The 60,948-nt window shown below is 39.8% G+C and overlaps 1 protein-coding gene across 1 annotated transcript; it reads right to left on the bottom strand.

Moving 5' to 3' along the window:
• Window positions 1-454: 454 nt before the first annotated feature.
• Window positions 455-24,301, bottom strand: LOC129437751 (calcium-activated chloride channel regulator 4A). The gene is made up of 14 exons (XM_055196043.2): window positions 24,052-24,301; window positions 23,742-23,879; window positions 23,513-23,663; window positions 23,321-23,423; window positions 23,196-23,229; window positions 22,191-22,421; window positions 9,451-9,675; window positions 9,171-9,351; window positions 8,885-8,991; window positions 7,588-7,803; window positions 5,709-5,973; window positions 5,489-5,632; window positions 4,548-4,775; window positions 455-1,736 (listed from the first exon to the last, which is right to left on the bottom strand). Exons 1-14 carry the CDS (start codon window positions 24,196-24,198, stop codon window positions 1,405-1,407), a joined length of 2,502 nt encoding a protein of 833 aa, XP_055052018.2. The 5' UTR covers window positions 24,199-24,301; the 3' UTR covers window positions 455-1,404.
• Between the last annotated feature and the right edge of the window lie 36,647 nt (window positions 24,302-60,948).

Raw genomic sequence — 60,948 nt, 5'->3', positions numbered from 1 at the left:
CCCAAAACCCCCCCCCCAGGCCTGTTTAAAACTATCCCTGAAAATGTAACACTGTGATTTTGCTGTTTAGCATTGTAGCCGCTGACTTAATTGTAGGAGGCCAAGCAGAAAATTTAGGGGCTCAACTTAAATTAGCCTGCAATGAAAGTTATTCTTCAAATTAACTGTATTTCTGACAAAAAATTTGATAATATAGACTTAGCTTTTTATGCATTTGTTGAACATGTCATTATGTACAATTAATCACATTTTAAGAATACTAATTTGAACCCAAACTAATATAAATCCCTTGACTAATTCTAGGCATAAGGAAGCAAATGACATTTTGCAGTACAAAAATAATATAATACGCTACCAGTCCAATAAGAATGCTGTCTTTAAAAAATATTTATTGAAGATTTAAATAGATTGTTAAAGGTATACATAGGTTCAAAGGTTTAAGACAAAAAATACTTTGCAATAAGGGTTGTTAGCTACATTTGTTGGCATGAATTAAGCTATAATTAACATTTCTACAACATTTATTATTTTTAATACATGTAAGCATTGACTTTACTACTAGATATTTAAAATTGATAAATTGTATCTGTTAACATTATTTAATGTAGGATGACCAAACATGAATAATCAACAAATATATTTCAATTTACTACGATTAACAATGATGTTACTGTTAGTTCATTGCCCTAACTAATGTTAATGAACAAGACTTGATGCATTGTAAAGTTTCAGCAAGATTTTTAAAATCTGTATGTAAGCAATAAGGTACGAGAGGCTGTGCTGTATCGTGAATAAGTAACGGCTGAAGGGCGGTGTTTTATCGTGAATAAAGCACACCTATTGACCAATCAGAATCAAGGATTGGAACTAACCGTTTTATAAAATGTTGTTAAATATGTGAATACAGGGGGGAAAATAAGTATTTGACACATCAGCACCTTTATCTGCAAGGGGGTTTCCAAGTGGGCCACCGACACAAAATGTCCACCAGATGTAGCCATCAAGACAAACATTGAATAAAAGAGGCCCAAGGAACCATCAAGATTTAAAGATCATTTGTGTGGAAGAATGGGCCAGAATCACTCCTGAGCAATGCAGACAACTGGTCTCTCAATACAAGAGGCATATAGAAGCTGTAATCACCACAAATGCTTTTCTACAAAGTATTAACTAAAGTGTGTTCAATATTTATTCCCTGTGTCATTTCACTTTATTTATTATGACTCAACTTTTATACTTAAATGTTATGATTTCTTTGAATAAATTCTATATTTGGCTTGATGGCAACATCTGGTGGAAACCCTGTGTCAACAGGCCACCTAGAAATCCCCCCACCGACAAAAATGCTGATGTGTCAAATTCCCACTTTCTAATACTTATTAGTAATTGTGGATTTTTAGGGAATTAACATCTTCGTTTTACAACAACACAAAAACATACAGATATAGTTGACACACAAACAGAAATGATAATAATTATAAAATTCAGGCCTGAAGCAGGCAGGACCTTTGTTGCATGAACAATGTTGGATATTTTAGATTTCACAGCATCTTTGTCTTCAGACCGAATAGCAAAGAAGATGGTGGCACCATTTTGGATTATCATGTTAAATGAATGTTGTTCAACTGATCCAGCCTCTTGAGGTGAGACTGCAGACGTGTTGACTAAAGAAGCATCGCTGAAGTTCAGAAGAAGCATTTCATGGTCATTGCTCCATCTGATCTCGTAGGATTTAGCTTGAAAGAAAGAAAATATGTCATGAATGACGGGCCACTGAATGAATACGTAATGTTCCCTACTTTATGAGCAGGTTGTTATCGCAAAAGAAGCCCCTTCAGTCTGATACAAGATCCAGATCACACTGACGGGGCTTACATTATTTCTGCAATAACAACCTGCTGCCATGGCCGTAGCCAGCTATGAGGTCACAGAGGTCCGGACCTTGGTAATTTTTTCATATAAAAAATAAAATTTGAAGATCTCTCCGAATGACTAATTCGTTTTTCAAAACGATTCCGCATATATAATTAAGTTTGGACAGTTTACTGTGTAGTTTAGTGTAAAATGACGAAGATTGGCTTAAGCTGCGACGGCGGGTACATAATTTGCAGTGTTGCCAGATCCCATTGTTAAAAATCCTCTTCAGGCGTAGTGTTTAAGCAATTAATGTGACACTTTGACATTATCTATAAAGTGATGGTTAGGTGTAGGTTAGTATTAGCGATTTCGCTGATTTATTTCTGAAATACAAGGTTTTACAAACTTTTTTTTTAAGGCCAATTATTTGTCCTTGTTTTTAGTACTAATATCTGGCAACATGGAAACTGAAAGTTATCAAATAAGACGCAACATTCAGCGCGAGCAGGGGCCCGTACCATGAAAATGGTTAAACAAACTCAGGGTTACAGGATTAGTTTCAGGTTGACAAAACCAAGCCAATGTGCAGGCCTTGTTGGTAAAAGCTATTTTCATGGTACCCAAAACCCAGGATTTGCACAAACTAATCCTAAACAAAGCTGGCTAACCAACTAAACCAGGTTCATGGTATAGGCCCCAGGTTATTGCTGACAGGATAAAAGCAGTAAGATAAGAGTATAGTAGTCATCATAATTGTGTCTGTAAGATATTAACAGTATCAACAACACTAAATAACACAAAACAGAAAATAACTCTGGTACAAAGATGTAGAAGAACTGGGTTTAAATAAAATATGCCAAATATGTTAAAACACGTAGTGTAAAACGGTAAAGCTAATCTCAACATCTCAACATTATGAATTCTGTTATTTAATTTAATGTAGAAGTTAACCTTTAACAAAGTCTTGCTGAAAACAATAAGAGCACTAAACAAGTTCTTGTATAAAATCTTGTAACGTTTTTGTTATATAATATTGCTTATTAAAATGATTACAAAAATAAACATTGTTGCATGAAAAAGTAATAAATAATCCAGCAGTCCCTGTCCATCCCCCAAAACAGAGAGTGTGTACCCAAAGTGTATAAAGGTTAAGACAGAATATTTAAGATCCCAGTTAAAAATAAAGTATGCTTCAATGTACTTAAACCACTTAAATACTAGCAAATACATTTGTAAGTTATGTAAAGTTATACTACAAATATACTTATTAAAAGTAAAGTTCTACTTGAGCAGTACTTCAGCTTACCTGAAAAAGTAAGAATATCAGTACCAACTAGATTTTTATTGAAATAAATGATGTCTCAAAATAACACATAGATGTTCTTAACTTAATTTTTAGAAGTACCAAAAACAAATGTGATATATAATGAGTGCACAAAAATAGTACATTTACTAAGTGTACTTAAAAAGTGTATTTTATTTATGTGCACTCTTTTCACCTGGAATAGCATTTGCTAAAGTCAGGATAGGCAGGAATTATCAAAAAAACGCCCCCAAAACACATGAACGCGTGACGCTGACCGGCTCTGCGGGAGAAGCATTTACCTGAGACGAGCGGAGAGGAAGGAGCGCGGTGCATAGTAACATCATGTCACAATCACATGTAATAATACACCTAACTTTATCACTATGAATATAAACAAATAGGATGGCTTTTATTACTCACTATTAAGCGAGCATATCGATACTGGTAAAGTTTAAAATATATTTTGTTTAATTCGGTAACAAACAAGCTAGTTATATTTATAAGACAAAGTTAAAAACAGATTGCATTGATACAAGTTTTTTATTACCATCAGTTACACTGTGATGAAGGTGGAAGATTCATAACATCTACAGTGTCGTTTTGCATGTAAGAGTTTTCGTGATGAAAGCATTGTTGACTCTGATGAGGACTACACTGCGGAGACAATACCGCTACTGCATCGTCATCGACTGCATATGCAGGTACTGTGAGTTCTGAATGTTCTTTCTCTGCTGTACTTTTGCTCTTCCTAAATTTCGTGCCTCGTGCATGTTCAAATCAATCGGGTGTGCGCATGTGTGGGCAGATTCTGGAGCAACAGGGGTGGTGCCATAGTCGCGCAAGCCAATCATTTGTTTCGTCCCCAATGGAAATAACTAGCTGTGTTTAAAACAGTCGTGAGAGGTCTAAAGACACTCGAGTTTTATACTCTCTTTTTCAGAGTACTTACATTTTACTTATGCATTGGTATATAAAGACAGTTTAAACAAATTTGTAAAAAAGTGTTTTAGATAATTCCTGCCTATCCCGCCTTTGACTCTTAACACCCCACCCTGGACCTCTGTAATTTTCATACCCTGGCTACGGCCATGCCTGCTGCCTGTACATTATCCCTTACATACCACGGTTAAAACATTGCTTGATGGTTATTTTAAGATATTTGACAGATTAGATGTGCATTTATCAAAAAATAATGCACACTTGTGGAACCTTTCTCAACCAATCAGAATAAAGCATTTAACATCCCACTGTTATAAATATAAAAATAATTCATATTCAGATTGCAGACTACAAAGTTTCTGTATTTTTATTTCAACACTAAAGACTAAGTGAAATCATTTCAAATTTTCTTTCTCAAAGATTATTGTATCAAAATCTACTCTACCTGTTCCCAGGTCAAGATCCTCCCCTGGAGCCGTCCAGGTGAGAAATACAGTGTCTTCCTTGATTTCAGCTTTAAGATCTGTGATTTTGTTAGGAGGGTAATTTGGTGGTTTTGCTCCTGAAACGAAAGACACCTCAAAACTTTCTCCAGTGGCTGTTCTGGTAAAGTTTCCTACCACAAGTGGTTGTTCTTTAACTGGAGGCTTTGGCAGGTTCAGCTTCACTTTATCTGAAAAAAAAGGAAACATTTGATTTCTATGCAAGTAACTTTTCTCTCAAAGCCTGTGTAGCTAATTCTTACAGATATATACAGATATATAAAGGGAGTTTATAGACATTAAAAATCAAATTGGTTCACATTATGCTCTGCAGTATAATTTTATTTTTTTGCAGAATTGGGTATGTCTGATATGGATACCCACGAAATTTGAAGTAAATTAATAAAAAGTTTCTCATTTTACAGAAAACTTTGTGCTCCACGTCTTATATTTTTAAAAAATTGATGATGCAGTTTTGGGGACAAGATGATAGCCAATGTAAATTGCAGAAGTCATAAGCTGTATGGTACATTTGAGATATAAGAACTGAGAAGTTAAGGAAATATTTGTTAAAGCCCTCCAAAATTGTAACATTTTAAGATTTGATCTCTTTCAGGATTTCTTTAAACATGCATTTAGTATACATATACAATACATGCTGAGATGTTCAGATGACCAATGCAAGACTTTTATTTGATGATTTTGTTTGTTGAAGAAAAAGAATGATGACTGACTGTAAACTGAGTCTGTCTACTGTATGTTTACTGTATTCTGGCATCAGTTATTGTGTCATTATAAGCACCACATGACTGCCATATTGCCCTGCGCAACATGAACAACAATTACTGATCGCCCCTTTAAGATCTGAAGTTTTTCAGTTTTAAGTTAAATAACACTGGTTTACCATTCACCACGTCACTCTTCCTGTGGAGAGTAAACCTGGCTTGTCCATCTTTATTCCTCACTCGCACTTTCAAGCTGCTTCTACCCTTCACTAACTTTGTGAAATATCTGGAATAGATCCCGTCATCTTTGAAAGCGTCAGCTCCTGTAAAACATGTTAATTTGTTTATTTACATTTTAAAAAGAGTGTGTGCATAGGAAAAGAATGATGGGTAATTTACCTGCACCATTATCCAGGAGCTGTATTATCTCTGGGGCACCAGTTTCAGGTTCCAGTGTGGCCCACACTTCAGCATTAACTATAGATCTGTAGTTCTGACTAACTTCAGCAAACACAATCATGGGTTTACTGCCGTTACTAACCTGCTGGTTAACATGAGCTTTGACAATGATAGGAGGAACATCAGCATCTGCTGCTTGACTAGTTGAGGTTATAGTCAAAGACTGAGATCTTCCACTCAGAATACTGTACTTCCAGTCACCAGCCTACCCAATACAGAAAGAAAAAGGACATCTTTAAGACTTTTGCAAAACACAAATTGTCTTATGAAATTACCAATGATATGCTTAAATGATTAAAAGTTTTTATTGTATTATAGTAGCACAAATGTTTTTTAGCTGATGGTTCGAACTATATACTTAAGCCATATACAAATGGTCCAAAATTGGTCCTGATAGCTGTCTCTGAGGCACTACACTTTAAATGGATCCTAATATGTGCCATTTGCCGAAAAATACATTTGGTACCAATATGGTGCATTTTAGAGGTACTGTACTAATATGTACATCTGAGGTACTAATATGAACTCTTTAGGTACTCAGTTAAAGCCCAAGTGACAGCCCACACTGTACATTTTTTTCATGAAAACTGTTAAATAACTGGCAGCAGCGGGTTCCAAACAAAAAAGCGGGTTAAATGATTTTTACCCATCCACTGCAAGTCATGAACACACACAGACACAAATACTAGATTGACTTGATTGTAATCCAAAGACTTGATTGTAACCCAGAGGTTGTTGGTTCAATTCCCACAGTTGGAATGAAGTGACCGAAGCGTTTTTAGTGTTGACGTGATAATTGGCCAGTATTTATGTCTGTCGATGACTTGCAGTCACTGTAAAAAGTAATACCTAGCTAACTTATAAAAATTGAGGCAAATGGCTGCATATGATGTTTTAATTTGAATCAACTTGTAGCCTTTTTAAAGTATAATTCACACTGTAATATTACTTAATACAAATGCAACAAAATTAAGTTGAGTCAACTAATAGTTCTAGTATTACTCACGTTAATTTACTTTTCTTGGTACAGATAACTTATGGTTTGTTGTTGTTGTTTCCATAAACATTGATTTAGACTCTATCTTTCTGTGAGATGAGGGCACGGATTGTTTATTCAATCAACGTGCGCATCCAGTTTAGTTTTGGGCAGCTGTAAAGTGCGACATACTTCAGTATGCAGTGTATGCACAAGCACCTGTCTTCTAAACAATGGTAACTACAAAACTCAAATATGAAACAAAAACTCTTCTAAATCTCGAAGATAAATGAACATCAAACACTAATTAAAAACACATAAAATAGCGTTTAAATTTAAATTTCATTGTCCAAATGCAGTCCCATGCAAAGCATGCTGGGAACTACGAGTCTACTGCCTAGTTGATGATAAAATGAAGCTGAATTTACTCAATAAAGTGTTCATTTAGAATTACTCAAATTATTAATCTTTTTATGTTATTTTAACTCAAATTTTGATTAAAAATCCAAGAATACATTTTTTTAATACAGTTTACTCGTTTTATCTTTGTTAAATCTACTAAGGCAAAGAAACACTTTTTACAGTGTGGATGGGTAAAATGCGGAGACAATCATAACTCTTTTTCTTTTATTGATCACTTGATGTTTGATCATAATAATATGGGGAAAATCTGTAAAATAGCCATATTTGGCTGCAAAATTTTTAAAGAAAAAATCTGTAAAATTATTGTTTTTGGACATTATTGGAATTAAGACATTTTACTTTAATTTTACTTTTTTGTTTGGAACCCACTGCTGAAAGTCATTTGACATTTTTTCTGTCAATGTACTGTAAAAGTCATACCTCTGCAGTTCCTGGAATTTTTAGCGTGATTGTCTTCGCTGTTGTATCTGAAATCATATCACTCAAACTGTAGATGTACCCACTTGGTGCCTGTATGTAACCAGTAGGTAAACTGCTTTCAAATATGATTAAAAAGCTGGTTTTGTTACCAACAGTCGGATCCACTGATACAGTTCCATTAAACCAGCCAGCTGTTCTTATTCCAGCACTCTCAAGCTGCAACCAACAAAGAAAATAAGCACATTAATACACATAATATTAGACTGAATTCACACTGCAGACCTTGGGCATTCCGATTTTATGCCCCATGAAAGAAAAAAATTGGAATTGAGTCACTTGAAACATGTAGTGTAAATGTGGCCTTAGACTTTGCTTACACAAAAACAATGTAGTGAAAAATGCAAATAAAGCATTTATATAAAAAACTGATGTATACACGACAGTGCTGTCTAAAAGATTTTGGTTTACACAGATCCGTAAAGACTATTAAATCCCCTGTTTATGTATGCCAGGCAATGTTATCTTGTGAAGTAACACTACAAGCCTGCATGCATATGCATTCATCTACATAGTGATAAATACATTAAGCAGATGGACGATGAGGTAGGTTTACTGCAAGTGACCTTGGACTACACTATAAAGTCTGCATATTTTGTAAACTTAAACTTTGTTTTGTTTATGCCTATACACCAATACACATGCGCATGATGTCACCATTATCCCAGATTCACGTTTACATAGTTTACACAGAGACGACAAGCAGGCCCGGCTGCAGGACTGAGGGGGCACATTACATTTTTAGGGGGCTTAACCTTAAACCAATATAACCACACATATTTCATGATTTTTCTTTTCAGATTTTTGAGCACAGTGTTCCCTAAATATTTAATATCCTTTATTTTCCATTGAATTTCTTCATTAAAACACAGTGTATCTCAAACTAAATGAACTAATATTGCAGATATCATAACTGATAATGGTAAATAAAGATTTTTGAGACCAGTAATTGCTCTCGAGGAACTCGTACGATTTACTGAGTGGTCTCCGCTGTGCCGCATGAAGTCGGTCACTTATGTGCAGTTTTCACCAATCCCGTAAGTGCATAATTATTTTTCCTTATTCTATCTTTATTTTTATGTCATGAGCATACACAGATAGATTGAACAATCAATGGAAAATTATGTAAAAAATCTAACCACAGTAGTGCCCTCTAGGCTGCAGGCGCCACTATTGTAAACGACCCCTTAGTGACCCACTCGAGATAATAAAATGGGTAATGAAGAATGTTTTACCAAACCTGAACTGGTTCTTTTGTGTAGTCTCCAGTTGGTATTGTAAGTGAAGCAAATGCATCCACTAACATATTGGAGGTTAAATCATCAGTGGCTATGATAAATTTCCCTCCTATTTTTAACATGGAATATATAGGAGAAATTAGCATTGGATTAGCACTGGATAACTCACACTTATATAAACGGACACTTACAGGATATATGCTATACTTATTAATGTGATGAACAACACCTATGACTATGTGCTTGGGTCTCTGTGTGAACTTCAAATGTTTGTGCTGTGTCACTTACCAGTCTTGTCTGCCATGTGCCTCAGAGCCTGGGCAGCGGATGTACCCAAAGCTAACAGGTGTATAATGGCACCACTTTGTACTGCATCTGGAACGCAAGTCCCAATGTTGTCTGTCGCCTCACCATCAGTGAGAAATATAATTTCATCTCCTAATACATCCAAATTGTCCGCTTTAAGTACCTGATGGTTTTAAAATAGATACAGATAACGACATTGAGCATTTATACTTTACACATCACCAACAATATAAAATGTATATGAATACAACTAACAGGGCACCTCTAAGCCTTTACTGAGGCCTTTACAGATGTATGTCCACCCGTCTGCTATGGTTGGCAATGAATTTATCAGCTCCTTTCTTGTGGTCTCATTGTCAATACGAGTCAATTTTTTAAGAATGGAAGCTTCAGTGCTAAAGGTTACGATTCCCACATAGGCTTGATCTTCAATGATGTACTGCAGGAAATGTGTGGCGGCTTGCTGCTGTCGAAGAATCCTAGGGCCATTGTAAATAAATATAAATTAAATGTATACTAAATATTTATCATTGCAAAAAATAATGAAATTACATTTTTGTTTTAAATTTAGTTTCACCAAATATTTTAAAATCAACCCAAACTTGAATTGTTCAGAATAAAAACATTTTCAACAGTAAGAACACTATGAAAATGAAATTAAATCCAATTCGAATAATATACATTTTCAACATAATGCAACAACATTAGCAGCGGGACAAAAGAAACAAGTGTTACTTTCGTCCCAACAGGAACTCCTGACATTTAAACCCGATTTAATTTTATTTTGAAAAACTCTGAGAAGACAAACTTCAGGATGTGTTAGAGCACTAAATAACCTTGATCAGTACTGTAACACATGAAACGAAAATATAAATAAATAAATAAATAACACGCTTTAAGAAAAAAATATCGCTTTACGGAGCTATTAAACATTGTATCATTAAAGTTGTCATTATGCCTTATATTGCTATCATATACTGTTGTGTACCATATTTTATCGGAGATACGAGCTTTATGACTTGGGAGCAGGGAGATAGGAGATTATGCTCTCATTGATAAGAATGGTACGGACACAGACGTTGCTGCTGCCAGCAGTGTTTAACAAATACTGCTGTCACATTGAGCCTTTTGACAAGAGACGAGGCTTCAATAGTTAACCAAAGCCGACTGTAGTTGCATACATCTATTTTAAAGGTTTACGATCCATAAGTGATACAATACAAAACATGATGAGCGGACTTTGCTGTCTAATAAGTGGAAATTAATCTTATCTGCTCGCAAACTTACCTTCGTGGCTCACGGGCTTATGGAAGCCCGTTTCCGCCATGTTGTAAAAAAAATTAAATAAAATTTTGACTTTATATCTCAGAATTCTGAGATATAAAGTCACAATTCTGAGATGTTAAATCAGAATTCTGAGATGTAAAGTCAGAATTCTGAGATACAAAGTCAGAATTCTGAGATGTTAAGTCAGAATTCTGAGATATAAAGTCAGAATTCTGAGATACAAAGTCAGAATTCTGTGATATAAAGTCAGAATTCTGAGATATAAAGTCAGAATTCTGAGATATAAAGTCAGAATTCTGATATATAAAGTCAGAATTCTGAGATATAAAGTCAGAATTCTGAGATACAAAGTCACAATTCAAGCACGTCTATTATATTTAAATAAACTTGAGCGCGTCTTTTGAGTGCGCTTGCCGGCCGCGCGTCTATATTTTAAATAAACTTGAGCGCGTCTTTTGAGTGCCCTTGCCGGCCGCGCGTCTATTATATTTTAAATAAACTTGAGCGCGTCTTAATACAAACGGGCTGGCCTCTAAACGTATTTTTTTATCCAAGGCATAGATGAATTCTCTATGAATAGTCATTATTCATCGTTTATTGCAAGAGTAACAAAAATCTATTTGATGCAAAACTCATTAGTTTCAAAAGTATATCCATGATGTTTTCTTTTTTTTAACACAATGTAGGCCTACGTTATTTAGCAATAGACATGATCTAAGTACTAAAAAAAAGATACAGACTATTTCCATTTGTTTCCAATGCATACTTGATAAATCTTGCTTGTGTATTGTATATCAGGGGTTTCCAAACGTTATCAACCCAACAGTTAATCTCAAGACTCACCATTTTTTAGAAATAGAAATATAGAGGAAAGTACAAACACATTTGTTTCCTTTAGTTTTTGAATAAGTTTACTTTAGTAATATATGGTCTTATGGTAGGGCTGCATAATTATGGCAAAAATTATAATTGTTTACTGCATTTGCACGGAATATGAAATTATATATTTGAAAAATACAGTGAATTGCAAGGCTGCAGAGAACAGTGCACTACTGCAGACTTATACTACTGAGGGTTTAAAGATATTCTTTTAATAGTCAGTCGTGAACTAAAGTGGGCCGGTCTAAGGCATGAAACTCCAGGGCTGAAAATGAGTCCCACTCCGGCCCTGGGTCCACCCATAACACTGTAGTAACTGCCTATCATTCACTCAAAGAAACCCTATTGAATGCATAGCAGTTCTCTGTGAACCACACTGAACAGCCTATCAATATTATAAACCACCTCAAATACCCTAGAAAAGGACTACCAATCACCCAGAATGCTATTGCAACACCATTGCAATCACCAAGAAAACCATAATAATATTCTTGCAACCAATTAAAATACCCAAGCCTAGCAACAACCAAGCAACCACATAGAATACAACATCCTAGCAACCACCCACAATATCCTAGCAACTTCATAGCAATCCACCATAATATTTTAGCAATAGCCTAGCAACCAACCAAAATGCCACAACAACAGCCAGCAACCACCCATAATATCACAGCAATTGCCAGTGTAGCAATTAGCCAGGAAATCAGAGAAATAACATAGCAAGCACACATAATGCCACAACAACAGCCAAGCAACCACCCATAATATCACAGCAATTGCCTTGCAACCCCACGGAACACCAGAGCAACAGCCTAGCAACCACCCATAATACCCTAGCAATAGTGTAGCAATTAGCCAGGAAATCAGAGAAATAGCATAGCAATCACAAAGAATGCCATAGCAACTGCCTAGCAACCCCAAAGAACACTAGAGCAACAGCCTAGCAACCACATTGAATGCCAGAGCAACAGCCTCACAATCACCCATAATATCCTAGCAATTGTCTAGCAATCACATAGAAAACCATAGCTAAACCCTAGCAACCACTTAATAACCATAGCAAAAGCCTAGCAACCACCCATAATACCCAAGCAATGACTTAAAACACACACAGAATGCAACAGAAACAGCCTAGCAACCACACATAATACCTTAGCAACGACTTAAAACACATCATATAGATGAGATATAAAGTCAGAATTTTGAGATGCAAAGTCAGAATTCTGAGATGCAAAGTCAGAATTCTGACATTGTATCTCAGAATTCTGACTTTGTATCTCAGAATTCTGACTTTATATCTCAGAATTCTGACTTTGTATTTCAGAATTCTGACTTTGTATCTCAGAATTATGACTTTGTTTCTCAGAATTCTGACTTTATATCTCAGAATTCTGACTTTGTATCTCAGAATTCTGACTTTATATCTCAGAATTCTGACTTTATATCTCAGAATTCTGACTTTATATCTCAGAATTCTGACTTTATATCTCAGAATTCTGACTTTGTATCTCAGAATTCTGACTTTATATCTCAGAATTCTGACTTTGTATCTCAGAATTCTGACTTTGTATCTCAGAATTTTGAGATACAAAGTCAGAATTTTATTTTATTATTTTTTACAACATGGCGGAAACGGGCTTCCATATCCTTCTGCACAGAAGCATTACAGCTATCGAGTTTTAATAAATGTACTCAAACCTAACTATTTTCACTTGTTAGTGTCTAACAAACAGAATTATTGTATTAATTAACCCTCAAGAGTTCCTTTAAAAAACTTCCTTAAAGGCCACAAAATGACACCTTCACAAAAACTGCTCTAAAAATATCATACGTCAATATTTTTTTTTTTCATTTTAAACTATGCAGTTTTTTATAACTACTTCTTTCTGAAACATACATATGAAATATGAATTAAATTTGTGGAAATTTTAACCCTTTATATGCCTGTTTGTTTACATTAGCCCATGTTTTTTTTAACAGAAAAAAAACCCGAAATATTTTCCAAAAAACACATTTGAACCACCATGTGATTATTATTATTATTATACCCCGAGATGGGTCAAAGATTGGTAGCAACATTGATTTTCATGCATTGTTATTTTTTGAACAAGGTCAGATTTTATAAAAAACTTCCTTAAGTGTTCCTAAGGCCACAAAATGACACCTTCCCAAAAACTGCTCTAAAAATATCATACGTCAATATTTTTTTTTCATTTTAAACGATGCAGTCTTTTAGAACTACTTCTTCCTGAAACATACATATTAAATAATAATGTAATTTGTGGAAATTTTAACCCTTTATATGCATGTTGGTTTACATTAGCCCATGTTTTTTTAACAGAAAAAACAAAAAAACTAAATACCCCCCCCCCCCCCCCCAAAAAAAAAAACATTTGAACTACCATTTGATTATAATTATTATAAGACCCTAGGATGGGTCAAAGATTGGTAGCAACATTGATTTTGATGCATTGTTATTTTTTGAACAGGGTCAGATTTTATACAAAACTCACACTTGTGATCCTAAGGCCAAAATGATCCTAAGGCCAAAATGACATCTTCCCAAAAACTGCTCTTAAAATATCATACATCAATCATTTTTTCCGCTTTAAACTATTAAATCTTTTAACACTACTTCTTCCTGAAACATACATGTCAAATATTAATTATATTTGTGGAAATTTTAACCCTTTAAATGCCAATATGTTAACATAAATCAAACCACAGTGTTCGCCTGATGTCGTGAAACCTTTTGTTGGACACCGTAGCCCAGATAGTCCCCTGTCCTGATTTCTCACTCCAGAGACTAAGGACTGATTCATTTTTAGCTGTAAACACCGGTCAAAATGAGCAGCCCCACATTAGCCTGCAGTTTCTCTGTCTCAAGATCTCTCCAGTCTGTGACTGTCTCCCATGTAGGTTTGTCATGGCCTCAATATGCTGCAGGATTTCATGCATCAGCATCAATGAAAAGCTTGAAGTCAGGGCTGATTCGGGCAGTGGCATAGTTTGTGAGCCCTGGGATCAAATCTCTGGCTGCTGGGAAGTAGCGGAGCGTTTCCATGTTTGTGGGAGACCAGAAGATTTTTCAATATTTGACATCCATCCTGCCGCCACTTCAACCATCTCCTCTCCGCTCTCACCTTGTGACAAGTCTTCTGAAGATCCCTCTAATGAATTAGACTCCAGCTGGTCTACTTCTACCTCTGAGGCCTCCGTGTCGACCTCAGAATCCTCGGAGGAAGATGAGGAGCCATCCTCGCTCTGGAAGTGCATGATTTTAGGAGCCTTATGTGTGCTGTAATGCCTTGCCATTTTCACTACTTCTGCCATACTGTTCATACTTATAGCAGTGTACTTGCATAAACAACATGAGTTAGAAACAAAATGAACATTGATTTTGTTTCGGTTCTGGCCTGTCATCGTTTTTATTACTGAATTAGTTTATAATGCAGAATGTGCCCTTCAAAGAGAGAAGAATTTGGATATGTTGAATACGCACCCTGCCCCACTCAACACCGACCCACCCCCTTACCACTCAGACACACTTTTTTTACACACACACCAATTTTCAACATTAAAGGTTTATCTTTTCAGCAGCTATGCGGTCCGCAGAAAACAGCAACAATTTAGACATTTTGATGAATGCATGAAATGGTAAAAAGTAGCGCCACCTGGTGGACAAGTATAAAAATTAAAACTTCAAGGCCAGTAGTTCAAAATGATATATTGACATTAAGGTATGTATTAGTTTATGTTAAGATAAATGGGGGGGTCAAAAATGGTAGTTATAATGGTTTTCAATGGGGCATTTTTGTCCTTAGGAACACATTAGTCGGTTTTTGCGTAGCTTAGCCATTTTAAGCTAATTTAAAAAACTGAAACCAAAATTCTAAAATGTATCAAAAATGATTAACCTTTGGCAAGTTTGGGCGATATTCAATCATCACAGTCAAGATGGTTTAAAAATCAAAATCAAAATGGCACAAAATGTCCCTAGGAACTCTTAATGGTTTTAAACAGTCATTTTCTCTACAATAAATAAAAACTTTTACTTGTGTTTTACATGCACAACATAATTTAATGGTGGTATCCAAAACATTCAATTTAATTAAAAAATGAATTCAATAAAAACATTGCTACTTGTGTTTTACATGCACAAAATAATTTAATGGTGATATCCAAAACATTCAATTTAATTCAAGTATTATATTAGATACATTTTAAAACTTCAGTGTTTTAAAATGTATGTTATAAAACAGTTAGTTCCAATCCTTGATTCTGATTGGTCAATAGGTGTGCTTTATTCACGATAAAACACTGCTATAACCGCTCCACCCAGCGGTTCTTTTTATCACTGCGCTCTTAGCAACACCATTAGCAACCACACATATCGGTTTGTTGTTTTTATTTGAGCTTTCATGCATCTAACCGGCAGAGGGCGTCAGTAGCCTCTTTCACACAGTAATTCTGGTAAATTACCATGAATTTACCAGAATGAATTTACCAGCAAATACAAAAACGTGCTGTTCACACACGCAGTGGCGTTCCGTTATTTTACCAGTAAGACATCATTCACACATCAGTATCAAAATATCGGTAAATTCGTTGAGAAAGCGGAAGTACCTGTAGCACGTACGCGGCGAGCTCAGTGTTGTATTTGTAAACAATCCACGTCGTTCATATCCATGGTCCGTATTTTGTTGTTTTCACGTCTGTGGTAAACAGTCGCGAAGTTGCTCATGACCAAACAACATTGAATGAGATGACGTCAAACCGAAAATGCGTTTTTAACAACAGTACTGTTTGCACTTTAGCCTTCACAGAGGGCGTGCTAAGGACGTCAGCAATTCGGCGGTAAGCTGTTTTAAACAACTTTGGTGAAGAAATGTGGACGTAAACTTCAGGTGTGCTCAACTTTCAAGCAGCATGTGTGTGTGGAAACGTCAGTAAACAGTGCGGGGGTAAACGCGTCATCTGTATTAAAACGGTATGATTGGCCCGAAGCTGTCAGCACGGTCTGACGTCGTCCGTTCTAAATGCCGGTAATCCTATAATTTTCGTTCAAACACAGCGCTTACCGGTAAATTACTGGTAATCTTACAACCTGTCTTACTGGTAAATTGGGAGCACTGATTTACCGGAAAGGTTCTGTTCACACATGACATGTTAACGGCAATTTAACAGTAAATTACCAGTAAAGACTGTATGTGTGAAAGGGACTATTGACTTCCATTCAAAATCATGTTTTAAATTCACCCGCTTTACAGCGTATAAATCACGAAAGATTATTTTTAGAATATGTGTACATAAATTAACTGTTAATTCTGGTGTTTTTTGCAATGTTTATGCTTTAATCGGGCAGGAAAATGGATTTATAAAAAAACTTTAAGGTGAGTGTGTCTGCTGCGTTCTGTTTATGACACGGGTATAAATAATTTTTTTTTTTCATTCAGCTACACAGTCAGCGTTATTTCTCTAAATAAGTTTAGGTAACTTGTAAGTTTAGATGACATAAAAGCAGCAAATTATTGCATGCACATACAATAAGAAGTATGATTGTTTATTTAGATTTCAGAATAAGCACGTTTATTGTCATTAATACTAAATATGCTGCGGTCTGTCTGCTGATCTGTAATGAAGATGAATGTATAATAACTGATTAAAAACTAAAATGTACAACTTTCAGTAAATAACTATGTACATGCGTAGGACGTTTGTGTTGTAATAATGTACAGGGTAACTTCAGATATAAAAACGAAGACTAGTCAAGTGATGTTTTATCATTAAAATCTGATCGTGTCCATTGATTTAATAGAATGTTTGGGTATACCAACATGGCGGCGCGATGGCTTCACAGTTGTGACGTCATGCGCAATCCAGTCATTTATATATAGATCAGTGATTGAAACACATTTTTTTTCATGATAAGGGACTATTTTTTCTAGCGGAAGGACTGCTTTTTATTGATTTAACTTCATAAAAGTTGCACTAATATTTTTTTTTACTTTAATATTGTGTGGTAACCGTTTTATAAAAGCAATAAGGTACATGAGGCAAGTGTACAGCCTCTCGTACCTTACTGCTTACATAAGCATAGTAATACGTAAATATTCAAAATACATCCATAACTGATATCATAGGTTAACACAGATACAATCATAGTTAAGTCTTTCTTTATTAAGCCCATTACTGAGTGTATTTGTGTTTGTGAGTTTGTGACTGTGTTGATGTCTGAGGTGGTGACTCGGATGGGGCACCAGTCATCGTTAGATATCTCACCAAACATGATGACAAAACCAATGCATAGTGACTAACTAAGTCAACGGCAGGCAATTTGTGTTTTAAATTCACTTCAGAAACGTGAATAGCGTAAAGAAAAATCTAGCAGCCTCAGAAACTATACATTAGACTTTAGCACTACCATTACTTTGAGATAAAAATGTTATACATAATATAAAAACTGTTATTATATAATTCATATAACTGAAACATAAATAACCAGTGTTTGGAGGACATTTACCTCAGTGGACGTGTTGCTCGACGAGGATTTTGTTGCGATTCTCAATCTTGAAGAGAAATATGCAGCGAAGCTCTCCCGCGTAGTGAAGAAGAGGTGGAGTTACGAGGTTTCTCAGACAGTTGAAATGTCCAATGGAGTTAAGAGGTTTGCGCTCAAGCTTTTAACAGACCCACGTGAGGACTGACCAATAGCATCGATTTGTGAAAAAATATGAAATTGACAAAATTTGGACATAAAAGGTTTCCGCCCAACAGCGACGATATGAAGATTTTTGTTTCAAAACGAGATTATTCTGTTTTTTATTTTTGTCAAAACATGTTTATTATTATGTTATCATGTTTTTATTGTGTTTTATTTAGGGATGGCTGACGTGAAACACTCGTTCCGAAGCTTTGCGAGACCCCGAAGCGCAGATGTGTCGAAACACTGATCCGAAGCGCGATTCAAAACACCCATGTCACGTGACTATGACCAAATGAAGCCTCGAAGTGTTTCACCAAGTGTTTCATCAGGTGTGGTCTGCCGAATCAGCGTTTGATTTGCACGGTCGGGAACAGACAACACAATCGCACATCTGTATTAAAGTGAAATAAACGCATATTGACCTTGTGGGTTTTTGTGAGAGGAGTTTTTTAAAGGCTGGAGAAATTATCTGTAAAAAAAGAAGTAGGCTAATTCCTTCCACACACAGCAGATATTTATATGTGACATGGTGGCTTGATATATTTTATTAATTTCTTATTGTTTATGTGGTATTTATCTCTATTCAATTTATTTATTAAATAGACCAGCTTATAGTTATTGACAATGGTGAGCCTAAAAGCTCATGTAGTTGTAAAACAGATGTTAAAACAACAACAACAAAAAATAAGTAACTTCATTGTGACGATGGAAATAGTAACGCGTTTCCAGGGATTCGATCCTAAGTGTTTTTTGCATGAGAGTCGAGTACACTATCCACTCTCCCACCTGATCACTTGTGTTAATCTATCAACATGTGGGATACAATTTGTCAGCGCTCGTCCAAAACCTTGTCATGGTTGCTCTATGGTAATACGTGCGAATGACCACTAGGTGTCACTGTGGACGCGGTTTCGAACCATGTTTCGAAGCCTCGACACAATTGATTCAACTGTTTCAGTGTTTCACAAAGCCTCGCTCTGCCCATCACTAGTTTTATTGTGTTACTTAGCTGTATTTTTTGTGTTTTAAAACTTCTTACACTCTGAGGCTATTTTGGGGATTTTCTCCTGGATTTGGCCTACCCAATTTCAAAAGCTTCCCATACCCACATGCAGAGGTGTACATACAAAAGTTTGGTATCATTTTACAGGAAACCCTTTGAAATTTCATAAAACACTGTTGAAAGTTATAAACATGGTTGTATGTTTTGTCAGTCCTCAAATAAACACAAAAATAAATAGGCGGTTCTGGATGTTTTTTTTCTAAAGTCTGTAAAAGTTTATAACTCTGGCCCTGAGTGGTAACGAAACCTGCAGACAGTTTTGTTCGATTCCAGCAAATATCAGCTTACAGAGAAAAAGGGATTTTTTTCTCTATCACAATCTATGGAAAAGTTATTCTAGTCCAAATGAAGGGAAGAATAATAGCCTTTTTGTATTTAATTTCCGCCTAAAAATATTTGAAGTGTCCCCATTACCACATACTTTAGAATAAATGCAATTTCTTTATATCATTTTACAGAAAACCCTTTGAAGTTACATAAAAAGCTGCTGTATGTGACAAATATTGATATTTATGTTGTTTTTCATATGATGAAACACCAAATTTTATTTTTTTATGTTGTAAACAATGTCTTTGAAAGTGGATAACTCTGGTTCTCTGTGCTCTAGCAGACTGCAGACAGGTTGTAACCAGCAGCAGACAGTAAACACCCAAAAAAGAATGATCTCTTTAGCATGTCGAATTCAAAAGTTATTCTTATTTTACTGAAGGGAATAAAATAATTTTTTTATATAAAAGTACTTTGTTTTGTTTTGCACATACAGTATTGTTCAAAATAATAGCAGTACAATGTGACTAACCAGAATAATCAAGGTTTTTAGTATATTTTTTATTGCTACGTGGCAAACAAGTTACCAGTAGGTTCAGTAGATTCTCAGAAAACAAACAAGACCCAGCATTCATGATATGCACGCTCTTAAGGCTGTGCAATTGGGCAATTAGTTGAAAGGGGTGTGTTCAAAATAATAGCAGTGTCTACCTTTGACTGTACAAACTCAAAACTATTTTGTACAAAAAAAAATTTCTGGGATTTAGCAATCCTGTGAATCACTAAACTAACATTTAGTTGTATGACCACAGTTTTTTAAAACTGCTTGACATCTGTGTGGCATGGAGTCAACCAACTTGTGGCACCTCTCAGCTGTTATTCCACTTCATGATTCTTTAACAACATTCCACAATTCATTCACATTTCTTGGTTTTGCTTCAGAAACAGCATTTTTGATATCACCCCACAAGTTCTCAATTGGATTAAGGTCTGGAGATTGGGCTGGCCACTCCATAACATTAATTTTGTTGGTTTGGAACCAAGACTTTGCCCATTTACTAGTGTGTTTTGGGTCATTGTCTTGTTGAAACAACCATTTCAAGGGCATGTCCTCTTCAGCATAGGGCAACATGACCTCTTCAAGTATTTTAACATATGCAAACTGATCCATGATCCCTGGTATGCGATAAATAGGCCCAACACCATAGTAGGAGAAACATGCCCATATCATGATGCTTGCACCTCCATGCTTCACTGTCTTCACTGTGTACTGTGGCTTGAATTCAGAGTTTGGGGGTCGTCTCACAAACTGCCTGTGGCCCTTGGACCCAAAAAGAACAATTTTACTCTCATCAGTCCACAAAATGTTCCTCCATTTCTCTTTAGGCCAGTTGATGTGTTCTTTGGCAAATTGTAACCTCTTCTGCACATGCCTTTTTTTTACAGAGGGACTTTGCGGGGGATTCTTGAAAATAGATTAGCTTCACACAGACGTCTTCTAAATGTCACAGTACTTACAGGTAACTCCAGACTGTCTTTGATCATCCTGGAGGTGATCATTGGCTGAGCCTTTGCCATTCTGGTTATTCTTCGATCCATTTTGATGGTTGTCTTCCGTTTTCTTCCACGTCTCTCTGGTTTTGCTCTCCATTTTAAGGCATTGGAGATCATTTTAGCTGAACAGCCTATCATTTTTTGCACCTCTTTATAGGTTTTCCCCTCTCCAATCAACTTTTTAATCAAAGTACGCTGTTCTTCTGAACAATGTCTTGAACGACCCATTTTCCTCAGCTTTCAAATGCATGTTCAACAAGTGTTGGCTTCATCCTTAAATAGGGGCCACCTGATTCACACCTGTTTCTTCACAAAATTGATGACCTCAGTGATTGAATGCCACACTGCTATTTTTTTGAACACACCCCTTTCAACTAATTCAACTAATTGCCCAATTGCACAGCCTTAAGAGCGTGCATATCATGAATGCTGGGTCTCATTTGTTTTCTGAGAATCTACTGAACCTACTGGTAACTTGTTTGCCATGTAGCAATAAAAAAATATACTAAAAACCTTGATTATTCTGGTTAGTGTATAATAAATAGCAAGGGATTAATCATGCACACAACCAAAGAAAATGCTGCGAATGGACTCATTTTTTAAAGTAGGACCTAAGATAAAAGATGGTGTAGCATTTGTGGCTATCTGTGCTATCTGAGACAGTTCACGCTTAAGTTTCACATACGTTTACAAAAGACAATTTTTTACCTCATTATTCATTTGACTGTTGTTAGAGATGTGATGATAATAGAACAAAAATACAAAAAGACGTAGCCTTATTCCTGAGAATGAGAGCTTTAAATTGAGATGAGACTTGCCCATGTTTCTCATTATTTAAAAATATGAAATATGTGAATATTAAATGATATTAAAAAAATATGGGGGGGGGGGGTGATAGTGTAAATTAAGTGTAAATAACTTTCTTACAGTAAAATATATGTCAAAGTGATGCATATCTGCAGAAAGTAGAGAGTCTAAGCTTTCAAACATTATCTCATATGTGGTACTGGGTCCATGACAGACCATTATAAATTAAAGGACTGTTTTATATTAAGAAATAATAAATAATTCTGGACCCGGTACAGGGTCCCAGAGTTAATGAAGTTATAGACTTAAATCAAAAGTTTGATTTATATTAATTGGAATGCACACAAAAAAAGATTATCTTGTTTTGGAACCAAACTCTTCATATTATAAAAATGTATGTGAATTAAAAGTTTTAATAATTTAAAATAAAGTTACATACTTTCATGCTTCCTGAGACATCAAGGATGAGACAAACAACACGCTGCTTTCTCTGTACAACATTGAAAGATGGTGCTGGTGGAGGAGATTGCAGCGGTTGCAGAGATTTAAGGGCAGCGCTGTCCACAGAATCCTCAAATATTACTGTCCATGTAGCTCTGTTACCACATTTCTTATTTTGTAGGTTTGAGGCTGCAGCATTGTGCTCATCTTCTCTGCAAAATGCAACTTCCTGGAAAATGTGTTAATATTTCCTTATATTTGCTTCATTGCAAATATAAAAACTTCTATTTTGCATTTTCCAAAAGTAATATGATTATTATTAAAAATGCTGTAGTTATGCAGCTGTTTGTCAGTAATGTATTGTAGATTTAAATGTATGTTATTTACTGGCAATACTTTGTTCAAAGTTTAATAAACATTAAACATTAACAAAGTCTTTGTCTTTACAGAATAAAAATATCAGCATTCTGGGAACAAGAAATCCTCATCAATCTTTTTTGTTTTTCCTTCAGAGTGGTTCCCAGAATGCTTTGCATGTTATTTTTTATTTGTTGTAAAAACGTGTTAATGTTTACTGTACATTTTACTTTGAAGAAACTGTTAAATAACATACATTTAAATCTACAGTAAGTTATTTGCAAAAAGTTGCAAGTATTCCTGTACACTGTAAACAATGTTTTGCTATAAAGTTCACATATTTTAACTTTATTTCATAAGTTATAATAACTCCTCTCTAGTCAAGATAAAAAATAGTAAGTTGAAATGACTTGTAGCTTATAAAAAATTAAGTAAGCAAATGTTTAACAGTGTTTTTCTACAAAAAAATGTAACAGTGTACACATTATATCATAGCAATTTAAGTGTAATGTCTGTGACACTGAAAATGTACTAAACTTCTTGACCATGACTCAGATTTGTTGTTAAATCATGCATGAATCCACACCAGGTACATACATTTTGGAGCCTTTTGTGTTTTAATTTTTGTTTGGACTACTATACCCACCTCTGATTGCTGGCCTGCGATGTGTTTGCTACATCTATAAATAAACAAGAAGACAATTCTGGTCATACTTCATAAACAGCAGCAACAACAATATTTATATTTGTAATGAGTTAATGGTTTATGACCTTGTAGCCTGAACTCCATTAGAAAAATAGAATGGATTTTCTTCATTGTAATCATCAGACGCCCCCCATCTCAGATGAGCCCATTCATGCACCAAGACCCTTCCTACAAGCAAAAAAGGCAAATGAAACAAGACTGCTGAATAAATTTGTAGTTGTTTTTATAATACCATGATAAATCTTAACATTAATGACCTCTTGAACCGTAAAAGTGTTTGAGATCATCATTTAGGAAAAAGTCTGGGGTGAAGTGAATGTACTCATTCTCTGATCCACAATCTTCATACTGCTTTGTGTACGGATCATCACCATATCCTGGATTAGCTTTATCAATTCTTATTCCGGCCTGCGTATGATGCAAAAGTCGTCATGTAAATTAAGTGATTTAACATTTTGTATAAATAAAGTGTTCAATGTTCTGTACCTTCTCATAGGATTCTGTTGTGGCTTTGGTAAAATCCTTACTGCTCCAATGAGGTGGAACTAGTATTGTAACTTTTCTAAAATAGACCATGTTGTCCATTGCTTCAAACAGATGCATTGAACCCTCAGTGAACATGTCCTGTCCAGATAAATGAGAAAATGATAAAACACTGCCAATCTCCTTCTCTCCTTCGTGCTGCATTACCACTTTGGGTGTGCATTATTTTCAAATAATTCAATGGCTCGTTGTCAACTATTCCTTACATAGCCTTTAAAAAGAACAGATAACATACAAAAATCTGTATATTCACCTTTATTCTCTCAATAAGTGTGTTGTTTTGTGGTACTCCTGAACTGATCGCAACCACAATATCAGTGTATCCATTTCCCTCCAGTTTGATTCCAGTGCAGGAGGATGACAGGAGCATCAAGCACAAGACAATGAATCTTGAGTCCATTGCTGTAGATTAACTATACTTAGCGTATTTTAGGTGAGGTTAAAATGAAGATCAGCACAGAAACTTGTTTTTTTCCTTGCAAAGTCAAGATAGACATCCAACACATGAGCTTCTGCAGAAGTAAGACACAGTTAAACAAATACTGTACTTATAGGCCTCAACACCCCTCCCACGTAGAAAAATCTTAATCATCTACAGAGCAGGCTGTTTAACATAATTGTATAAACCACTCTGTGGTATTTACTTCTGTATTAAAATGTAAATTCGGGCATTGGCACGGGTATCTGTATTCTTTCATTTCTTCACTTTATTTCTCTTTCCTCTTTTTCTCTTTCCGTTTAGTGATTGATTCTTACCTCTAAGGCATTTTCCATTTCTTTGAAGTATAACTGGTAACACTTTACAATGAAGTTGTATTTTTTAACAACCATAAATGCATTATCTAACGTGAGCTAACAATGAGCAATATATTTTTACAGCATTTAAATTTTGTTAACGTTAGTGTGTTCATTGTACATAAACCAATGTTAACATTAGTTCCCTTTCAATACGGTTCACTTCGCATTGCGTCAGTTGCTGATGCTATGGAGGAAAGTCCTGTTTACCCCGCGATTGAAGCCTATTGGAACATCTCTGTAAAAAATACAGACCAATGACGTTTGAGTCCGCGCGCGGGATGCACACTTCCTTATATAAGCGTGGGTCAAGTGTCAAGAGCTCATTAATTTTCTCCTTCATCGCGAACCTCTCGCTGCTCCGAAGAAGAAGAAGCCTTACCTCGCCGTCGACACAAGCCCTGCAGCGAAGTCCAGGCCTAGCGTCTTCCCCTGCCGTTTTCCGGCTGAGAACCGAAGATAGCAAAATCCAGGTCTAGCGTCTTCCCCTGCCGCTTTCCGGCTGAGAACCGAAGATAGCCTTCGCTTGCCGTGGTACAAGCCCTGTGCAGCGGACACATGCCTGACGAGGTCTCCCCTGCGGCCGCACGGTAAGATCAATATTTTTAATATAAAGCTATAAGCTAAAAGATTAACTATACTTAGCGTATTTTAGGTGAGGCTAAATAAAGATCAGCACAGAAACTTGTATTACAAGAGCAGGCGCTGTTGTAATAGCGTCCAGCACAGCCTCTCTGCTATGAATTTCCCCCGAGCGCGTCACCGGTCTGGCACCTCCCACGCCGGGACTGCGCTTATATGCATCGGTTGTCCTATCCATGTTTCGTGCTCCCCCTGCTGTTCCTCTCTCACCGGGATGAACACACGGCGAGCCATGAGACTAGATGGTTTCATAGACAAGCACACACGGGCTAACCCCCCCTGTGTTCTGTCACAACGAACCGTTCATGCTTTACACTCACAGAGTCCCTTCGCTCCTCTCACATTCAGTGGCGAGATCTCTGGCACATTCATATGAATCCCCCGAGTGCATCGGGTGATACCGTTCATATGACGCATGGCTGTTCTATCTGTGTTGCTGCTCCCCTCTGCCGTTCCTCTCTTGTTGAGATGAACAAGCGAGGGAACCGTAGAACTAAGATAGATGCATACCACAAGAAAACACAGGCGGGTCTGCCCCTGTTCCCTGTCATGCTCGCGGAGTCCCTCGCTCCTTTCCCCGCAGTGGTGAGGTCTCTTAACAGCTTTTTAGAGTTAGCACGCGATCTTACGGCTCGCTGCCTCTAAATGCAGCTGTCTAGTGTTCAACGACTACAGAGCTTCATGCCCCTCCCCTCCTGGAGCAGCGTGATCTCATTTGTCTGCTCGATAGGGCGGACCCGCCGCTATTGGAGCACTAAGAACACTTATTATAAGAGTTTAACCGGCCTGAGTCTGTCTCACTCCGGTAGAGCTCACTATTCGTCTAAACAGAGCTGCATGCCCCTCCCCTCTTGGAGCGGTGCGATCTCATTCGTCTGCTCGATAGGGCGGAGCCGCTGCTATTGGAGCACTAAAAACACTTATTATAAGAGCTTAACCAGCCTGAGTCTGTCTCACTTCGGGATAGCTCACTATTCGTCTGCCCGGTCATTTCTCCCTGGTTTAGACGGAATCAGAGGCAGAACGAATTTGTTTATAATATACTGAGGCCCGAATACCTCCCTTTATTCAGTCCTGTCCTATATCAGTGCGCTGAATACTGGTACATTCTTATATACCCGGTTTTTCTGCCCCTTTTAATAAACGGCAAAACCGCAGGCCTTTTAATAAACAGCAAAACCGTGGGCCTCATGGCAGACACGGCAGACTTCCTCTCTGTGATGGGTCCAGTCTGACATTAAACCACCTAGACATACTGCTCTGTTCTGTGAGCCGCTCTGGTCACCGTCACTACTGAGGCTCGTGCACCTGAACGGCCGAGCTCTGGTCTTCGCAGCACAGCTGCGTCGACAGAGAACGAACTGTCTGGGAGAGGAAGGGTTAAGTCGCGCCTCGGCTGGACTGCACTGAAATGTTTTCTGTGTGCTGTTTATCCAAAAAACATACTCTGTAATACTGTCGGTTATGCGACCTCACTATAGTGGCGAACGGTATTGAATTCCTCTAAGAGCAATTTCCGTGCTTACTATACTGTGTATTGACACCCCACGGCTGTACGGTGTCTCTAAGCACTTTTTCGCCTTACCGACAAGCAGTCAGTAATACGCACACACGCCCCGCCGTCCATAAATGTATCAACGCTTGCCGAAAAAACCCGGTTTGGCCATATACTGTGTATTGACACCCCACGGCTGTACCGTCTCTCTAACACCTTTCTGCCAAATTCGCTCGCAGCCCACCTCAGTTTTTCCGCTACGATACTGACGGCGTAAACGAGCACGGTCTTACGGCTGTTATTTTCTCTTCCTATAGAGACGGCAGCCTCAGACTTTTTCATGGCTCCAAGCGTTTGAATTGCGCCCTCTCCGGACGGCCACTCAAAGGCTTACAGCCAAGCGGTTTATGACGTTTTTCCACCATATAGCTGACTTATATCAGCGGATCCGAAGACGCTCACACCTCCGCTCCGCTCCGCTCCAATACTCAGAGATATTAGGGGGAATATCAACCTCAAGTGAGCTTGCTATCGCCACAATAAGTTTCGTTTATGACGCTCGGAAAACGAGCTCAAAGCGCGCCCACAGTCAGACGTGCAACATCTCGTTTAAGACGGGCTCACGTACCCCTCTAACAAGCCCCAGAAAGCTGAATATCGTAGCATTCTGTTCATAAGACCACTTCAGTTTGACTAAGCAAAGGTCTCGCCCCGAGCTGGCGGCCGGGAAGCTTATGCTTTAAGTTACACATGGCTGCATGAAGTGCTATCATTACGAGCTCGCCCAGCATCGGCTGTGGGTTGAACACGCCTTATGACGGCAATCAGCCTTCGGCGCGTGGAACGCCCGTTTGTCTCATATCAATCACCTTGTACTGTACATACGGTCCATTAAGGGGATGATTTTAGCACTGCAGCACTCTCGACCGTGTTATTGTGATAATGCGGGCGGGCAAACTACGGTGGTTTCATTATTCACCGAACCAGACTGAGATCTCGCCCCTGTACAAGCTGACGAGTCATCTCCTTTATAAACTTATTGCATCGCTTTATAGGCTATGTTCAATCAGAGTGATACGCATCTCGTGCTTAAACTACCAAGATGCAGACATATTAACCCGTTACGATGGGCGTGCAGAGATTGCATCCGTGGGACACGACCTACATTACGTGCCTTATGACACGTTGACAAGAGCTCCTAGGACCCCTTTCGCAAGGCGTCTTTATGCAAAGTCTGATCTATTCTGTCTAGTGACAGCGAAATGTCTAAACCCCCCGCGAATTGTGGGTGGAACACGTTTCTCCTCACTACAGAGGCTCGTGCACGGCGGCTCTCTCCCCCTACCTATGTGGCGGTGATAACAGCGAACCACGCTTTTACGACCGACCATTCACTTTATTCATAAGCCTGTCATTTCTCAGATGCGGACGGTGCCCGAGGCACAGCGCTCTGGAACTGTCCAAGGTCCTGTATGACAGATACATCTGACATACATCAGACGATCAGCTGTTCATCTGCGTCACAGATCACTCACTGGCGCACCTGTCAATACAGGTTATTTATGGATCGTTGACGTTATCACCTCCCGTGACAATGATGCTCACTCGTGGTTAGTCTACTCCATGTATGGATTAGCTCCTCGGGCATGGTCTTAAAGGTTTCTTATTTGACATTTGTGACACGGCCTGCTGGTCCCCCCGTCCACGTTGTCAGTTTACAGCTTCGACATCCCTGCTTCGCACACTACTGAGATTTGTTGCATTAAAGGTGCACCCATAAGCTTACCTGTATGCACAATATGGTTTTTAATTATATGCGCTTAGAGAAGCTCACATATGCACGCTATAACATTTCGGTATACACTAAAGATGCGCTCGGAAAAGCTCACCTGTATACACGGCTGTGTTATGCTTTGTGACACATACATGTTGTTCATTTGTGTACGTTCACGGTGCGTTGGGTGCCCACCGTTACGTTCATCAATCATATCTGTACACATTCACGGCGCGTTCTGTGCACTGATTTATCTATACGCATTCACGGTGCACTGAAGGGTTCACCCGTGTGCGCACAATTTATTATCAGAACACATGACGGCGCGCTCGAGAATCTTGCCGGCCTGTGCATTATAACACTCTGATTCATCTATATGCATTCACGATGTACTCAAGTGTTCACCTGTACCCGTGCAATTTATAGTCAATACACATTTACAGCACGCTTGGAAAGCTCACCGATCTGTGCACTATAATACTACCTATATGCATCCCGATGCGCTCGAGGGCGCACCTGGGTTCACACTATTGTGGTATCTGTATAATTCCACACTACGAATCTTTCTGCCGCATATTATAGTCAGATCGGCCGTTCGTCAGCTTCTCAGATCACTCACTACGTATGTCTGTTGCTAACAGTGGTTATTTAGATGGATCGTTGAAACCATCGCACTGGATCACACCCCTCTATGAGCTATGTCCTATATGTTAGAGCCCACTCTGTGCGAGTTTGGCTTCATCATGGACTTGGTCTACAGGGGTATCTATATTTGATATCTGCTACGCGGCCGGCTGGTCTTCGCCATCTACGTTTGTCAGATTGTACAGCTTAGACGTCCCTGCCCTACGAGCGCAGGTTCTCTCGGCTCAATCATGCATGCTCATGCGTTTTATTCGCACACCCGTGGCGCGCTCTGTGATCTCGCCGTCTTGTGCTATGTTATGTGCTCCCGGTGCGTTTTAAACCCCACCGTATGCGCGTTAACATTTTATATGGGGCTTACACTTTTGCTTTTAAGCTGTGAATATGCCGGATATAGGGCCACACGCAGTGTCTCTCCGGTAAGGCACTTCAGTCCGTTGTGTATGCACGGCGTGATGGGATTACGTTCCCCCATAGCGTCAGCAACTGAGGCAATGCGAAGTGAACCGTATTGAAAGGGAACGCTTAGGTTACTCACGTAACCCCGGTTCCCTGAAATAACGGGAACGAAGCATTGCGTCTCTGACCGTGCTACAAACGTCTACGCAGCGAGTGTTTTTCGTTTGCGCGCTTCAGTCGAATAATAACGAGCTCGCGACGCTTGACCCACGCTTATATAAGCTCAAACATCACTGGTGTGTATTTTTTACAGACGTTTACCAATAGGCTTCAATCGCGTAGTAAACAGGAGTTTCCCCCATAGCGTCAGCAACTGACGCAATGCTTCGTTCCCGTTATTTCAGGGAACCGGGGTTACGTGAGTAACCTAAGCGATTTTAAAAATGTATTAATAAATTGTGAAATTAACATTAATAAATATTTATAAATCCAAGGCTTTGAACCGGTTCACGGAACGAAAACGAAGACCAGAAACTTTTGATGTTTTGCAAGGAACAGAAACGAAACCAAAAACTTTATAAAAAATATATATGTTCCGGAACAGAAACGTTTATTTAAAATAATGGTAAATGTTTAATAACGTTATTCTTTTCGTTCTTTGACATGATTTCTGTGCAATACTTGGTAAACTGAGAAATTAGAAGCTTGCCACCAGCAAGTAGCCTACTCAAGCCCAAGTCTCTAAGGGGCTGGACACACCAAAGCTTTTACGCCCACGGCTGGCGCATGTTTTCAATTGTTTCCAATGGAAGCTCGGAGTTCTTCAAATAAGCCAGCAGCTAGCGTTTTTCTTCTGCGCTAAAAACCGGCGCCCAGCGGGTTTTTCGCACTCAGCGCTGAGGACCGAGAGTTGAAAAATGTTCAACTTTGGATGAAAAGCTCCACTCCTCAATGTCAGTTCTCACGCAGCCGTCCAATCACAGTGGAGGAGGGGCGGGATAAGTAGCACAGCAACCAACCGTCTCACAGCTGACGTATCAGAGCTACCAAAGCGCTTAGCTGAAGAAAGCTGGCACTCAGCTCAAAAACAACTGGCATTCGGCATTGTCCAAGCGTCTTCGGCCGCGTTTAAAAGTTTTTGTGTACACAACCCCTAATGCTCAATCCTGAGAGGTAAATATTGTAGGCTACCAAGTATCTCAAAATGTTTGTTTTTTAATACTAATTAGTGGTGTAAATGATCGCAGTTGTACCGTACAGATCATGACCCACGGTTCGGCTTGCATGCAATTGCATGCAATCTCTTCATCACAAAGGCTTTTGCACTGTTAGCCTTTAGGCTCATATCATTGAGTTTCTGCTGAAATATATGATGTAATGTATACATATTATGTGGTTCTACGAATGTAATTTTATATTAATGTTTAGTATTATTTTAAAGGTCATGGTGCGATGAGTAAAAAGGTCTCATTTCTATAAGTCTAAGATCAGATGGATTAAGGTTTTAGAACTTTGGATAGAAGATGCATTTCTTGTAGAGGTGGGGTTTTGCCTTAATATTTCTGGCTAGTTTGACCAGTTGCCAAGATACTCCTGGCTAGTTTGACCAGGTGCTCTTTAGTATCACTTGGCACAGGTTAAACTGGATTTTGACCAGGTGTTCTTTAGTATCACTTGGTACAGGTCAAACTGGATTTTGGTAGTTTTCTCAAGCTGTGTATAAAAGGTGGCCTGGCAAAATATTCTGGGAGTCATTCTGTTGCCAGAAGCTCCCACACTTTGTGTGTATTAAAACTTTATGGAGGCATCCTGTAACCTGGAGCTCCCGCACTTTGTGTGTGTATTAAAACATTATGGAAGAAATCTTTAACAAGAATCTTCCTAGATCACTTTGTGTGTCTTTGATTGCCAGGTATGATTTTGACATTGTGCTGATGGATATTTTTGATTGATGAATGATTGATTTAAGTTTAACCTGCCTGGCAAAATAAATTGTTAACATCTATTCATTTTACACCTTGTCAAGTCTTTTATTATATTTTATACATATACCGGAGGGGGGTAAATTAGGAATTACCTCGACTGAAAATATGATTTGAGTTAATATCCACCGTTGTTGATTGGAGGTAATAATGACTCAATCGCAACATAGATGGATCCTCATATTTTATAGTGTGTTTGGATAAACCTCTGACTTTAAGTTAGAGTTAAGGAGAAATGCCTCTACACCCAGCTGTAGGCAGGTTTAAGTCTAAAAAAAGTCTAAAACACTTTTTTTTCCTGTAGCAACAGGATTGGTAGCCATGGTCGCGAGAGAGAGTGATAGACGCGCAAGCCAATCATTTGTTTCGTCCCGAATGGAAATAAGTAGCTGTGTTTAAAACAGTCATGAGAGGTCTACAGTAGGGTTGTGACAATTAATCGGGCAAATGCGGGTTTTCTCAATGAATGAATTTGAATGAATTACGGTGAAACGCAGCCACATCCTAAAGCCAGTGGCGCTCTCACTTAAGCCCTTTTCACACAGAAATTCCATAAAATACACGTAAAATGCATCCTGGATTTTTCCGGAATAGTTAGAGTTTTTGTTCGTTCACACTGCCAAGATTACACGGCATCTGATGGTCCCGGAAAGACACGTGACATGTTGAAAGTCCCGCCCTCTCTTCTACGCAGCGTCTGAAGTTTGCATATTATATATTATTTCTCTCTCCAGAAACAACTCGCGTGCATATTTGTTTATAATAAGACTACAAAGGAGCGCGTGAACGCACAGTTCTATGCTGGTGAATGATCTCAGCTTCAGAGTGGATATTTGATGAGCTCCCTGATTTCTGCTTTGATACAGTTTTCAGACATTTCTCATCGTGATTGTTTATATGCATTTAAAACCCGCATTTTGAGGAGCTGAACAATATATCTCGTTGGAATGACATGCGGGTATTTTCGTTTATTATAGCTCAAATGAGCACGTGACGCGATATTCTTTAATGCTGCTGAATGATCTCCGTTTCAACGCAGTAAGTAAAGAGCTAACTTACCTGATATCTGCTTCAGTCCAGTTTGCTGACATTTCTCGTAGTGAATGTTGTAAATCCCTCATTTTAAAGAGTTGAACCAACTTCATGTTGCCATGACACGCGCGTCCTCACTACAGCACGTGCGTCATTGTTTATGCGTCTCACATATCATTTCCTGATAACTGCTTCAATCTAGTTTGCAACATTTCTCGTGGTGAATGTTTATATGCATGTTATCTCTCGTTGTAAGGAGCTGAACCATAACTTGTGTTGTGATGATGACGCGCGCATCCTCACTTCGACGCGCCCATTACTGCATTTTTGCGGCTTCTTGTTCACACAGAGGGTTACCCGCGTATCTTACTAGGTCCTCTTTCCGGCAACGATCCCAGAAGATTAACGGAACGAGTTTTTGTTCACACAGACGCTTGTCTGGCAATTTTACGGATATTTTCTGGGATCAGAGGTCTGTGTGAATGGGGTTTTAGAAACACCATTTGTGCCACAGAAGAAGTAGCATTACTAACACTATTCCAGGAAATATCTAGAGGAAGATTTATATCGCTGTTCTTCAGATTGTTTCAGGTATTTTCATGATAATAAATTATTGTGTTTGACGAGTGTTGCTTTTTTAAATGCACGTTATAAACGAGTCAAACTTGTAGTGATTTTAGATTGATAAGGACTGATCACAGAGCCGTAGTACATGCACAAGCTGTGCGTGAAACACTGAATCGGAGCCTTACGATTCAGAATCGATTTTAGACAGGTATTTTAATGGGAACACGATGCATCGATGCACATCCCTAGTCTACAGACACTCGAGTTTTTTACTCTCTTTTTCAGAGTACTTACACTTTACTTATGAATTGTTATATAAAGGCAGTTTAAACAAATTTGTAAAAAAGTTTTTTAGATAATTCCTGCCTACCCTGCCTTTAACCGCCCTGCCTGAATTTAATCCAATTGCAGGTTAGGACAATACAGTGTACATGTATCCTAAACATTGCAATCTGACTGAAATGTTTGTTTACATGTATCCGAACCAAACACCTCCGCAAGCGCATAGCCAGAGTTGCCAGATTCACATATCAAAACCATCTGAATGGACACTTTAAACTAGCCAAAAGCATCTCAATGACTATTCAAAGCCCAAATACAAACAAAATACTTTCATCTTTAACCCAAAGAAAAAAATCAACTCGCTAAAACAGTTTAAAATTACCCCAAATCTGGAGTCACAGGAGAATAAAAATGAAGTAACGCAAAACCCAAAGCCCCAGAATTATCAAAAATGCATTATCAAAATTTGAAATTGTGTCCAGGGCCGGCTCTAGGCATGGGCACGGGTGGGCTAAGACCACCCAAGTGTTAAAAGCAATTTAAAGCCGGCTATCCCTGCTGAAAAAAACAGCATACCAGCATATGTTGTGTTTTGGTGCTGGTTTGCTAGTGAACACCAGCTAAACCAGCATCAAACCAGCATCACCACCAGCATTAGCACCAGCTAAACCAGCATCAAACCAGCATTAGCACCAGCTAAACCAGCATTAGCACCAGCATCCCATGCTGGTCATACCAGCATATGTTGTGTTTTGGTGCTAGTATGCTGGTACGGCCTCGTGCCTCTGGCCTAATCACAGCCGTGATGATATAGAGCTATATCACACTCCTACTCGAGCGATATTGCTTAAATATTCACATATATTTGTTTCGTAAGGTTACAGAAAGACAGACAGATTTAGAATGCCGCAACACTTCTGCTACTCACACTTCTCTTTTAAAGTTGCAAATGATTTTACAACTGAAAGAAAACCAGAAAGTGGTAAAGCTAAATTTGTCATTGTTTCTAATAAGGACTGAAGAGAGGGGGCCCTGGCATTTCCTGTTAATACAAATAATACAATAAATACAATAATCTCTTTTTTGTATGAGCTTTACATGTACTTACTGTAATAACATTGACAGCAGAATAGCATTTATGGCAGTATCAGTATATAATCAGTAACGGTGACTTGCTTGCCATCAGCTAGATTACTTCTCTGTTATTGAAACAGGTTCTGCATCTGTGCAGAATAATGAACTTAAATTAACTAATCTTTTAATTGATAATATGACATGAAAATGAACAATAAATTATTGTACAACTATAACAATAGCTAGCTAAAAGACCTAAAATATAACAAAGACTTGAGATTTGACTTGGACTCCACCCCAGATACTTGAACCCCAGAGACTTGATTAGGACTTAAATTTGAGAAACTTGAAACTAGACTTGGACCTTAGAAACTTGTAAACATGCCTGCTGGTCAGCTTCTTTTATTTTCTTTATGAGAAACATCTGGCTGACATTAGCTCAAGAGCAGAACATCGGCCTTCTTCCCTTTAACATCCAAGACGTAGTGGCCAGGCAGAGATGGATATCTTCAGTCAGTCAATTCTATTTCCCAACTCATCAAACGTCTTTTTGAAAATGCAACTGCTACAGGCAAACCTTTCTTGAATATTTAAACATATTTAATGCATATACAGTACTTATATATTTATTAAAACATCTTACATTTATTAATGAATGCTCAAGCTCACTTGTTCCCTAAAACATCCTCCTACTCCTAACCTGATGATCAGTAAAGTTGTCCTTGAAGAACCATGGGAGCCATGGTTAAGAGCAGAGTAAAAATTATTTAAAGTGGACATTTAAGATGTTAAATAAATCTTTTGTGTCCCCAGAGTACATATGTGAAGTTTTAGCTCAAAATATCAAATAGATAATTTATTATAGCATGTAAAATTGCCACTTTGTAGATGTGAGCAAAAATGTGCCATTTTGGGTGTGTCCTTTCAAATGCAAATGAGTTGATCTCTGCACTAAATGGCAGTGTCGTAGTAAGTACAGATTAAGGGGCCATATTATCCCCTTCTGACATCACAAGGGGAGCCACATTTCAATGACCTATTTTTTCCACTTGCTTGCAGAGAATGGTTTACCAAACCTAAGATACTGGGTTGATCTTTTTCACATTTTCTATGTTGATACAACCACCGGGGACCCAATTATAGTACTTAAACAGGGAAAAGTCAGATTTTCAGATTGTCCCATTTAAATGCTACACGAATCACTCTTAGTTAGACATTTTAGATCATTATTAGATCATAAACAACACTATAATTTTGAAAGTTTATATTTTCCACATTTGTATTGATAATTTTTTTGTTTGTATGGTTAATGTGTTGCTTAAATATAAATATTATTAAAAAAAAAACATGCTTTGGACCGATAAACAATGTGTGTTCCACCATTGTTTGGTTCAATATAAACAAAGGATGAAACTAGATAGACAAATCATAAAAAATAAATATATAAAATAAAATTATTTAACCAAATGTTGTGTTCCCCTCCCAGTCTAGGCGTTAAAAAAAGGAAGTAACAAGGGAAATGAAACTTAATTTATGTAAAGTAACATAAAAATGGAAAAGCCAGACGAGAACACACATCTTTCCTCAGCTGCAGAGTGAAAGCAGACAAATTTTAAGAAAAAGGGGAACTAAGAATGTTTAATTGCAATTATAAAAACGATTAATTCTGATCCTTGATTCAGATTGGTTGAGTCATGTTCAAACCCATTGTAAAACATCCAAATTAACCAAACATCTGACCACATTAATATTATTATTACTGCACTGCTGCATGTGTGTGTGTGTGTGTGTGTGGGGGGGGGTGCATCCGCCATTTCATGACCCAAAGAAAATTTCAAAATCTATTGTGAATTTTGACATATAAACTAGTCAACATTTGAAGTGAATCAAAACCTTTCCTAAAAGTTTTATTAAAACCAATACACAATACCTGTTCTAAAGACAACTTTGATGAACTATTTTGATCCTTTTCAAATGTTGACTAGTAATTATAAACTCTATGGGGTGGTTTCCCGGACACGGATTAGACTAGTCCTAGACTTAAACACTTTTAAGAGCTTTCCAAACTGAAAATATCTTAAAATACATCAGTGCCCTTTGTTTTACCTCAAAATGCACACAGGTAATGTTTTTAGTAAGGTATGTTTGTTAAAACTAGTTATATTTCCTAATTAAACTAAGGCCTAGTCCTGGTCCTGGATTAAGCTAATCCTGGTCCGGGAAAGAACCACCCCTATATGTGTGGTAAATAATGAATTCATAAATAAAGCAGAACATTTATAAACAATTAATAGTGGAATAGGCTTTATTTTTTATAGTATTTGCCTGTGGATGATGCCCTCGGGTCGCTCAAATAAATGAGTGCAAATCACACCAAAGTCAAAAAAATTTCACATAGCACAGGAACAAAGTCTTCTTATAGTTGATTGCTTACAATCATTTTACTCCTTCACAACACCACCAGGCTGGTGTAATTACAAAATATTACTTCACAATAAGTAAAACATTTATTAGTAAGTATATTCACTACAAATGAAATGATGTATATATTACCATTACATTACCCAGTTATTACTGATCTGTAAAGGGTTACCGGTAAATCAACACGATTGGTCGAGGAGGATTTCCAGTTCCCAGGATGCTTTGCATGAGCCTGCATTACAAAAGCATTTTTGATATTGTACATTATATTTTTCAGTAAAGAGAAAGACTCAATAGTGTTGAACATTCATTTATGCTGGAGATTTAGAAAAAAATGTTATTTTTTAGTTTTGTGGTTACCATTGTTTAGAAGTGTATGCCTGTGCTTAGACTGTAGGTCAGATATATGTTAGACATCAGTTTGTGCGCCGGTATCACATTTGTTTACATGAGCCGAGTCTTTGCACCCTTCCTCAGTGCGGCAGGTTGATAGCCTACCAGAACCGGAAATAACTTTTTCAGGCTTCTGATCAGACAAAATGGCTTTATGGTTATATCCAGAGGCGGCCTTACCTATGTTTCATCCGTTTCAATTGAACCAAGGGGGGCCCCAGCCCCAGCGCCAGAATGCTTGGGCTATGATTCCTGAACGGGGGAGCTCACAGTGTCAGTGCCAGTGGGCGTTAAGCAATCAGATATCTTTCATTTTAAATCAATTAATTTCCGCTCTTTATTTTCTCTCGGACGTTTCTACGCTGTGTTAACTCCAGGAGGAACCCGAACAGAGCCACTGTACCCGTTTTGCTCTCTTCTGTCCCTGAGGGTCGAGTCATGGGAGTTTTGACTCCAGGCGGTCCGAGGCTCTCCTCCCCCAACCCAGAGAACTTCCCTCCACCAGTCTCTCTCCGGGGAAAGCGAGAGAGGAGGGTTTCATGGGAGTCGGCGTCCGGGGGGGTCCTCATCTGAGTCCGTCTTGCCCGTCACAGTGCCTCTTCTCCCTTCTGCACTCTCTGCCCCACGACCCAGGAGAAAGAAGAGGAAGAAGGGAGCTTCCTGTTCTCTCTCTTCTCCTGGGCCCAGACTGACTCCTCAGCTAACTACAGAAAACCCTGTCTCTGCACCACAGCCACAACTCCTGCTGCCAGCTCAGCCGCCGCAGCTGTCAGAGCCAGCGCAGCTGCCGCAGTTAGAGCCAACGCTAGTTTATGTTTAATGTTTGATCATTGTGTAGTTTCGTGTAGTTTAGTGTATTTAGAGTTTATTCTGTTTTGTTTGCCCCCTCGTGGGTTTTGTTTTTTCTGTTTTTACCCTGTTTTTGTCATTAAAGTCCCGTGTTGTATATCTACGCCTGCATTTGGGTTCTCTCTGTGTCCGATTTCTAACACATGGTAGTTAATTGGTATCATTACCAATTATGGTATCATTTTAGTTATCATATATGTACTCTATAAATACCTGTCATTTACCCTAACTTGCCAGTAAAGACTAAATACTTTAATTGTACATTTATTTGTAAGTACACTAATGTTTCTCTTTAGTTATAGTATACCTACACTATAAGTATGTATCTGTTATTACCCAGTACTTATCTAGAGTTACATAATAACTACTAAGTATGTACCACTGGTAAGTACAGTAATGATCAGTGATGGGACTAACGCGTTACAAAGCTGACAGTGCATATAGAATTAACATGAAAAATCTAAACGGGACAACATACCTTTGTTTAAAAATTGTGCGCAAGTCATAATCCATCCGGTTTGTAAATTATCTTTGCCAAGCAATCCCGTATGACATCAACTTGCATTTGTAGTCCACAAAAGCAATACATCTGAGAAATGTTAATATATATCTTAGATGTTTACATCGGCCTTCATGGAAGAGAACGATCCGTGACTGTTGTTTCCAGTAAAATATTCACACTGCGCAGTATGAGAGTGCGCATTTAGTTTCAGTTTCGGTTTCACTCGCTCCGTATCAGACAAAACAATCCACTCGCTCTGTGTCCGTCGGACAAAACAATCCACGTACTTCGTTTTCTGATTAAATATCAAACAATATATGACCAAACAGCGCACTACCCGCCGCAAGCTTCACAAGCTGTGTCCCAATTCAAGGGCTGCGACCTGCTAAGCAACCTTAAAAGTGAGCACTCGGTCTTTCAAGGTGGAAGCCTCAGAAGTCCGCAAGAGAACTGATGAGACGGTCTAACCTTCGGAGGACCCATAATTGCATCAGCTGCTGCACGCGCACACCGCGCCTGTCAGCAGGACACAGCGGAGACGTTTCTGACTTATTAAAATAAATATGGAATGAAAAAAATAATTTATTTTAGAAAATATGACACAACTGTCTCCAAATTCTTAAAGAGACAGTACACAATTTTAACACATTATATATATAGAATATTTGTCTAAATGGTCTAAATGATATACATAAATAAACTAAGCTTACATATTCAGATAATTTCTAACAAAAATATTCAAAGGCTGAATCTAAAGTAAAATAGGCTTCTACAGTATGTAAAATAGCCCATCTATATCATTTTATTGTTTGACTGTTCAGTACTGTTCATATTTACATTTAAAAAGCAGACATAAAAGTAACTTAAAAGTTACTTTCCCTAGTAACTATTTACTTTTGATATACATTAACTGGTAGAGTAACTCAATTACTTTTAAAAGAAGTAACTAGTAACTGTAACTAATTACTAATTTTCTAATGTTTCCAACACTGGTAATGATACCAGTTAATTACCATGTAGATACCTAAAAGTAAGTACCACACATTTGTCGGTAAGTACAACTTATTTACCATATATGTACAAGGTAAGTACACGTACTGTAAAATAAAGTGCTACCATTATTTTTGTGAAAACCGACATTTCTTTAATTGTGTTACCTGTCGTAGTTAGCCCGTGCGCATTCATTCCGGCCAATTTTCCGCCAAAAATTGAGACAATACCAATTGGAAGTACTCATCCCTATGCCCTATTAATTCCCCTTCGAAGATCAGAGCTGTGCAGAGAGTTGCGCAATTGTGTCTCAATGTGTGACCACTAAAATACACTTGGAGAATAGAGCAATGAAAACATTGTCATTTGTGCCCTTAAAGGGCGTAAAAATTCAGTTTTGAATTCGACCATGCTCTCTCTCATCAGGCTTGGCGGTGCAGGAGCGATTCTAGGTTTTTAGGGGCTGATGTCAATGTTTTTTTTTATAATATGATTGGATTTAATACTAACCTTAATGCAGTAGCCTATTTCATTGTATTAAAAATATGTGTATAACATCTGTGTGCATTTACTGACTGTCTTTTATATATTTTGTGCATGACTGCATTTTCCTCTCTAACGCAACATCCACACCAAGTTCCATTAAATGAACATAATGAACGAGAACTTTAGATAAACAATGGGTGATTTTTTTTTTACTGTGGATAGGGAATCGTCTTGTTTTGCTCCGAAATCACAGTATGTAACTGTTTTTTATAATATATATATACATAGATGCCGTCAGCTCTCGCTCAGATTTCAATTGAGCACGAGGTGACAAAATAGCTGGACAAAGATGAACTTATCAGGGTATTCTCAGCACTCAAACACAGAAGGCTGAATTTCTAAAAGGGGTTTAGGTGAAATCTACGCCCGCCGCAGATGAGCTGTCGACGGTGCTGAAAAAACGTGGAGCCCATCGTTATTTATAAGTTTGGTTCAGTGTCAGTCAGACACTTTTTCTACTTTGCTTTTGTTAAATAATTTAAGTTGAGGGGATGTTTGAACTGTTTTTTTTAGGCAGCCCATAGTTTTAATTAAATAAGATTGGTGTTGTGAATGAGGCACCTGCTCTGTCTCCCAATCGCCACCAGAGGGAGCCATCCCCTGACTATTAGTCTCATTCGGACTGCATTTCCCATAAGCCCACATACCGGGACTGATTGCTCTGCCACCTGTTGCTCATCTCAGACTGCCTATTTAAGCAACTCTAATGCACTACTCCAGCGCGAAGTCTAGATTTGTCCCGGTATCATTTCTGAGCGTTTACCTTGTCTGTTTATTCCTGGTTTGTTACTTTTGATCTGTTTATCTGGACTCTATGATTGTTTGCTGCCTGCCCTGATTATATTGCCTGTTTATTTGACTACGAGATTTGCCTATTCCACGTTGTTTTGTTTGCTGGTGTTGACCCTGTACTGTCTGACTACGAGAGTAAATAAAAACCTGCATATGGATCCTCAGCCTCACCGTGCTTCATTACAGAAGACTTCGCCACCGAGCGATCCAGCGGCCGTCACCCAACTCTCCATGGAGCTTTCTGCTCAAGCTGCTGAGCTTGCTGGACACCAACAACAACTGGCTCGTCTCACTACTCGTCTCACTACTTGTCACCGCTCTCCAGGGTTTGAAAGGATTAGCCACTGCGGCTAATGCAGCACCAGCCACACCCCCACCACCGGCTACCCCCGCTGCTGTGTCGGCTGCTAACCCGCGGCTAGCTTTTCCGGACAAGTTCAACGGAGATCCTGAAAGGGTAAGGGCTTTTTAATGCAATGCTCACTCTTTGTAACTCAACAACCCCCTCTGTACCCTAACAATGCCAGTCGGATTGCATTTGTGTGCACGCTACTCACAGGAAGGGCCTTAGAGTTGGCCACCGCGGTTTGGAGGGACGACGGAACTGCGTTTCCTTCATTTAACCATTTCCTCGCCCAGTTTTGCAGTGTCTTTGAGCATACTGCGGGAGGAGAGAGCGCTTATTGAACATCACGCAAGGAAACAGAACTGCAGCGGATTATGCACTAGCCTTTCATACCCTTGCGGCCCAGGCTGGTTGGGAGGAAAAGCCACTCAAACTGATCTATAGATGAGGATTAAACTGTGAGTTACAAACCGAGCTAGCCTGCCGTAATGAGGGGAGAACGTCTCGGTTACGGATGTAACCCTCGTTCCCTGAAGGAGGGAACCGAGACGTCACGTCGTGACCGACGAATTGGGAACTCGCTTAGAGAGACCAATCTGCTTCGTATACTACTAAAACGCCAATGAACTTGGCATTGAGATATTTGCATAATGCTGGTGCCGCCCCGCCAGGTGCCTATATAAGCAGCAGGTGCAAATATGGAAATTAGCGTCTTTTCGCTGAGAAAGCCGGGAGAATGTGACCGGCCTATAAACAGCAGGGAGCAGCCCTGTGGCGACGGGACGTGACATCTCCGTTCCCTCCTTCAGGGAACGAGGGTTACATCCGTAACCGAGACGTTCCCTTTCAGTTGGTCACTACGACGTCACGTCGTGACAGACGAATTGGGAATCCCTACCAAAACGCCACTGAGGGCTGACCTCTTCCAGTGTCTGCGTAAAGTCCTCCGATTCCACTTAAGGAGAAGGAGAATTAGGTTTTAAGGCAGAAGGTCGGGCACTAGATGTTCCTTTAACCCCACAGTAGTGCCAGCAACTGGAAAGCGCCCTATCTGAGCGGTATAGGAACGCTGCGGAAGCCACCGCCCCGTTAAGGGCTATTGGTGGACGAAAGTCAACCGTAGTTGAGGTATAAAGACAGCCGTGGCTGTGTAAGCAAAGCAGTGCTCTGCAGAGGTAAACATGGGCTAGTAGGATAAACCCCATGGAAAATACTCACAAAGGAACCCGGTGGGACGCAATGTGGAGCCCGAGCCAGACACGTAGGTTCGCGAGGATACAGCTAGTGAAAGGCTGACAGCCAATGCTCCGCAACATAGGCTGCCAAGGCAGCGGAGGAAGACAAATCAAACCATTACGCATTTTTGTCTTGATGGCCTTCCATACTGAAACTCAATTTGGAGCACCAGTCGGAGGCTGCAAGCCGACTTACGAGTCTGCTCTCCGTGCTCTCCCTGGTGAGGAAAAAACACGAGAGGATACAGGCTTGATACGAACACTGTAAAATCTAATGAACGTATTAGGTGTCGCCCAATCAGCAGCTCTGCAGATGTCTGTTAGCAAGTAACCACAAGTGAGAGCCCAAAATGAGGCAACACTCCGTGTTGAGTGCGCTCTCAATAAAAGGGGCAAGAAATACCCTGCAGATTATAAGCCAGGGCGATAGTAACAACTATCCAACGAGACATCCTCTGCTTAGTGACAGCTTTCCCTCTCTGCTGACCACCGTAACAAACAGAGAGCTGATCTGAGGTCCTGAGGCTTTGCGTGTGAACTACGTAGAGTCGCTGTGCGCGTACGGGGCACAACAAAGCCATGGTTGGGTCTGCCTCCTCCGGGGGCAGCGCTTGCAAGCTCACCACCTGATCTTTGAAGGGAGTGGTGGGAACTTTGGGCACGTAGCCTGGTCTGGGTCTCAGTGAGACAGCAGGACCAAACTGAAGGCACGAATCGTCAACAGAGAATGCATGTAAATCCCCTACTCTCTTCACGGAGGCCAATGCTAGCAGGGTCAGAGTTTTCATTGACAAAAACTTCAGACTCGCAGACTGCAAAGGCTCAAATGGGGGACCTGTAGGGCTTCAGCACCATGGACAGGTCTCAGGGAGGAATAGAGGGAGGGCACGAGGGGTTTAGCCTGCGAGCACCTCTTAAAATCTAATAACCAAATCATGCTGGCCAACTGATCTGCCGTTGATAAGTGAGTGATGAGCAGAAATATAGGCAATATCAACTTTAATGGCGGAGGGTGACAGGCTACCATCTAACCTATGTTGAAGATATAAAGCACAATGTAAATGGGGCAATCTCTGGGGTCCTCGCATTGCGAAGAGCACCAGGTGACGAATAAGGTTTCATTAAGCGCGTAAGCCCGTCTTGTGGACGGTGCTCAAACCGTGTCGATGGTGTTAGATACTGCTTGCGATAAATCACCTAAACCTTGCGCGCGCTCAACGACCATACATGGAGATCCCACAGGTCAGGGCTCGAGTGCCAAATGTACCCCTTCCCGCCGAAAGTCCTTCCTCAGGGGAATCTGCCAGGGAGGGCTGTCGCGAGGAGCATTAACTATGAAAACCAATTCCTGGTCGTCCAGTACGGGCGACTAATAAAAGGCTCTCCTCGTCCTTCCTGACTTTGCACAGTGTCTGAGCGATTAAGCTCACTGGAGGGAATGTGTATTTGCGCATGCCCGCGGCCAGCTGTGTGCCAAAGCATCCATGCCGAGGCTGCCCTTGGTTAGTGAATAAAATAGGCGACAGTGGGTATCGTCCGGCGACGCAAACAGATCTATCTACGCACGACGAACTTCTTCCAAATTAGCTGGACCATCTGGGGATGGAGTCGCCATTCGCCGGGGTGCGCAGCTCGGGAAAGCGTGTCTGCCGCTGTATAGAGCGAACCCGGGATGTAAATGGCACGAAGGGACCTCAGATGCTTCTGACTCCAAAGGAGGAGATGACGAGCAAGATGCGACAGGTGACGAGAGCGCAAAAACTGCCTTAACGGTAAATAACGCAACAGTCGCAATGTTGTTGGTGTCGGCTAATACATCCTTCCCTCGCATCTCCATAGCGGAGCGTACAAGTCCCAGATATACAGTGCACCGCTCGCGGCAGTTGGGGTGCTATGCACACCCCTGAGACTGCAAGCCCGTCATACGTGGCTGATCATCCCGTGCTGGGGGCATCGCATGTGCTACAGAATGCCAGGAGACCCCTCAGGGGCATATCTTGCTATCAGAAATGCTGGGTCTACCACGGGGTAAAATTGAAATGACACGCAGGTGTAATGTTAACACAGCCTATGCCAGTGCGCCACGCTCTCCTCGAGACCCGATCGTAAAGCCAACACTGAAGCGGTCTCATATGAAGCAGCTCCAGCGGTGTCACAGCCGCAGCTGCTGCCATATGTCCAGGAGCTTCTGAAATTGTTTCAGAGGGACCGCATACTTCCCTCGAACTAAACCGAGGCAAGTCAGAATTGACTGGGTGCGCGCTCTTGTAAAACACGCCAATAAGTCGATCGAGTCTATTTCCATACTGAGAAAAAGGATCCTCTGCACGGGGCAAAGTACTCTTTCCCAGTTGACCTGATGACTTAAATGAGCGAGATGCCGAAGCATTAAATCTCTGTGTTCGCGCACGTCTGCCAAGAACGAGCTATTATAAGTCGACGTATATATAAGCAGAATGCGAACAACGCTCTCTCTCGGATTTTTTAATGCCGTGACTAGCACTTTCATGGAGACACGGAGAGAGAGAGATAACTCGAATGGTTGTACTTAATAATATGCCCACCCCACGACGCAGAGCGAAAAAACGGTCTAAGGTGAGGGGAGATGGACACATGAAGTACACGTCTTACAGGTCTAAGGCTGCAAACCGATCTGAAAATTGAAATATGTGCCTCGGCGTTATCATCCTAAAGCAGTGGTCTCAAACTCCCGGCCCGCGGGCCATTTGCGGCCCGCCCTCACCCTCTGTGCGGCCCGCGTCACCTTTCAAAAATATAACATAATCTGGCCCGCAGAAAGATTTTTATTCCCTTTGTTTTATATTCATTTGATTTTTGATTTAAACGTTTAAGGGTTCGTTCACATTTCGCGTCTAACAACGCGTTAAAATGAGTCAAAGCATTTTCCACTTTCCAAAGTGCTCGGGAGCGGAAAGCGGAAGTTGCGCTCCGTGGCGTGGGTCACGTCACCCGTTGCTACGCATCCATGAACCGGATAACGGAATGCGTGATCGGATTTTAATTCCTCAACTGAACCTCGCGTCAATCATATCATTGTCAACATGCGATCAGTTAATCTGATCGGGACCTTGTAGTGTTTGTCCAGAGAAGATTTGTTACTTCCGGGTGGATACTCAGCTGCTACTCAGAGAAGATCGAGCTGCGGTGGGCTTAGTTCACATCAAGTCACAGCTTCTAATGGAGACACCGCATATGGAGGCAGAGCCGTTTGTGTACTGCAACACATTTTAAACTACAGATAAGAAAAGAGCCATCAAAGTGCCCAGGTTAAGGAAAGAGAAAAGATGAGGAGAAATGTACAGAAGATAAAAGTATGTATACTGCTATATATAATGAAGTATTATATATTATTATGTAGCTTACTATTCAATACACATAGAGCAATATTATTATTTTTTTCTGTCCAACTAGTCTATGTAACATTGACTACCCATTCAAAAGTTTTAGGATCACTTTCACTTATTAATATTTTTCCACATATGTTAAATATTTCATTAAAACTGAAATAACAAAGAACACAATGAAGTCAATACTATGACTGAAAACAATCCAAATTATATCAAAACAGAAACACTTACTGGTGGTAATTTTTTATAATAGTTTATAAATCTATACAGAAATTAAATTTGTTAGCTTAGTGCAAGGTTTTAATAGGTCATAGTTATATAAGGTTAAGAAAAGATTTACTTACTTTTATAAAATAATGTGTATTAAAAAGATTAAACCACTGCTTATATATTTTCAAGCATTATTATACATTAAATAATAGAAAATAAACGTGACATTTACAGAAATATAGTGCTTTTTTAACGTTAAAATAGCTTTGCGGCCCCCCGATGAAAGGTCTGTCTTAGAAATGGCCCCAAGCCAGTTTGAGTTTGAGACCCCTGTCCTAAAGGATCACCTTTGTAGAGCCGGTGCGTAAATCAAATCGATCGTAACCCGCCACGTATTTTGGGTACTATGAGATAAAGGCTGGAAAAACCCTATCATCATCTCGGTAAGAGGGACCGGCTCGATACATCCTTCGCCAGCAGGCCATCGACTTTTGCACGCAGTACATGTGCATCAGACGCTTTCACATAGTGAAACGAATGCCCGAGAATTTGGGGTTGTGCCGGTAATTGTATTTTGTAACCGAGGCGGATCGTGCGTAAAACCCTACGAAACGGGCTGGGAACTTAAGCCTACCGAAGTACCCGTGGTGGGGCAGCAAAGCGAGACAGGTGGGACTGCCGGTGCGTCTGCTGTGACAGCATAAACATCTACAGTATTTGTGTGTGTGACACTGACCTGAGCCCGCTGAGGGTGACGGTCGTCTGGTCTCCTCTGCGGAGAGTGCAGACTCCAATGAGGGTGCTGGTGGTCCGGTCTCCTCAGCGGAGAGCTTGGACTCCTCAGGACACCCACTGGCAAAAGAGGAGAGTTAGGGTGAGCTGGTGTGTGCCCGCTCACGGCTCTCTCGATCCTCCGGAGACCTGGAGAGGGAAGAGGAATGCACTCTTATGTGTGGTTAAGTGGGTACCGGCTGAACAGCCGGTGGAACACATGCAAACCAAGGATTTTCCACCCGAACCTCTACCGGGGGAAGGAGCGAATTACTGTCTCCTGACGAGTGATTCTCTGCCACTCCGGGTCGCCCGTCACTGGCCACTTAAACTACTGATTTTCACGGGAAGCGGCTAAGCGGGCAGGGCGAGCTGCTGACGACCGGTTCCCCTGCACTGCCGAGATGGGGTCCGAGGAGGGGAACGGAGGTGGCCGCCACAGGACGCCGACGGCGAGAGGCAGACTGAGGAGCCGGCGTTGGTGGACCAGGGCAGCTCTCTTCCACCGGGGCACGACCTAGGAGATCGCTTCAGTCTGCGCACCGGAGCTGTAAGACTCCCCGGGCTCGCCGAAGAGGCCAGTCTGTGAGACAGGAGCATTCAAGAAGTTGTTCTCGTCTGCGTCTGTCATGTCAGCCAGACACAGCCAAAGGTGGCGATCTTGAACCACTGTGGTGGACATCGCACGACTGAAGGTCGCGGCCTTCCTCGTAAATCTCTAAAGCCTTCGCTTGGTGAACATGCAGCCAAGTTATTGCGTGCAGGGCTGAAGCCGCCTCTCTGCATGCCTGATGGGCAGCGCCCGTAACCGGATGACTGTCTACAAACACGGGAGGGAAGGGTTGGGTGGTCCCTCCAGGAGCGCAGCTGCATCGCAACCCCCCGCTCCACTGAAGGGGTCCCCACCCTTAGCGGCTTCGTTGGTGAGGGAGGTGAGGGGTGAAAGCTGAACGGCCGAGACGGCCGCAAATCACGTCAGCTCTTCGTGCCGTCGGGAAAGAAAGGCACAGGAGGTGAGGACCGAGAGGCCAGAGCAGGTCTGAAGTACCAATCATGTGGGCGGGATGGTTCGGGCGGAGAGGGGTTAACCTCTCCAACTCTACCGTTTCCGCCGCTCGAGCGGGCACGGCCGCCATCTCCGGGACGACTCACCTTGGAGGGAAAAATCCAAGAACACCCCTCTGATGCTGCAGAGAAATACTATGGTGAGTTCAAACATTTTCACATCTCGATCTTAAAGCTGTATTCAGATTGATGTAAGCATTACAGTGCATGAGCATACGTTTCATATGTTAGCACTCATCGATCCGGGAGCTGCAGGAAATTTCATGTCTGAGACGTTCGCCAGAATGAATGATATCTTTTGAATGAAATGTGCCTCTCTTTTGGTAGTGGAGGCGATAGACGGTCGACCATTAGGAGAGGGAATGATTCATTTCATTACTGAGGACATCAGGTTGCAAGTAGGATCACAACACCAAGAATCGATTCAGTTTCACATTATAACCTCTCCTCATCACTCACTCATCCTGGGACTACCATGGTTACAACTACACAACCCTGTTATCTCATGGAGGGACAACCAAATCATTCAGTGGGATGAGTCCTGTAATTTTCATTGCTGTCTTACCAAAACAACTCTTCAAATTAATTCCACAGTTTCCAAACCTAAACCTTCTATTGTTCCCGGGTTACCTGATGTTTACCAGGATTTAGCGGAGGCCTTTAGTAAGGAGAAAGCATCCGTTCTACCACCCCATAGACCTAGTGATTGTAGCATTGAGCTCCTACCTAACTCTACACCACCTAAAGGTTGTATTTTCCCTTTGTCTCAACCTGAATCTGAATCTATGAGGAAATACATAGAGGAGGAACTTGCAAAGGGGTTTATTCGTCAATCTGTATCACCAGCATCGTCAGGATTTTTCTTTGTCAAGAAGAAGGATGGAAGTCTAAGACCATGCATTGATTATCGAGCTCTCAACAAATTAACAGTAAAGTTCTGCTACCCTTTACCCCTCGTACCATCTGCATTAGAACAACTCAGAAAGGCCAAATACTTCACTAAGCGGACCTCCGAAGTGCCTATAACCCCATCCGCATTAAAGAGGGTGACGAGTGGAAGACAGCCTTCTCTACACAATCTGGTCACTATGAATAATTGGTGATGCCCTTCGGCCTTTCTAACAGTCCGTCCGTCTTCCAGTCCTTCATCAACGACGCCTTACGCGACATGCTGGATCGATGGGTAATAGTGTACATTGACGATATCCTCATCCACTCAGAAACCCTCGAGGAGCATATTCACGTGCTGTGCTCAAACGTCTGATTCAGTATCAACTCTATGCCAAGATCGAGAAATGTGAGTTTCACCGCACATCCACATGTTTCCTAGGTTACATCATTTCAGCAGAGGGAGTCGCCATGGATGATTCTAAGGTTCAAGCAGTGCTTAACTGGCCACAGCCCAAAACCATAAAGGAACTTCAACGTTTTATTGGGTTTTGCCAACATCTATCGATGCTTTATCTGAAATTTCAGCATTGTGGCGGCACCTTTAACAGCCATGACAAAGAAAGCCCTTGTTCGTCTCTCTTGGTCTCCAGCAGCCCTAAACGCCTTTCAATGGCTCAAAGAATGCTTCACTTCAGCACCTATTCTTCATCACCCAGATCCATCATTGCCATTCATCATTGAAGTTGACGCTTCCAGTACTGGAACAGGGGGCCATTCTGTCTCAACGACAAGGTAAAGCTAACAAGATGTATCCCTGTGCTTACTTCTCTCGTAAACTCACTCCCGCCGAGCGTAACTACGATGTGGGGAATTGTGAGCTGCTAGCTATGAAGGCAGCATTCGAGGAGTGGCAACACTGGCTAGAGGGGGCACAACATCCATTCACTGTACTAACTGACCATAAGAACCTTGAATATCTCCGTTCAGCTAAACAAATGAACAATCGGCAGGCAAGATGGGCCATGTTCTTCACCAGATTTCACTTTAAAGTAACATATTGACCGGGATCAAAGAACACGAAAGCAGACGCTCTTTCCCGCCTCTACAACGATCCAAACTCACCTTCAGTCAATGAAGCCATCCTACCAGACAGATTAATCCTTGCACCAATCCAATGGGACATCATGACTGAGATCAAACAGGCTAACGCGCTCTCTCCCCCTCCCAATGATTGTCCTCAGCCAAAGACTTTTGTCCCCGAGCCGTTACGTCCCGCCCTACTAGAAAATCCATGCATCACCCAGTGCGGGTCATCCTGGCATCACTAGTACTATTAACATCACCCAGAATAAGTTTTGGTGGCCCTCTATGTCGGATGACATCACTAACTTCGTTAGGAACTGCACTGTTTGCAACACCACCAAGGCATCTCACCAAGTACCAGCCGGTCTGTTACAACCACTTCCCATTCCTCAACGTCCGTGGTCTCATATAGCCATTGACTTTGTTACAGATTTACTTAAATCCAACAACAACACAGTTATTCTCACAGTAATTGATCGATTATCCAAGGCATGTTGTCTCATTCCCCTACCTAAACTACCCACAGCATTTGAAACTGCCGAAACCCTGTGCAACTACGTATTCCGGCTCTACGGTATGCCCGAGGACATCGTTTCCGACAGGGGTCCACAATTCACTTCCAGAGTCTGGTCTGCCTTTTTCAAACAGCTCAACATCAACGTCAGTTTAACCTCTGGTTATCATCCACAAGCCAATGGCCAAACAGAACGGTTAAACCAAGAAATCACCCGCTTTCTACGCTCATACTGTCACCAGAATCAGGCCGACTGGAGTAGGTATCTCATGTGGGCAGAATATGCTCAAAATTCACTCACCAAACCCGCCACTGGTATAACACTATTCAAATGCATACTGGGATTCCAGCCATCACTCTTCCGGTAAACGAATGGTTTCAACGGATTGAGGCAACCTGGGAGGAAGCACACCATCATCTGCAAAGGACTATCAGGAGACAAAAGATTCAGGTGGATCGACATCGCAGAGCTCACCCCGAATATCAACCCGGGCAATGGGTCTGGCTATCCACCCGAGACATCCGCCTTCGATTCCCCTGCAGAAAACTCAGTCTCAGTTATGTGGGTCTTTTCAAAATAATCAGACAAATTAACCCTGTATCATTTTGATTGGCATTACCTTCCACTTACCGTATTTCCCCTACCTTCCATGTTTCCCTGTTAAAACCCGCTGGTGGTACGAGACGGGAGAGAGAGGAGGCAGCCACGTCATCGGGTCCACCGCCCCTGCTGATTGGCGGCGAGGTTAGCAAAATTCTCGATTCCTGACGCCGAGGAGCTAACCTTGAGTGTTTGGTCGATTGGGAGGGGTACGGCCCAGAGGAACGCTCTTGGGTAAGGGCGAGGGACATCCTTGACCCTTCACTCACCGCCGAGTTCCATCAGAACCATCCAGACAAGCCGGCCCCTCGACCTCGTGGAAGACCTCGGTGTCAAACGCATCCTCGCTTCGGGAGCCGCTCGCGTGGGGGGGTCTGTTGTGAATGAGGCACCTGCTCTGTCCACCAGAGGGAGCCATCCCCTGACTATTAGTCTCATTCGGACTGCATTTTCCATAAGCCCACATACCAGGACTGATTGCTCTGCCACCTGTTGCTCATCTCAGACTGCCTATTTAAGCAACTCTAATGCACTACTCCAGCGCAAAGTCTTGCCCCGGCATCATTTCTGAGCGTTTACCTTGTCTGTTTATTCCTGGTTTGTTACTTTTGATCTGTTTATCTGGACTCTACGATTGTTTGCTGCCTGCCCTGATTATATTGCCTGTTTATTTGACTACAAGATTTGCCTATTCCACGTTGTTGTGTTTCCTGGTGTTGACCCTGTACTGTCTGACTACGAGAGTAAATACAAACTTGCATATGGATCCTCAGCCATTACTCAGATTCATTACAGTTGGATCATTTCTGTTGAGCTGCCTGTTCGTGAAGCTGAAAGTGCACGTAATAAAATAATATACCATTGATGCAAACCAACAGGAATCCTTTCTTTTTTTGCTCTGTTATGTTTTATGTGGGTAGGGCCCCTTATTATTAGTTACTGAAACGGGCCACAAGATGCTTAAGGCCGCCTCTGATTATATCACAACCTGTTGGTTTGCTCTTCACAGCATTTTTTTTTTTTTTGCTTATTCATGTTGAAAGAGATTTTTTAAAACATGCTTATATGTAAATTTTCATAAAGTAGCATAAAAATGGAATAACCAGAGGAGAACACACTTGTTTCCTCAGCCACAGAGTGGATGAATTTTAAGAGAAAAGGGAACTAAGAATGTTTAATTGCATAAACCAGATGCTACATATGCACAATTAATCGTAAAAAGATTACAATCTCAAAATCTCAGTCACAGATGATAACATTTTATCTGTAAATTAAACCTTTGACAAAATCATACCAGAAAGTTGAAATCTGCGTTGGCACTCAGTTATAACAGTTATCAGTAAGAAGTAGGTGGGTCATTCTACAGAAAAGGTGGAATTCGGGTGATGGAGATTTGCTTAAATGAACTTCTTTCAACATAACCAAAACTTCTTTAATAGCATTAATTAACTTGTCAAATTTATGAATCCGCAAAACGGGGAGCTTAATCTATTTGTAACTTTTTAATACAGGTTAATTAGGGCTGTCAAAATTAACGCGTTAATAACGCGTTAACGAAAATTCATTTTAACGCCACTAATTTTTATTAACGGAGATTAACGCAATTTCTGTTTGACCCTTGGTCCAGCCCATAGTTGAATGAACAGAGACGCAGACAAATGTGACTCTCTCTAAATGAGTAAAAGGTTTTCATAGAAATAAGAACATTAAGCAAATCATCTATCAAATCCAATGCTCTAAATGCTCGTTGGACATCTGATAGGATCTTTATTTATACGTCTGAGAGGTGTAATACCGTCCTCCTAATGCTTAATCTAATACAAAAATGCGTCTCAATTCATTTTGGTTTCGCTTTTATGCATGACTTATAAAATAGACTGCAGGACTTGCTGGATGTTAAAAGAGTCATTAAGAGAGATAAAGTTCGGTACCTGATTAATGTTAAAGAGTTATTAAGAGCGACAAGACTCAAAAGCGATCTCCTCACGGTGACTGACTGACATCTGAAGCGCGTGCACACAGACGCGCGAGTGCACGACCCGGATATATAGACATCTACACAAAATTACAGTTTTACAAATATCTGTTTTGATAAGAATTCACGCAGGTAGGCTTTATAATCTGTTATGTTTTAAGTAAATGTTTGGTTAACTGTTGGGTAAAAATATCTAATGTGTAACATTATATTAGATCACTTAGATTTTAAACAGTCTGTCTCAATGTCAATCAAACAAAAGGAAAAAACATTGATGATGTTTTTGCTTTGTGTGTGCTAAATCTATTAGTTTTACCAGTGATTTTAAGGTATTGATGTGGTACTATAATGTATGGATGTGGAATTTTTTGTGGTAATTTGACTCTTTCAACTTCTATCACGTGTAGTTCTGTCATATTTTGTTATATTTCAACAAATCATGCATTGTTCTATGTTTTAATAGAGAATGTCAAAATATGAAAAACTATTTTTTAAAAATTTGCTAATTCCGACTCAACTTGCCAGCACATGTCACAAATGATAATATAAAAAGAATATTATAAAACGGCTCGTTCTGGTTCTTCATTCTGATTGGTTGAAACGCGTTCTAAGCCGTGATAAAATACCCCGGTAAACCCACGGTTCAGACCGCATCACAAGTATCACCGCGCCACTGTTGCTGCGTATTGATTTATGAAAATAAACACCACAGTTTTTAATCATTTTTTAATTTTTCTACCTTTGCACAATTATGGCGATATCCAGATAAATGTCAATAAATAAAACATTTCATCAATAAAGAGAAAACGTTCTCTGAAGTTTTTTTTGTCTTATTGATATTTCCGCTATTATCCACTAGAGGGCAATCTTACCCAACTTAAACACTGAGGCATTCACTCGACACAACAGCGTTGTGGTGGATTTATCGTGTGTTTTGATCAGGCTCTGAATCTGATCTCTTACAAAGTTCCTGACAAAAATGGAATTATCTCCGCATTTAGCTGAAAATTTGAGGAGTGATTACTGATAAGACAACAAATGAAGGTAGGATGAAACGTTTTTTGATGTTGTTGGAAAGCGGATGGACTGTTCTTTCATTTGATATCTTATGTTTATTTAAAGAAGATCATTTTTCTGTAAGGCATTCAACTAAAACTGGGTGGCAACTTAAAAAAAAACGCTGACGGGGAAAAAGTTAAGCATGCTTCCAAACATATTTGATCATCACTTCAACAGTTGCACGATATAAATGTTAATGTATAAATTAGATGAATGTTGATTTATAAAATAAACACCACAGTCTTTAATCATATTTTCATTGTGCCTTTGCTGCGTCTGTGTTGTTTGTGAACTGCGCTCTGTTGCAGCCACACTTGATTCTGAGGAACTACTTTGTTTGGCGGAAGAGTAATATTTATACTAGGGCTGTCAAAAGATTAATCGCGATTAATCGCATCCAAAATAAAAGTTTGTGTTTACATAACATATGTGTGTGTACTGTGTCTAAATATTATGTATATATAAATACACACACATTCATGTATATATTTAAGAAATATTTGCATTTAAATACTGTATATACATTTATATAACTTATATTATATATAAATATAAATATTTTATATATAAATATAACACATTTTTCTTAAATATATACATAATTGGGTGTGTTTTTATATATAAATAATAATTATACACCGTACACACACATATGTTATGTTAACACAAACTTTTATTTTGGATGCGATTAATCGCGATTAATCTTTTGACAGCCCTAATTTATACTAATATAATTACAACTTATTTGTGTTTTATTTAAAAAAAAACGGGCTAACGTTATGCATATGAAGTAACCGTTTTATAAACGCAATAAACCCCTCGAAGCGTTGGGTTACCAGTGCATTTTATAACAGCTAAGGGGGTTTAGGCACTCCGCTTCGCGTCGTGCCTAACAACGCCCCTTAGCTGTTATAAAATGCACTGGTAACCCACTGCTTCTTGGGGTTTATTGCTTTATTAAAAACCTGAAAAGTGTTAAATTAGGGTAAATTTAGAATGGATAAAAATGTGCGATTTATTTGCGATTAATCGCAGTTAACTCATGAAATCATGCGATTGATCTAGATTAATTTTTTTAATCTATTGACAGCCCTAATTTTAATTAAGAATCCATGAGTCATTAATTTGTCATTGGTGTTACCTGTGATTTAAACAACATTAATGTTGATACTAAATATTTTTTCTTATTACAGCTTGTGTATTTAGTTAAAGGTTGAGTAGAGGAATGATAACAGCAAGAAAAATAATTGATTATTAATATTTGTTTAATTAAATTCTTCATCTTTACCCAGCATTGTATTAAAAACCAACATTGAATCAAAATTATTTGATTCTCAGTTTGACTTTTTTCTTTAAAACCAACAATCACAAAAATATTCAACCAAAAAGGCTTTGATGCAAAAACTGAAATATCAACAATGTCTTACATCCCATATCAACAACAAATATTACTAGAAAGTACAAGAAAATACATTCATAACACCAAAACTTGGTTTAACACCAATGACACAATGTAACACCAATGACAAAATTAGAATATAATAATAGATAATGATGAAACTTATAGGGCCCTACTTTAACGATCTAAGCGCATTGTCTAAAGCGCACACGTGTCTGAATGCACTTTTGCTAATTTAGCGACGGGAAAAATGGTTTGTGCGCCGAGCGCATGGTCAAAAAGGGTTGGTCCTATTTTTTTAATGATTAATGGGAGTATTTTGGGCGTAACGTGCAATAAACCAATGAGAGTCTCAGCTCTCATCCCTTTTAAAAGCCTGTTGCGCTGACGCTATGTCTTATCCATATTTAGATGACGGACTTTGTAAACTGAAGCGGAGGAAGAAGATCCCCAGTTTAAGAATAATGTTAAATAATTGTGTTGTTTTTCACTTGTATTGAAATTGTTATTTTTTCATTAAAACCTTTAAAACCCGTTTTCGTTTAGTCATGGAAGTAAAAAGTAGGTTTTAATATCTTTAAATGTATGGCTATCTGTCGGGTTGTAGTAGGCCAAGTGGTAAGGAAGGAGCAAGGAAGGCACAAAACGATGGTTTGCTGCTTAGAAAATTGTCCCAAGGTGATTTATTGGTGAGTTTTAAATTAAAACAATAAAGGAAAAAAAACAAAGAAAATTGCTTCAAGCAGCAAAACACTAGTGTTGGTCAAACACTTTCATTCAAGGAGCATAACTCTCTCCACATACGTCTCACAGCAGACCTCTCTGTTCACAGCCTCTTCCAGTAACTCCTCATTTTCACCCGCATCGGCTCCGCGAGCCTGATCACCCACTGTTGAATCAACCTTGGGTTTAACAATCTTTGAAGCTTCTTTAGGAAGATCTTGTTTCTTAGGCGGCATGTTCCATGAAACAGCACCTCAATGCCATATATACACTCCTCCAGAAAATACGGCTGCTTATGACATACAGTAAAGTCTCTGATTAAAGTGATCTTCCATTAGCTTGAAAGGAGTTTTGTTACCATACGTATTGGCCTCCTAATGGCCTGGAAGCGCCGCTGCCACCATATGTCGGGTTGTAGTAGGCCAAGTGGTAAGGAAGGAGCAAGGAAGGCACAAAACGATGGTTTGCTGTTTAGAAAATTGTCCCTAGGTGATTTATTGGTGAGTTTTAAATTAAAACAATAAAGGGAAAAAAACAAAGAAAATTGCTTCAAGCAGCAAAACACTAGTGTTGGTCAAACACTTTCATTCAAGGAGCATAACTCTCTCCACATACGTCTCACAGCAGACCTCTCTGTTCACACCTCAAGCCAAACTGACCGTCCAGGTGCAAACACTCCCCGACTAATTAAACTTTCCCGCCAGCACTGTGGAACAGCCCACACTAGCAGGGACCAAACAATCTTTATCTGAGGATTAAAGTACATGGCATTACCTGAACTAATGCACCATATCCTTTCATCTCAAAAATGACTTAATCAGCATCTCATAAACTTGGACAATACTCAAAATATACATTGACACAACAGGGTCATACACAGAATTATCAACCCCCATCACTAAAATGGTACATTTCATGTCAATGGTAAAGCAGTATTGCAGTATTGAATAAAAGCATCTCATTAGTTAGTAAAGACATTGTTTTTATGCCCACACACTTTCAACATGAACAGTTCAATCACACTATGATCTCATAACACTGTATACATGAGAATGAACTGATGAATGTAGCATAGATTACACATGATATTAAAATCCAAGTGATGTTAAATGATGACAGAGTAATTTAACATTAAAAAACAAGAGGCAACGCAGTGTAAATAAAGGACATGGTAGATTGCACTCTGGTGATGATGTCATCATAAGGATGCGTCATCACATACCCCCCTCCTCAAGACGCCCACTACCCCTAGTGGCGTGACAAGAAGTCAGCAATTACGTTTAAAGTCCCAGCTCTATAAACAACTTTAAACTTGAACGGTTGTAAAGACAAATACCAACGTGTGATCCTTGCGTTACTGTCTCTCATTTTATTTAGCCATTGTAAGGCCCTGTGATCAGATTCAAGCAAAAAGTCTTTGCCAATCAAATAGTACTTTAAAGTGTCTAAAGCCCATTTAATGGCTAAAGCCTCTTTCTCAATTGTTGAGTACTTAGTTTCTCGTGGGAATAACTTTCTGCTAATGTACAGAACAGGATGACGATCAACCCCTTCGCCCTGTAACAAAACAGCTCCCAGTCCAAGTTCAGAAGCATCAGTCTGTACAACGAAAGGAAGGTCAAAGTTTGGGCTTTGTAAAACAGGATCTTTACATAAGCAACTCTTTAGATCTTGAAAAGCATGCTCACACTGTGATGTCCACTTAACTTTGATGGGGCTGCTCTTCCTTGTCAGATCAGTCAGCACTGAGGCTCTGCTAGCAAAGTTAGGAATGAATCTTCTATACCAGCCTGCTAGACCAAGAAAAGAACAAACTCTCCTCTTTGTTGTTGGGGGTGCAGCAGACAAGATAGCATGAATTTTATCCACCTGTGGTCTGATGGAACCACCTCCTACTACATAGCCCAGGTAAGAAACTTCTGGCTTAGCAATGTGGCACTTTTTAGCATTTACTACTAATCCAGCTGACTGTATCCTTCTGAATACCTCTGCCAGATGCTCCACATGCTCTGTCCATGTAGCACTGAAGATGACTATATCATCGATATAAGCTGCTGCAAAACTGTCCAATCCTCTTAGCACCTGATCCATCAAGCGCTGAAAAGTTGCCGCCGCCCCATGAAGGCCAAAGGGCATGTATTTAAAATGGTATAAACCAGAAGGCACTCTAAAAGCAGTAAGTTCTTTAGCTGAATCCACCATAGGAATTTGCCAATAGCCTTTACATAAGTCAAGTGTTGTCAAATACTTTGCCTTACCCAGTCTTTCGATGAGCTCATCAGCTCTCAGCATTGGATAAGGATCAAAGGATGAAACTGCATTCAGTTTGGAAAAGTCAACACAAAATCTTAGTGAGCCGTCCTTTTTAGGTACCAACACCACCGGGCTGCACCATTCACTTTTTGAAGGCTCAATTATATCCAACTCAAGCATTGTTTTTACCTCCTCTTTTAAGACTGGTATCAGGCGAGCAGGAACTCTACAATGTGTTTGTCTGATTGGCTCGTGAGCAAGAAGATGAATATTGTGCTGAACTAAATCAGTTTTTCCAGGGCTGTCACTAAACATACCTTCAGGAATTAAGTTGTAGAATTCTGTACGTTGTTCACAAGTTAGATGGTCTACAGATGGTAATGTAAGTGAATTTTGACTCACAGGAAAATACTGTTCATTCACTTCTTCCTCTTCTTCCACTTTCCTTGCCCACAACTGCTCAGACCATTCTTGTTTTCGGTCATACCAGGGTCTTAGAAGATTAATGTGGAATATTTGAAGTTTCTTTCGACGATCAGGCAATGCAATTTCGTAGTTGGTAGAACTCAATTTACGTGTGACTTCATATGGTCCTTGCCATTTGGCTAATAAGCTGCAATCTGAAGAAGGGAGAAGTAACAAAACTTTCTGACCAGGAATTAAGGATCTCTTCCTGCTTGACTTGTCATACCATTGCTTCTGGTGCTGTTGTGCTTTAGTCATGTTAGTTTCCACCATTTCTGCCAAAGTCTCCATCTTCTCTCTCATTTTGATGACATATGACAGGATGTTTGTCTGTTCAGATGAATTATCTGCTTCCCAGGCTTCCTTCAGAACATCGAGAGGTCCACGTACCTGTCGCCCATACAGCAACTCAAAAGGTGAGAAACCTGTAGATGCCTGTGGAACTTCACGATAGGCAAACATTAAATAAGGTAGCCAGTGGTCCCAATCTGCACCTGTTTCAGACACATACTTGCGTAACATGGATTTCAATGTCTGATTAAACCTTTCTACCATACCATCGGTCTGAGGATGATAAGGCGAGGTCTGAAGAGGAAGTATATGCAACATTGAAAAGATTTGTTTCATCTGTCTAGACGTAAAGTTAGTTCCTTGATCAGTAATTATCTCTTTCGGTAAGCCTACCCGAGAGAAAAGTTGAATCAGGGCATTCACTACCTGTCTAGTCTTCATATTCCTTAAAGGAAATGCTTCTGGATATCTAGTAGCATAGTCTGAAACAACAAGAATGTACCCGTTTCCTGACTTGCTCTTCTGTAAAGGACCAATAATGTCCATAGCAATGCGGGAGAAGGGAACATCAATTATTGGGAGGTTTACTAAAGGGACTCGATCATCTTTCTTAGCTGGCCTCACCATCTGACAGTCTGGGCAAGATTTACAAAAATCTAGCACATCCATATACAACCTTGGCCAGTAAAATCTAGCAGCAATCCTACAGTAAGTTTTATGTTGGGCCAAATGTCCAGCCCATGGAACCGAGTGGCCCAACTGTAAGACTTTTAATCTCATGGATTCAGGCACTACTAATCTTTCTCCTTCAGCACCCTGTAGGTAGAGTCTGTCTTCTCTAATCACAAAGTGATCTTTTAATGACATAGCAACTTCATTACTTGCCTTATCAAATAAAGGTTTAAGTGACTCATCCTGCCTTTGAAGTTCAACAATATCGTGGGGAATATACTCAATGTCATCAGTGTGAGGAATAGGTACGTTTTCCTTCACTTTTGTTCCCTCAACTTTCTGTTGACGTCTCTCACGTCTAGACTTCCTGACTTTTGGGTTTTGATCAAAAGGTAAGTCTTGCAAGAATTGTTTATTAATTTCCACCTGTTTAGCTTGAGCTCTTGTTAACACATTTACCTCGGCTGTCTGTTTGTCACCTTGCAGTAAATCAACAAGCACAGGAACATCCCTGCCTAGGATAACTGGGTAAGGAGACTGCTCTACAATACCGACTGACAAATGGTAAGCCTGCTCAGCTATCTCAATAACCACATCAGTTCTGGGATATTCTCTCTCATCCCCATGGATACAGCGAACTTTTAGACTACCCAGTGGAACTGTGTTTAAACCATCCAAGCATTCATTTCTCACTAGAGTTTGACTAGAACCAGAATCCAAAAGAGCTTTAAAAACCCTGTCTCCTATCTTTATATCAATGATAGTATCGGTATTTAGGTCTAGTTCATGAAGCTCCCTCATTGGTCTTGGTACATAACAAAGACGAGTGTTAGTGACTTTCTGTAAAGAACAATCTGCTCTTTTATGCCCTGGCTGGCCACATCCATGACACACAATAACAGATTTAAACTTCTGTTGGTCTTTCACACTCTGCTGTTTCTTAATGTGCGTATTAAAGTTACCAGAAGAAACATGAGTATCTGAAACTAAATTACTCAGACCATCGCCAAAATCATCAACAGACTTACCGGTTGGTGAACTTTTGTAGG

The sequence above is a fragment of the Misgurnus anguillicaudatus genome, chromosome 24 (assembly GCF_027580225.2).
Source record: "Misgurnus anguillicaudatus chromosome 24, ASM2758022v2, whole genome shotgun sequence".
NCBI lineage: Eukaryota > Metazoa > Chordata > Actinopteri > Cypriniformes > Cobitidae > Misgurnus > Misgurnus anguillicaudatus.
This window is presented reverse-complemented; position numbering and strand designations above follow the sequence as displayed.

Bases quoted from the DNA above. Each gene is read 5' to 3' on its own strand.
- LOC129437751 (XM_055196043.2), bottom strand. From the start codon at position 24,198: ATGGACTCAAGATTCATTGTCTTGTGCTTGATGCTCCTGTCATCCTCC. The intron at 9,676-22,190 runs GTATGTAACTTT...TTTATTTACAAT, and splicing joins ATGTCTCAGGAAGCATGAAA to GGCCCTAGGATTCTTCGACA. The intron at 8,992-9,170 runs GTAAGTGACACA...TGTTAAAAATAG, and splicing joins GCACATGGCAGACAAGACTG to GAGGGAAATTTATCATAGCC.